The 72,089-nt window shown below is 35.0% G+C and overlaps 1 protein-coding gene across 5 annotated transcripts; it reads right to left on the minus strand.

Moving 5' to 3' along the window:
- Nucleotides 1-1,806: 1,806 nt before the first annotated feature.
- LOC116112841 (DNA topoisomerase 3-beta) lies at nucleotides 1,807-46,814 on the minus strand. Of its 5 annotated transcripts, none has more exons than XM_031398962.1 (15): nucleotides 46,682-46,814; nucleotides 46,541-46,597; nucleotides 46,002-46,105; nucleotides 41,243-41,336; nucleotides 16,724-16,823; nucleotides 13,673-13,916; nucleotides 11,897-12,059; nucleotides 11,689-11,808; nucleotides 9,578-9,657; nucleotides 7,465-7,743; nucleotides 5,688-5,856; nucleotides 5,299-5,427; nucleotides 4,966-5,178; nucleotides 3,544-3,723; nucleotides 1,807-2,586 (listed from the first exon to the last, which is right to left on the minus strand). In XM_031398962.1, the coding sequence occupies exons 1-15, from the start codon at nucleotides 46,703-46,705 to the stop codon at nucleotides 1,939-1,941; spliced, it is 2,604 nt and encodes an 867-aa protein (XP_031254822.1). In that variant the 5' UTR covers nucleotides 46,706-46,814; the 3' UTR covers nucleotides 1,807-1,938. The 5 variants fall into 5 exon arrangements, with proteins under 5 accessions (XP_031254822.1, XP_031254825.1, XP_031254823.1 ...); XM_031398964.1 differs by having other exon boundaries at nucleotides 1,808-2,586; nucleotides 41,243-41,331; nucleotides 46,682-46,784; XM_031398965.1 differs by lacking the exon at nucleotides 46,541-46,597 and having other exon boundaries at nucleotides 41,243-41,331; nucleotides 46,682-46,813.
- Nucleotides 46,815-72,089: the final 25,275 nt, after the last annotated feature.

Here is a 72,089-nt window from a genome sequence, read left to right on the forward strand (position 1 = left end):
ATTTCCTTCACCCAAATTGAATCAAATAGCATCCACACATTGGGCTTGGATCAATTAAGTTTCTCCCCTCTTGATCTCCACGGATTGGGTTACACAAAAGGGCTTATGCTATATCTTGGACTTTTAACATATCTTGGACAAGTTTGTGAGCCTTCTTAAGTACTTGGGCCGAACGTTGTCCTCCTTGTAAGGCTATGGCTTCTTGAATCTTCAATGAATAATCTTGCATGTTTAAAGAACACAATAGGCTTTGATTATTATCAAAAAGCTTGTAATTTGTGGCTTATCTTGTTCATCTGGACCTTCACATATCTTCCAGACATAAACTCGCCCCTCCACACTCATAGTAGCCAAAAGTGCAGATCAACCGCGAAAAACACTATATCCGTGACTCTCTGAATCCCAACAAAGAACACAAACCAAACCCATTACAAAACATTTTAACAATAAACACTATGAAACAAAATAAATTACAAATATCTGCCCACTGAGCACACAACGAACTCATCACAGAATACTTATTAGTATATTACTAAAGCCCAGAATAAACTACAAATGTTTTAGCAAAGAAACAAAGCAAACCCATTAAAGAACACTTGACAACAAACACTTAAAAAACAAAATAAACCCTTCAAAATCGAGTAACTTCAGTTTGAAAGATCTTGGGATCAAAAGATAATAAAATCAACGAAAAGAGCAGAGAAAAATTGATGAATTTATGTGTAAAAGCGTAACTTAATAAGAATGATTGAATAAAGAAGAAAGTAGAATAGGAAAACTTTTGAGTCTGGTATAAAAGAGCCGTTGGAGTGAGGCTGAGGCGTGTTGAGAAAGTTATACGTGCTGGGTTTTTTATAATGTTGTTGATTATAACGATAGTCACATAGTTTAATGTAATTTTAATCTAAAATTTCAATGAAAATAATTAACCAAGCACCTTTACAGGATAAAAGCCATCTTGAAGAAACTAATATTAAAATTGTAAAACCCAAACTCGCTTTGTAGATAAAGACCAAATGATTGTAAAGAAAAGAAAAATCTATTTTGTGAGCCATGAAAATATAAAACAAGACAAAGACTTGCCTTAGATTAAAGAAAGTAAAAGAATGGGATTCAATTCTTGGTATGATGCAACTACAAGTCTGCAACTCGTAATGAAAAATAATCATGCCCTAAAATATTTACCTCCAAGTTAAAGGTTTAATTACTTTGGCAAAGATTAGCATACAACCTTAATATTTTTAGGTCAAATATTATAATTTAAATTTAGATATTTACTTAGTTGACCCTAGGCTTTTTTATTTTATTTATAAAGTTATATAAATATAATTGGATTGGATTTACTTAGCAAATCCAATTAGATTTTCAAATTTTTCATCCAATCCAATTAAATCATCAAAACCGATCAAAATTGGATCGGTTTGGACCGGATTAATTGGATCTGATTGGATTTTGAGTAGCCCTGATATAAAAATTGATAAAGTATAATATTTGAAATTAAAAGATTATTTTATAAATGGCCGAGGTTTGTTTATATTTATTTATAAATCTTACTAAGTTAAATTTCAAATTAGGTTCCAAAAAGATTAAAAAAAGGGATATCAATAGCATTACTCTAAATTTTATTTAAAAAATGGGATTCCCAAGAGATTGATGGGGTTCAAATACCTAACAATTTCATATTCTAGCATGGCAATATCCCTCCCTATTCCTCAAGGTAAAAAGTGCATTGGCTGCAACGGCCAACCAATTCGTTTGCTGAAATTAAATTTGTTCACTAAAGTTTACACCAATTGTTTATGACATCAATAAAGTTTCCACCAAGGAGATAATTTCAAAAGCTGAACAAGTTCATAGTTTCAGAATTTTTGTTCATAAAATCAACTGCACGCTGAAAACAATTTAAGATCAAATACACAGGTGAAAGACTAAACGCTTTCAAAAGTCTCGAAAACTCATTTTAGGATCCACCATCTTCCCAGTATTTCGTCCTCTTCCTTTATATCCGCCTCGCCTTGCACCTCTTCCTCTTCCCCTACCACCTAAACGTTTGAAAAACGATCTACCATGTTTCACCTCTATGAGAGAATGAAGCAACTCATCACAAAGAATGCACCCAATATGCAATGTAGCGCCATCATCCAAAGGCGTTGTTTTCTTATTGAAGTCCACTTCTATTATTGTGGAATCACATTCAGGACATTGATCACGAGTGGTGGCAATTCGGTGTGCACCTTGAGGGAGGAAGACAAGGCAATTGCACATATTGCAATAAAGTCTCCACTTGGGAGCACTTACTGGGTCTAAAACCAAAGTACCATTGCATTCCGGGCAAGCGCAAACTCCTTGAGCTATTAGAGAGTGCCGACATGTTGGGTGAGGACAGAGGAAGCATGGCATACCCGCTTCTTTACCAAACTTGCCAGAAATATTGGTCTTAGTAGTACCAAAGAGTGTGTCTACACCTTCAAATGGAGGATTGTTGTAGCAGAATGGGCAGAGAGGGAAAGACTTGCCTTCTGGACCAGCCATGGAGAAAATCAAAAGCTCGAAGCCATCCAAAGGACATGTGAGCTCTTTGTAGAGCTGTGAAAAAAACATAAAATTAATTAGCTTTCGGAGCTAGAGTGCTTGCTAGTAGCCACAGGAAGCTAAGAAAGAACAAAGTCATCCAGACAGATAATTTTGAAAAGAGCAGAACGTAAAGCCCTATGAAATCACTTGGAAATTTCATATCCTTCTTTCTAGAAAAAAGTAACCACTGTTAACTTATAGGACTGAAGATTTATGATCTGAATTAACAGATTTGATGTCAGACACAAAAAACAAGTTAAAAAACCAGAACAATTTCAAACAAAGGCAACTATAGTTCACATTTTCATAAAATAATTACGCAACACAAGGATCGGTTTGTTTTATAATCCGAAAATGCATTTAGTTGAGAATGTATTTTGATTAGAAAAATATGTTCAGCAAAGGTTCATAAAGCAATTTTCAAAAATACACTAACAGAATGAGAATTGGAGGTAGGTTGCTTCAGGACATTCTAAGCATGAAATTGGAATTCTATACTGATTCACCCCTTAAATTAATTTATCTTACGTTTTATTGGACGGGAAATTCTAATTTTAACTGAATATTTCACTTACAAACTTCGATGTAATTAAATCCATACAACTTTATCAAACAATTATTTGCTACATACTACATTTTTTAGTCGAACTAAGCTTAAAATATATCTGGTTAGGTCACTACCAATAGAGATGAGATATATGGCCCAACTTTGTGACTAGTAATATACCAGGAGTTAAACAAAAGAGACACAAACACTTCTAAAACAATATGCACATGAAGGTAAAAGCATCTCCACCAATTCCACCGAGACAGGAAAGCCAGGATAAGATTGACAGTATGTAATCAAATAGAAAATTATTATGTTAACATTCTATGAAACCAGGTCTTATATTTTCAATTGGAAAAAGCTCTCTTGAGCTAGGTACAAATTGAATATCACGAATAGGTTGTAGATACAAAACATATTACCTTAATGGTACCCTTTTGAGGGAGATTATAAACGTCCTCACATGTAGCACAGTAAAGCCGTGATGGTTGGGTAGAAATGTACTTCATATACCGCAGGCATTTACCGCATTTACTGAGAACACGTCCTGAGTCAGAAAGTGGGGAGAATTGTGCTTCAAATAGTGCGTCCATGTTTTCAATCTGCAACAAAAACAGGGAAAGCAAATTGATTAGTAAAAACTAGAATATGAAACAATCACAATGTCGAGTAGGACGAACCTTGAATAATTTTACTTGATCTAGTAGTAACTGAAATCCTGTAGACTGGCACTTTAATATTTTTAATTAAGTCCATAGCATTCAGAACTTTGCAAATACCCTGAACGAATAAAGCTTGAACTTGACTTACAGTGCAGACAAAAAGACCTTAACAAAGGGTAGACATGGACATATAGGTGGCTTTTGAGATATTTTGGACACTATTCCAGCAAGTTTCAGAAATATCCACAAGTAGTGGATGAGACTTGGAGTAACAATTAGTTTTTATTTTTATTTGTTTTTTAGGGCTTGTTAAAAGAGAAAAAGACAATGAATGAAACTTGGTTCTTCTCAGGAAGTATAAGGTGTGATGAAATGGATTCTAAAGTTTAGCAAAAGATTGAGATAGTATTCATGATCGTTACTCTCTGCAGCAACTGGGATCTAAGGCTCTTATACCATATTAAAAATGATTTACTTCATATTGCTCTCATGGTGAAACATTGAGAACGGAACATATAGAGTGGAATGCTTAAGGGAAAAGGAAATCCAACACATACGCCAAGGAAAATGAAGAAACAACTAAGATTTTTCATTTGTTTCCCAATCAAACATAAGAAAATATATATATTATATACTCCCTATTTTAATTCAAATAAATGGGAAAATGACAAGATGAATAGTTCACAAATCCATGTCCACATTTTCTAATGTAATAGTACTGTCAACCACCTAGGAGAGTCTATCACACATCAGGTATACTACGTCATTCATATATAATTAATTTTAAAAAAAAAATGCTAATCATGTTAGTTAAGATTTTTGAGAAAATAAAATAATAAATAAATGAAATGCTTTCAGATTTGGGTAATGGATGACATGGTACAGCGAATCCATAGTAAACTTTTAAGCCACATAAATCGAAGCTAATAGGATGCTAATTTGGTTGAATTCTCTTTATATTTGTTTAATATAAAAGCAGGGCTCATTCTTTTAATGAATTTAAGTGAGAGGTATATCAGAGTTTTCAGAATAACTAGGGAGGTTTCTTGTGACTTTTGAAACCAGTGGCATTTATTTTAGCCAAACTAAATGGCAGGCCAATGAAACATTATCCAAAAAGCATTATTGTGTGCCCAGGTCCCAGTAGTTGAGACTTAAGGACCAAATGATAAGATTTTTAACCTGCTTAACAAAGTAACTGTACTTCTCCTTAAATTGTTGTAGCACATGCTGCACAACACGAGAATGATCTGCCTGACCCTTAGCAACAAGTGTTATCTGTTGCTCAATGAAACTTCGGATGTCTGGCAAACAAAGATCTGGATCAATACACTGATAGCCTCTTACAAGCGTGATACCTAATGCAGTAGGAACCAATTTCCTGCCAGCTTGAACCTGCGAATTGAATGTAAAGTGAATACTAAAATCTTGGAAGCATAACCAACAAAGTAAATTATCTATATAAATGCACTAAAAATATCCAACAGTAGGGAAATAATGTTTAACAGTTATAACCTGGACATAGTTACGCTCACATATGTTGTTAATATGCACAGGTATTGATGCATCTGTGCCTATTCCATTCTTCTCCATCAAGGAAATAAGCTCACTCTCACTGAGATAATCGGGTGCTACAGTATTTCCCTGCCAATGTCAGGAACTCAGGATCAATCAGTAACTTACTGAAAAAAATACATTGGTAATACTGATAATTATATCATTATATTTCAACTATCATATGCCCACTCTCCTTTCTTTGGGGGAAAATGCAGCACATTAGAGCCCTTGTCAACCTTCCCCTCCCCACCATTTATGGAGGAAAAAACTCCTAGTTTAACAGAGAAAATTGTAGAAATCCTGAGCTAAAAAATTTAAAAATATCAAACTGTGGCAAAAAAAGCTACCTCCTTCAGCTCCACCCTTGAAACTTCTATTTTCTCTCCTTTAGAAAACTCAGGAAGATTTTTCTCATTTATTGCTAACCATGGCATAATTGATGTAAATCCTTGGACTGTAACATGATGCCCTACACAATGGAAGTATTCTCCACCCATTGAAAATTTAACCTTTTTCCTGGAATGGACAGCAAGTGTTAACACTATGCTACAATATAGAAGTCACAAGCAAGTAGTATATATTTTCTGCTTGCTCTATTTCTTTATCTCAAAATTGATTAGCATTTTTTCATGGCATAAAACATGGTTCTCACATATTTTAATTCTAAACCTAGATATAAGAAAATTGTCCTTTCAATGCAAAGCACAAGACTATTATTTTTCATTATTTAATGAATATAATGCAATTAGTTTTGGAGTATCGAAAGAATTGTTTTACCTACTTCCTCAATAAGCATATAAATAAAAAGGACTCGCATGATAGGAAATTAGTCATACATTAATTAGCACTTAACAATAGACACTAAAACTTCTAAATGAAGAAAGAGATTCAACACTCTAGTTATGATAAAGAAATCATCTGACATCTTGAAATAATTGCATATTTTTAAGAGTAATTATCTTTTTGCCAATCTGTGCTACAAATGATGATTCTCTAACTAAAGCATCTTCTCATCAAGCCTAAAAGTGGGAAAGCATATGACCTCCCAGTCTTTATGGTAATTCTGCCACAAACAATATCAGTCAAGAACCAACTAAAATATAGTTGCCACCAGTAATCAATATATATTGTCTTGGTTGGCAAAGAAAAGAACGACTCATTGTGCACACCTAAACATCAAGGACAGTATTTGTATGAGTTTCTTCCTAAGTTATAATTGAGGGGGAAATTCATAATGTTAGAAAGTAAAGCACATGTTTGAGCCTAAGCAAAAATTTACAGAACAGAACTTAAGAACAAGAAGACCAAATGCATTGTAATAAATTGCAAATGGTGAGGAAAACAGAGAGTATGAGGCCTCACTAGGGTTATGTCTGAACATAATAGAGCATAAAAAGCTAAAAGACGTTACAAGACAATAAGAGTGAACCACCAGCACAATAATAAAACATGTCAGGCTCTGATTGTAGACATGGATTGGGTAGAACACGAATGAGATTCTCACTCCATACATTTTATAGAGTTACCACTCCCATTATTATGATTTGGCCAATTCATTATAAGAGGAAGATTTATGTATTCTTTTTTTTCATTTAGTTTAACCACTAAATAGGAATAACCAAACATGGAAACGTCAAAAAAAAAAAAACACTCATCTTCTCTCTTTATGTACACAAGATGGTAATTAGTAAACATTTCAAATTGGGCTATACAGAATTTACTCATTAATACTTTAAGGATTACCAAACATTTTATAAGATTTACTCTTTTACATATATTAAGACAAAACCGCAAGTTGCTGTGGTCACCAATTATTTTTCTTTTTAAATGGTGTGGCAGTGGGAATCATGATCATAAGAAAAAAGATGAAAGGGATAGAGAGGGGTGTTAATGTTGAGATTAATGAAGCACTAATATCATTTCAACACCAAGGGTAGTGGAGGAGATGGCTGAAGATACTTTTTTATTTTGAATCCTACAGGAAAGAGAATAAGCATAATTCTCCTTAAGAAATGAGCTTGACTCATTAATTATGCGGTAATTTAACTCATTATGATATTCCCATTCCTGTCAAACAAAATGCACTAAAACTGTTAAATTGGAGTCAGGGAATAATGCCTTTACCTTACATACTTGCAGTCAGGAGACACACTGCCTAGAAAATGTTGACAGACGTACTGGTATAGTCTCCAAGCATCTTTGCCAAGATTATCTTCAGTTGCTGACTGCATTGGAGTAATAGGGGGATGGTCTCCTGCATCTGTTCCAGACCGCGGCTTATGATAACCTTCAGCAAGGAGTCTTCGTACATAATCACCCCATACTGGACTATTTGCTTGTGCACTAAGTGTGCCTTGAAAATCAAACGAAGAAGGGTAGGAAGTACTTTCTGTACGTGGATAGCTAGATGAGTGGCATAAAGATCAATAATGATTATTATATTCCACAGAGACAAAAGAAAAATGACAGTTAAAATGAAAAATTAAGGGATCAAACAAAATGCTGATATATTTGGATTAGATTCCCAGATTGGATCACATATTGCCAAGATGTCATTTCAAAACAAGGTTACTCAAGGTTCAAGGATTTGTCCGATCAGGAACCTCCAACTTAATTTGTCATATGGTTTTCAATTCCAAATCAATCATACTTTTCCTGAGCAGGAAAAAAGCACCACAGCCTAAACTTTGAAGCCTACAATGTCAAATTAGATGCATAATCTGATATAAATAACCTACAGTAACCTTGTCAGCTAAATTTAAGAAATTATAGATAGGTGATGCAATAATTTTAGGAAATACAAAATTGATTACTTTTAAAACTTTTTTCATTGAAAAGCAAAATAAAAGGGTGCACAGGCTACTTGTGTGTGTAATTTCAAAAATTAAAAATGTTCAAACGGCCAATTCAGCAATGATTTTTGAATGGTTGCAAATTGTCAAACAAACACAAAAAATAAAATAGAAAATTAAAAAAATATTATGTGCCAGAAGTCAAAGTTGACCAAGAACGCAAAAAAATTAGATGTGAAACATTCTTCTATAGCACAAAAAAATAGCCTCTTTGTCTGTTAAATCTCCTAGGTTATATTATACAGTTTTTGTGCAACAAAATATCCACATTTGATGCCCTAAAACCTCCCATGTCATGCCTGTCAATGTTCAACAGGAAAAGAAAATGACCTGCAATAATACAGAAACATCCAACAACAACAGAAGCCAACAACATGAACTGGTAAACATGACCAGGGCCATCCATCATGTTACCAGCTCTCTTCTCAAAAATAATTATTACACAAACATGATTCTAGAGAGACAAACCTACAAATATAATTCAGCTTATGTACAAGCATTGTTTCTCAGACACAACAGTAGATCCCTGGCCCTGTGAGAGAACAAGGAGAAGGTATAGAAGCATGCACCAATTAAACACATCTACCCCCCAAACCAAAATGCTCAGCAAGAAATGCACCCATCTTAGATGAATTTCTCCACGGATACAGCAAAAGCTTCACTCACCTAACATAGCAGCATTACATGAATGCAATGAAGTTGAATCTTGTGAAGTAAAGAACTTTCCATATCATCAATAATTGCCATTTGCGGATTTCATATGTGAACTAGCCAAATGCACACTAGACAAATTTCTCCACTGATACGCCAAAGTTTCACTTACCTTACATTGCACTCAATGAATCCAACAAAGTTGAACCTTTAGAACTACAGAAGCTTCCATCTTTTTCAACAAATTTCCAATTGTGGATTCAATATGTGAACTACCCAACAACATAACCAGGACCTACCATTTGGTATCAGCTTGCTTCATAAGATAATCATCGTCAAGCATAATTTTGGTCTGAAAATAAGACCAAAACTAAAAAAAATATGTATCTGACTAATTCTTGCTCTACTGAGTTATTCCATATCTGATCCCTGCTCTGCAGGAGAACAAGGAGAAGATATAGAAGAATAGACCTTTACCACATCTATCCTTGTAACCACACCCAATTAGAAATAAATGCACCTACATGACACAAATTTGTCCATTGATACAAGAAAAGTCTTCACACATCTCACACACTAGCACACAATGAAATCAAACCAAATTGAGCCTTGAGAATACAAGTCTAGAATTTAGATGCAGATATCACATTGTATACTTATACAATCACAAAAATAAATAAATAAAGCAAAAGACCAAGCAGGTTAATCAAAATGGAAAAAGATATGGAGAAAACCTGATGAAACCTTGAGTATACAAGCGCTCAGCCAGCTGCATAGCCATTTGAGGTCCAAAGCCTAATGCACTTGAAGCAACCTGAATGATATTGTCATTAAAAAATAAAATTAAAAAAAAATTAAAAAAAAAAAAAGCAATTTTAATTTATACTAACAATAGTACAAAGATTATTGAGCAGCACTCCATCTCAAGATATCGAAAATATACAGGTGAAAATATTCACTTAAGAACACAATGCTTGAATTAAAACGCTAAGACTCTGCTTGGTTCACTATTCTGATGCTTTTTAGAATAGTATTTTAGAAAAAGTAAAATTGGGTTATTTTTACGAAAAAGGTAATTATTAATGCTTTGAGAGTTGAATAAAGTAGAACTGGAATTTGAAAATATTGAAACAAATGCATATTTGAGTTTTTAGGATAGGATAATCGAATAGGATAGGGTAATAATAGTAAACCAAAGGAGCCCTAAGTATCCTGAGCTGAATTAAGGCAATCTACTCAAGTTAACTCAAGATATTACATTCACAGATCAAAAATGGCACCTTTAACAGTGAGATCTACCTCTATATTAAAATACATTATGAGACAGGAAATATTACTTTACATCACACACATGTTCCTTAAGTTGAGTCACTAATACGAACTTCAATAACCAGAATGTATTTTTGATAAAAAGACTATTTTTAAAATACTAAATCATGACACTCAATTAGTTGAAATCCACAGTAGAAGGCTTCTCAAAGTTTTTAAGTCCGCTTGTGGAAATAGGCTTGGGTTGACCACATTACAGTCTCCACAGAGATGACAAGAAGTTGTTTTATTTTCAGTTATGTTGAAAGGATGGAAAAATATTTACATTTAAGACAAAGCAAGAAGATGTTAACTAATGTTAATAGTGAACAAAAACACTATTACATAAATTAACTCATTAAGTACTCTAACTCAGAGGCAGAATTGATATTTCTCACATAGCATACACAATAGTCACATAGATGACATCAGCATCTACGAATCTGACTCTTCACACAATCTTTTATCTCATAAATTCATTTTCTATTTGTTAGACTTAAGTATTCATGTTGAGCCCTTACCTAATAGTTTAAGCTTTTGGATGAAGTGGCTATTTAACATTTCTTTCTTCCTTGTTCATCCAAGATTTGATCTATCATAACAACTTATTGAAACTCAACAAATAGATCCTGTCCTATATAGTCAATGCTCATCCTCCATGGACATTTTGATAGATATCACAGGTTCTATGGCCTTACTGACCAAAAGAACCATAATTTTTAAATTATTAAGGTGATGCTGGCAGTATGTTAAATGATTTTAAATTTTTTATCAGATTCCAGTACAACTATGGCATTAGGGATGTATGTTTCATAATTTGAGCACTATGATTAGGTTTCTCATACAAATTTTCCTTGGTGACCTGCTTTGTAATGATATGGAAACTCATGCACTTTAATTACTTTTGTTTTTGAATGCAGACTTGTTATATCTATGGAGACAAACCAGCGGAAGTTTTTGACTCATATTGACTAAGGATGTGTCTCTTTCAGTAAGGAATACACATATTCATCTACTATTATACGATGATGCTGGAGCAACAAAAATATTTGGCCTTTTACAAAACTCAACTAAAGTGGGCCAGCACCAACATAGTCCCCCCATACGTCCTATAAATAAAGCCATGAGAGTAACTGTAGCTACTAATTGATGCTTCCTCGTATTGCTCACATGGGAAAATAGCTGAAAAAGATATTTTCCTTTTCTATTCTTCCATACGTCCTAGACCTGGATAAATTATGTTGCCATAATAATTTTGACATAAAGATTTCATTCACAAGAATCATCCATGCATCAGTGCAACAGATAATGAAAGTATCATAGATAACTTCTACTCTATGAATTTGTCCACTTTTCCCCTGTTTGACACTATTGCTAAATATTTGGGTATGGCAAGCGCTTATTTTAATACCCAGACCCATGCATCTCATTTGCCATATAAACTTGATACACTTTAAAGTGTCCAGGTAAATGTTATCTCAAAGCATAATATGTGTTAGAACAAGAATGGTATTAACCATCCTTCACTTTTGCTGACCTTTAGAAGATTCACAGTGTTAAGACCATAAGGACGAACTTTGCTTTCCTGTTTTTCTGATGTATCAATTACTTCTAAGATTCCATCCTGTGTGACCGACTTTTGAAACATCATAGCGACCTGTAACATGAAGCATGATATGCATTATCTTCTACGGTAAAGCTAACAATGAAATGGTACTGCAAGAAGCAAGGAAAGAAAGTCTCACATCCAAGTCAAACAACTTGTGACGTTCCCATTCTAGCTTAATTTCATAGCCATTCTGTATTATGTAAGGATGCAAAGCCCAAAACTTTTCTGGCTTAAAGGAAGTAATTTGCAAATATCGTTGTACGCAAAACCCCAGGGTGGGAGTTTGACATGGCCCATAGCTGAAATGAGAAATTAATAAGCATGGCATAATGGTGAGAACAATGACACACACATGAATAGTAAGGAATGTTTGTTGTAAATACATCAAACTAAAATGTAAAGAATTAGACATTGCATATTCTTCAATCAGATGGGAATCAGATATACAGTATCCAAAGCAATTAAAAATTCAAAGAACATGATGGAAATATGGGTAAATATATGAACCCTCAAAGAGTAATAACAAACAAATTCCTGAAAAACAGTACGCTAAAAAGAAGTTGCCTATGCATGGTATTACTAGCAAATATGAATTATCCATAAGCAAAATGACGATAATACAGACAGATGCTCATATCATGAATAGATAAATTGCTGCTTATTTAGGTGGCTTCTAGATGTCAGCAAACTTTGGTTCATTAGATTTTTTTTATTCCTTTGAGAGAAACAAAAAGGTTTTCCATTCAGATAGTTACAAAAATTGCAAGTAAGAAACCATTTGTTAAGGATGAACAACTTCTCAAATTAACTCACATATTAACATGAAACTGAAAAAAATTATACAATATCTACAAGGCTATCTATATAAGCACAAGAAACAGCATAACCATGATGTTTAAAGAATGCAGGTGAAATGTAAAGGTGTTTCAGGCTAATAACAGAGAAGAATGATAGCAAACTACATTAAAAATGCATCAGCATCAGTAGAAATATTGAGGTCAGCAAGAGATTCCATCTTCTCAAAGATTTGCACAAACAAATTTCACAAAGGTCAAAATTTCTGCATATTCATTTAGGGCTAATTCTAGATATCAGCAAAGCATTCAACAAACCGAACTACTTGTAATCTCAGCCTACATGGAGGTGCATCTAGATTTGTTTTCAGAATCATAAATGTGCAACAGCTAGCACAGATATTTAGCACAGATATTTTAAAGCCAATCACAAATCATAGAACTATACTGTCAGTTGGGTTGGTATAGAATTGCTAGACAAGATAAATTAGTAAGTTAATAACTGGAACTCAAGCAGAATCAGATTGTCTAAAAGAGACATGGATTCTCTAAAGGCTTAATCCAAATTTAGAAAAATTAGCCATTCTACAGTTTCCCTTAAATTTAAAACTTCTACGCGGATGCTGTTAAGGCTGAGGGGGATAAAGAATAGTGTTTTAAAGAGGTCAACCTCATCAATTCTATGATCTTTAAGGAAGATTTATTGTCGAATGTATCCAACCAACCTCATCAATTTACAGGTCAATCAGGGAGCCACAAGATTAGTATTGTTCTAGTCAAAATTAACCTTACAGCAAAGCAGAATATCTCACCCCCAATCCAAGTTTTCCCAATTATCTTGTTTTGCCATAATTTACTGAACATTCATGTATATCTGGAAAGAAACTAATAATGCAACTTTTCTCCACTCTTTTTCCAATTCCTCATTCAAGATTTCATGTTCCAACTACTTATACCTGGTCATATCTGAATCTGAAAGGCAACTGATTTTCCACATAGTAAATCTTAATTAGAAAGTGGTAACCATGGCCTTACCCAGATCACTTAGAACCCCATACACAGAACAAAACAAAGCTACAGTGCTAAAGAGAACATATAAGAGAGAAGAGAGAACCAACGAGATAACTCTGGAGTCAAGATTCCCATATTTTCCCTGGAAATATCTAGTTTGAAATCGTGTAAATGCAACACCAACTTTCAAATCTATCTCCTGCCGAGCATCAACAGCCAGTGCTTCATTTCTGTTAGGTTCAACAAGGTTATCCATAGCCTTAAAAATATCTTTCTCAGTAACAGAAGAAAACCGTGCACGATAAACCTTTCTTCTAGCATCATTTAATTGAATGCCAGTACTCTGCATGACTGCAGAAAAAAAAATAATAGAAGAGGCTTAGAAGTAATAATGGTGACTAATAAAACTTCCACACACAAAATTGTTCTCCAAAGAGTTAACAGATCAATACTGTAGAATAAGTTTGCTCTAAGATACAAGAATTTTATGAATTTTAATTTCTGTTACTTCTAATTCTTAATAAAAAAAGGAGATATAAAAGTAGGGACAAGTTATCCACAAAAAGGAAATATTGTCCAGAGCCATAAAAAAGCTCCAAGAAACTATACAAAAAGGGACTCATTTGGAGGTTTGATCACAGATTAGGAAAAAGTAGAAGTGACTCATTTGCAATTTGTTGATGATACTATATTCTTTCACTCAGTTGATAAAGAAAAGTTCTTCAATCTTCTTAAAAGAGTTATTTTGTGCCTTGTCTGGTTTAAGAGTAAATTAAAAGTATTTTGTCAAGCATCAATATGCAAAGGTCCTCAATAGTACATTTTACAGATTGAACTGGGTGTGAAGTGAGAGACTGGCCTATGAAATACCTAGGACTACCTCTGGGAGGAAATACTAGAGTATGAATTTTTGGTACCCAGTCATATAGAGAGGCGGAGAGAAGGCTGGATGGGTGGAAGAAAGCTTGTCTATCTAGAGAAGAAAGGTTGACACTTATCAATATGTTTTGACAAGTTTCCTACTCATATTATGTCCTTCTTCTGGTTACCTATTCTTGTACCCAGGAGGCTAGAAAAGGCTATGAAACATCTTTTCCTACAAGGCCATTAGGGCAGGAAAAAGAGATGACCTAGTTAAATGGTATATGGTGTCTCAACCTTATTATAGAGCCCGATTGGGGGTGGGGAATTTTTTTCAAAGTTATCAGACTTTGTTCAGTAAAGGGCTGCGGAAGTTCCATTAACAAAGTAATTTCCTGCAACATTCAGTGATTAAATGGAAGTATGGAATGCACAATAATGTTTGGGAAACTCATGAAGTACTTACAAAATCTCATAGATGTCCTTGGACATTTATTTCTCAAGGCAATAGCTTGTTCCTGCCTAATGTCAAGGAGATGGCTGGTAAAGGTAAAAAATAATATTCCGGAAGACAGATGGGTGGGCTTCTTGACGAGTCTGGCAACTTTTGTACAATCTCCTTCTTCAACACCTTCATTGACTTTTCAAATCTTTCATCATTTCACCCTTCTTCAGTAATTTGGAAGGCAAAAGTTCCAAATAAAGTGAAGGTATTGGTTTGCTCTGTTGCACTCACTAAAATCAGCACTAATGATATGGTTTAGGGGAGAAAACCTTTCATGTCCGTGTCTCCAAATTGGTGTATTTTGCACAAAAACGTTGACTACTTATTTTTTTCATTGTTTCCTATATAAGTTGTTTAAGGAGTGTAATCTCTCTTAGGCAGCAGCTCCTTCTTGTTACCTGATTTTCTTAAAAAGGCTTTGCAGTTTTGGGAGGTAATAAGAAGGTTATTGTGTGATGGAACTGTGCTACTATGGCAATTTTTTGGGTTTAATAAATGGAAAGAAGCAGAAAGATTTTTGAAGTTGTTGAGGGGAGAAGTCTCTTTTTCTTTACTCGAAAAATTGGGAAGCCTCATTAACTTAATTCTAGCATATCTTTTTCCCCTTTTTTTTTTTTTTTTTTTTTTTTCTTTGAGTCTTTGGGGGCTATCCTTGTTTGTATGTGGATAGCAACTAACAATTCTGAGCTAACACAAGGCTCCCATCCAATATTAATTAATCATCTAACTACACATTATTCTTCTCATATAAAGAAAAGTTTCCTGTTGCAACTTTAGAAACTTATCTCACAGTTCTTTGCTTGCTTTATGTACAGAAATCAGGAGGATATGTTACTTTTTTTGAGAATCTTAAAGTTCTCACAAACGTCCTAGAGGCTTAAGCTATTATATTATAATATTGCTTCACCCTCTGTTAAGCTATGCAAGAGTACCTAGAAAGTCAAATGCCCCATTACATATACTCAACAATGCTGACTCTCAGAACATATTTACATTGAGCCAAGACACTAATATAAGCAAACCAAATTTTAAGGATAATGCATCCAAGAGACTTCGTAGCCAATCAAGCATAATAGACAAAATATATGTATAAGAAAATCAAAGTCGCACTGATTAATATGGCCACAATTAACATGTTAAACATGGCAAGTTTACTAGATATAAAAAAATTGGCTAAAACGAACATTCCTACTCAAATCCAAGATACTTGAATTAGAAATTTCAAGCACAATTAAAAAGTTTTTTCCTCTTTTAAATATTTTTTAATAAAAGTTCTATTTACAAACAGATTGTAGAAATATTACGTTCAGCTTTTATCTCCATTTCTGTAAGGATGTTCCAAAAAAATAAATTTCAGATATTTGAAACCTTTTCCAACATAATTCCTCCAGGAAATTCAAGTATTTTGTCAGAATAATAAATCAATAATGATGAAATATATATGCAGAACCTTCAACATCATGTGAACTGAATAAAGCACTTTTTTTTAATTATTATTTTGGATAAGACATTAAAAAAATTTATTTAAATAGAATTTATATATAAAAGGTGAACCAGAACTCTACCAATTAAAAGTAAAAAAATGCATCGATAATTCCTCTACAAGAAGTCAAAAAATAAGAAATTTAAGACGATAGGCTGCTCAATGCCCTTCAATTAAAAAAAAAAAACTCACATCGTAGACGGCCAGATGCTCTCATTAGTTGATGTTTAAAGGTAAAAAGACTATTGCATCAAGTAAGTACCATATGTATAGGAACATACACTAAAGTAACAACTAAAGAAAGTTCACCTTCAAAACATATATTTTCCCCCTCGCGATCACAATCCAACCATAGCACCAAATGACCACAACCACGAGCTTCTTGACTTAGATGCCTACAAATATGTGCCTTATAACAAGAGAAATTGTCAGATACTTTCAAAAAAAAAAAATAATAATAATAACAAACTTAGAAAAAAAAACATCACAACCAATGGTATGTACATGCTTGATATACACAGAATGAACTCTTAAATGGATTCATTTATCAGCAGAACTTACACAGCGTATTTTCATAAGACCATAATATGCTATATACCTGAGTTGCAAAATGCAAACCTTAGGGGTAGTTTGTAAAATTATCTCTAGTATTGTAATTACAAAATTCTATTAAAAAAATAAGCAACTCTCACTTTTTCCATCCACTATAATGACCACCATTATGATATTTTGTGGGGCTAAGGAATTCCTTTAATGGACACCCGAATTACATGAAGTAGAAGTGAGTGGATGTAATTCATGTATAAAAGACATTGAAAAATATGGTAAGTGTGCATTTACTCTTATTTTATGTTTCTTAAAAGAATTAATTATAATATGTTTAATTTATTTTCCTTCGTAAGAATTTTAATTAAGACAATATGTGAAAAAAAAAATTAATTAAACTCATGTTAATTTAGTTGAAAAAGAAAAATGTAGAGGTAAACTAATTATATAGTGATAGACCTCCTGTCAATATAGTCTATAAGTCAAGGGGGCATAAAAAGGGAGCACTAAAAGGAAAGGGGCGTGAGTGATGGTTGTTACAGCAAGGGGAAAAGAGTGTGTGTGAAGGTTGTTACAGTTTGTTACGGGATTCTCATGCATGTGGCTGGATAGAATAAAGTTGTTAGGGTAAGGGTAGTATAGGAACTAATTGGGTATAAATAGCTAGGGTGTGGTAAAGGAGGTATCAAGTTGATTCATATAGGTTTTGTGGGAGGTCTCCAGCTCCTCGAATTGCTGGGAATTGTTCTGGGATCACTTTTCTTGCTACTGTTATTTTCATTCTGTTTCAATACTAACTTTCAGTTTAACACATTTGAGTGTTATTTCCATTCGGCTCTTGTGTGTGTGTGTTGGAATTGAGTTATTTGAGCAGGTGGTTCCATCAATTTGGTATCAGAGCCTGGTTGGGTAATGGTAAAGTCCAAAATGGAGAATAGAATGGAAAATGTGGAAAAGGAGATGAGGAATGTAAAGGAAGATATGGGCATAATAAAAACTGATTTGGGTAGTGTCAAGGAATACTTAATAGAGATGAGAGAACTGATGAGGCTAAGGGAAGAAAGGGAGGAAAAACGTTACCAAGAGAAAATGTCTGAAACTCTAGAAAATCAGAATTCCAGCGGAGATAAAGGATGTGAACGAAATCACAGTGGGGAGAGTGGGAAAGACGACAAAAAAATTCGCAAGCTCGAGCAACCCATTTTTAACAAGGATGATCTGTTTGGCTGGACTTTCAAGGCTGACAGATATTTCGCCATTAATCGTTACGAAGAGAAGGAGATGGTGCAGGCAGCAGCCATGTGCATGGAAGGAAGAGCCTTAAACTGGTATCAATGGTTGGAATCCCGAAGACCAGTCCAGAGTTGGAAGGATTTTAAAGTGGCTCTAATTGACAGGTTCAGACCATCATTTCAGGGAACAGCCTATGAGGCATTAGTAGCACTAAGGCAGACTGCGTCGGTGATAGAGTACCGTGAAGAATTTGAAGCTCATACAGCTCCGTTGAAGGAAATAGGAGACGAGATGTTGATAGGAATCTTTATCAATGGATAAAAAAAGGAAATCAGGGCTGAGTTGCGTAGTGCTAGAGAAAAGTAGGCCCAAGCTTACTAAGGCCCAAAACATTAAAGTGGAAGGTTATTCACGGGTCACACCAAGCCCAGAAAGTGGGCGACCCAATTTATGGTTCAACACAACCAAAAACCTAGGCGAGAGTCACTTTGCGTCAACAACATGCAGCGACAGAAGAGAAATACCTCCATCGACGACAGCTTCGAGCTCCAAAGGCGAGAACTTTCATCGTCTAACAGAAGCAGAAATTCAACTCAGAAGAGAGAAGGGGCTTTGCTTTAGGTGTGACGAAAAATTCAGCCCTAACCACCGATGTAAGAGCAAATCTCTACAGATCCTGTTAGCATGGGAAGATGAGGATCCAGAGAAGGTGAAACAGTTCCAGATAATGACGAAGAGCCCAATACTGAAGGTAATCCTCTGGCACTATCCATGAATTCAATCGTGGGAATCACCTCTAACAAAACTCTGAAAATAAAAGGGGAGATTGAAGGAGTGGGAGTTATTGTGTTGGTTGACAATGGGGCATCCCACAATTTTATTTCTTACGACTTGGTGCGCAAATTGGGCATGCAAATTGAAACAAGAAAAAAGTTTGGAGTAATGGTTGGTCATGGTGTCACGATGAGAGGAGAAGGAGTTTGTAAGGCAGTACCACTGGAAGTTCAAGGTGTCAGGATTACACAGGATTTCTTCCCTTTTGACTTGGGAGGAGTTGATGTTGTCTTAGGGGTGACTTGGTTGAGCTCCTTGGATGATGTCTGTGCAAACTGGAAAAACCTAACAATGAAATTCGAATGGGAAGACAGAAGGGTTAACTTACAGGGAGATCCATCTTTGGTGAAGACGGTGGTATCTCTGAGGGCCATGTTAAGATCACTCCAATCCTCGGGAGGAGGTTATTTAGTCGAATTTTGCTCTATGGAGGGAGAGCCAGAATCAGACAAGGAACCCACCAATCCTAGGATTTTGACATTACTAGAAGGTTGTAACCAAATGTTTGACCAACCTACTAAACTACCCCCACACTGTCAGCATGACCATGCCATAGTCCTGAAGGCAGGAGCTCGACCACCCAATATACGCCCTTATAGATACCCCTATTTCCAGAAAAATGAAATAGAGAAAATGGTGGGAGAAATGTTGGTAGCAGGAATCATCCAGCCTAGCACTAGCCCTTTTGCCAGCCCAGTATTATTAGTCAAAAAAAAGGATGGGAGCTGGAGGTTTTGTGTTGATTATAGGGCAATCAATGAGATAACTATTCTCAATAAATTCCCTATACCCACCATTAAGGAGTTGCTGGATGCACTAGCTGGGGCTGTGTTTTTTTCAAAGATTGATCTACGATCGGGTTACCATCAGATTCGAGTGAAAGAGGAGGATATTCACAAAACAGCCTTCCAAACTCATGACGAGCATTACGAGTTCTTAGTAATGCCATTTGGTTTAACTAATGCGCCATCAACCTTTCAAGCACTGATGAATACCATTTTTAAACCTGTTTTGAGGAAGTTTGTGTTGGTTTTCTTCGATGACATTCTGATTTACAGTCCTGATCTTGATTCTCATGTGTTCCATCTTGAACAGGCCCTTAAGATTCTGCAGGACAACAATCTGGTAATGAACAGGAAGAAGTGTCTATTCGGTCAGCGGAAGCTGGACTACCTAGGCCACATAATTTCAGCGCAGGGAGTGGAAGCTGATCCACACAAAATTGAGGCAATGATTAAATGGCCTTTGTCGACCAATGTGAAAGGGTTACGGGGGTTTTTAGGTCTCACCGGGTATTACAGGAGGTTCGTCAAGGGATATGGCAGTATTGCACAGCCACTTACTGATTTGCTAAAAAAGGATGCGTCCCGTTGGAATGAGGGAGCTCAAAGGGCATTTGATAGACTCAAGGAAGTTATCACTACAGTTCCCGTACTTGCAGTCCCAAACTTTACACTTCCTTTTGAAATTCAGACGGATGCTTCAGGTCACGGAATGGGTGCAGTTCTGGTCCAGCAGTCCAGACCCATAGCTTATCTAAGCAAGGCCTTCTCACCACAAGCACAACAGAAGTCCGTATATGAACGGGAACTAATGGCAATCGTTTTTGCAGTGCATAAGTGGAGTCCATATTTATTGAGCAAACGATTCATCATCAGGACTGACCAAAGGAGTCTACAATTTCTCACAGACCAGCGAATAAAAACTCCGGAACAACAAAAGTGGCTGTCCAAACTAATGGGATACTCTTTCGACATTCACTACTGGCCGGGAAAAACAAACATAGTAGCAGATGCTTTATCACGGAGAGGGGAAGGACCAGATTTGAATACCATGTCAATCGTCCAGTTTACAGAGTACGATGAGTTAGCCACGGAAGCACACCAAGATCCCAAGTTACAACCTATCATTCAAGACCTTCTCTTTGATCCTAACAGCCGCCCACAGTACAGACTTAGACAGGGGTGTCTTCTGTATAAAAACAGAGTTGTCCTACCAAAAAACTCCAAGTTTATAGCTAAACTTTTGGCAGAATGCCATTCCAACCTAGGAGGGGGGCATTCGGGGTTTCTCAGAACATACAAACGGGTATCCAACATTGTGTATTGGGAAGGGATAAGGCAAGATATTCAAGAGTTTGTAAAGGCTTGCACTATCTGCCAAGTCAATAAATATTCAGCCCTCAAGCCTGCCGGACTGCTGCAGCGCTTGCCAATACCGGAGCAAGTTTTTGACGATTTGACGATGGATTTTATTGGTGGTTTACCACAAGCAAAAGGTTTTGATAGTATTCTTGTGGTGGTTGATTGGCTCACCAAATACGCCCACTTCATCCTCTTATCTCACCCTTTTAATGCAAAAGAGGTTGCTACGATATTCATGAGGGAAATTGTTAAGCTCCACGGGTTTCCCAAGTCCATCGTGTCAGATCGAGATCGACTCTTTATGAGCCAATTTTGGCAGGAAATTTTCAGGGCAGCAGGGACCTCTCTCAAGTTCAGTTCCGCATACCACACCCCCAAACGGATGGCCAAACGGAAGTGGTCAATCGGTGTGTAAAGGCTTATTTGCGATGCCTCTGCAGTTCCCAGCCTAAACAGTGGCCAAATTGGCTCTCTTGGGCAGAGTTCTGGTACAACACAACCTACCATCGTTCCGCAAAAATGACACCGTTTAAAATCCTTTACGGCAGAGACCCCCCACTCCTCAAAATGACCGATTACCCTTCCTCAGTGGAAGATGTGAACCAGCAGCCCACCCACCGCAATGCCATTATCAATGAACTTAAACAACACTTGGAATCTGCTCAAGCACACATGAAAGCGCAGGCTGATAAACATCGCAGAGACATCAGTTTTACTCCAAGAGATTCTGTGTACCTAAAACTACAGCCCTACAGGTTTGGGTCTTTGGCCAGGAAATTGAATGAGAAACTCAATCCTCGGTTCTATGGACCATTCAAAGTGTTAGACAGAATTGGTCTGACTGCTTACAAACTGGATCTGCCCCCTATTGCCCGTATTTATCCGATGTTCCATGTGTCCCAGCTCAAATCCAGCGTGCATACCTCTATTCCAGTTCAACCACTTCCTAATTTTCTCACCGACGAGATGGAACTACAGGTTCAATCCCAAGCAGTCCTAGCAACGCAATCCCTACTTGATGGCACCAAAGAGATCCTCGTTCAATGGCAGGATCTGCCCCCCTTTGAAGCTACATGGGAGTCCTTCGACATCATCAACACACAATTCCCTCAATTCCACCTTGAGGAGGACAAGGTGGCTCTCCTTGGGGGGGGGGGGTGGGCGGTATTGATAGACCTCCTGTCAATATAGTCTATAAGTCAAGGGGCATAAAAAAGGAGCACTAAAAGAAAGGGGCTGAGTGAGTTGTTACAGCAAGGGGAAAGAGTGTGTGTGAAGTTGTTACAGTTTGTTACGGGATTCTCATGCATGTGGCTGGATAGAATAAAGTTGTTAAGGTAAGGGTAGTATAGGAACTAATTGGGTATAATAGCTAGGGTGTGGTAAAGGAGGTATCAAGTTGATTCATATAGGTTTTGTGGGAGGTCTCCAGCTCTCTCGAATTGCTGGGAATTGTTCTGGGATCACTTTCTTGCTACTGTTATTTTCATTCTGTTTCAATACTAACTTTCATTTAATCCTTTGAGTGTTATTCCATTCGGCTCTTGTGTGTGTGTGTTGGAATTGAGTTTTTGAGCAGGTGGTTCCATCAATATTACAAGTAATTGAAAAAAAAAAATTAAAAACAAGATTCTACCAAATTCATCTTGTGTTTTACTCGTTCTTAGTCATTCTACCAGACATACTTTCACTTTTTCATTTTAATAATGTTGTGTGTCCATATCTTAAAAACCCTAAACCCCAATTTTCATATTTGTTTTATACTTTTTGTCAAACACAAATTTGAAGAATGAAATACATGCACAGTAATAGTTTTAAGCAGCATAAACCCATGGTAGAGACATAAAAAACACATACTATAAAAAATTTGGGGCATATATGTGGATGTTAATTTTCTTTTTTCAGATCACAGATATTTTATAAGATGATTATTTTAAAAAATCTGAAGTTATATTACTGAAAAATAAATCTGCTTATATATATCTTAATTTTTCTTATAATTAATCATTTTAATATGTAATTAAGAGAATACCATCAAGATTTGCAAACCAATTTTTCTTTGCGTGATTTATCAATAGTAAAATGAAAATATTGTCTATCAATATCAGTAAACTCTATTTAATATATGTGAGGATAAAATAAAAAAGTCATTTTCAAACTTTAACAAAACAAGAAATAGTTCATATAATTTAATGGTCATAATTGGTAAAGTAACTGATTAACTCAAATTAATAGACGATAGGACATCATGTATCACCTTTTGAAACCCTAGTCTATGAATAATTTTGAAACTATACGGGTATAGAAAAATTTACTAAGAGATAACAAGATCCAATGTCACAACACTGTATCATACAAATCACAAACTTATGCGAACACATTTTTTTTTCATAATGTAGTTGTAGATGCATGTTTGATAATCCAAATAAGAAAAAAAGAGTCTAGCATGTAAAGATATATTATAATCACAATAAAGACTTTTCAAGATACAATTACAAATCTGTTTCAATTGCGATTTTAACTCATATACAAGTTCAAGGAAAAGAAAAATATGAACTGATGGCAAACAACACAAAGACAGTACCTTTGGGTTTGACTCTGTCCTCAGAACTGGAGCTTCAAAAAGATCTAAAGGGTCAGTGATAGACCAATCTTGTATGTTGCTGGAAAATCTACACTACATTTGCACAAAGAAATTGATAAAGAAAATGACGAACATAATTAAAGAGTTACTAAAACTAAGGCATGCAAGCAAAACATATTCACAGCTAAGTTTTTTATTTATAGGAACATAGACATGTATATTGACGAAATAAAACTTAGAAAGTGTATCAGAATCCCTATTACAAAAATAAGCCATCTAAAAGGGGCTAAAGCTTTACAAAGAGTATCATGACCAGTGCAAAGAAACCCAAAATGATAGACAATATGGCATGGACAACTCCTAAAAACCAAAATTATCTAACAACGCCTAACCAATAAGATGAATTAAGAAAAAAGAGGCGTCCTCAAAGTCTTTTGAGACAGAAGCCCAAAGAGATGGCAAGAACTTATCTTGCCTCATAGAGTTTCAGTTTCTTCTTCCCCACTGTCTTCAAAAATCCTTTTATTTCTTTCACCCCAAATCCCTAAAGATGAGAATCACACAATTTCTGAGAGTCTTGACCTTTTTTCCTCTACCAAAGAAAGTAAAGTTCTCCTACTTAAATCAAACAAGATGCAGGAGTACCCATTGAAGATTGGTTTCACTAACAACTTTTGCCCATACTTTGTAAGCCATTGGCAGTGAAGGAACAAATGGTCAGAGGATTCTGATCATTTTTGCACATAACACACCAATCGTGGAGAGACTCATTTGATGGCACTTTAATTGGATGAGTCAGCTGCATTGAGTTTTCCTTAAACCAGAATCCATGCAAATATGTAGGACATATAGGCAAGATGCGAAGGGCTATTTGGTCATTGTCTTTATATATTTTAGGATTGAGTTGTCTTAGTTAACTAAACTTTATTTTATGTTTTTGCTAGGATTATGATGAGACCTTGAGGATGACGGTGTAGGAAAGATAAATAGGTAGCAAGTTGTGGATTGAAAGGAAGCTGGCAGGAATTTCCATGGGTTTAGGCTAGGACAGGTGGCAATTGTTGGTAGGACGCAGAGGAATTCAGTTATGGAGAGAAGTTGGAGGATAAAAAGAGGGAGAGCAGACTGGGTAGTCAAACTGAAGCTGGAACTTCCAACACATACGGGCAAAATCGCGGTGATTGGGTGGCCGAAACTCAAGTTTCCCATTTTTTCCTATGAAGATCCCTATGATTGGGTGTTAGGGTAGAGAGATACTTCACTGTTAACGAATCTCAAATAAGGAGAAACTCGCGGCGACAGCGGCCGGGTGTATGGACAGCAACGTCGTCAACTAGTATCAGTGGATGGAGGTCCGAGCGTCGGTAACATCTTGTCGCTTTCAAGCTAGCGCTGCTTCATCTCTTCAGTGGTTCCAAGAGGGAAGTCCTTATAAGGCATTAATGGGAATCCGATAGCTAGCACGGAGGAAGAATATTGCGAAGGTTTGAAGCCATTTCAGCTCCTCTGGTGGAAGAGAAAAAAGAGATATTGGTGGCCTTCTTAATGGCTCAACGTAGAAATCAGGCTGAAATCATGTTAGCCCAGCCCCAATTTATTCAATTACTAGAGTTAGCCCAACGAATAGAAAAAAAAAAGGCAGGCCTTGGGGGATTTAAAAATTGGGTCGGGACAACATGGAGAACAAATGTAATTGGCGTGAGCTTGGACCATTAGAAATTGGGCTTGGACGTGGACTTGGATCAACAAATATTGGACCCAGCGTGGAATTGGGTTAGAGAAAATTGGGTTAAGGCAAGGAATTGGGTTAGGAGAATTCAAGGCAAAGATCCCTCTTTATAACCAATCAGCCAACTTTAGCAAGATCCAAATTAGTCTCAATAACCCGAGACCTACAACCACCCCCTCACCACGTGCCGATATTGGAGAGAGGCATCGTCTGGTGCCACGACAACTGCCTTACCAGAGCTCGAATACAACAGCAAACTGGTCGGCCGATTCTCACTTTTCTCCCCAGAACAACTCCATTCCGATGAATGACGAAGGTGAAATGCAAAGAAAAAAAGAGAAAGGCCTTTGCTTTCGATATGACGCCAAATTCTTTCTGGACATCGCTGCAAAGAAATACAGTTCTAGGTGCTTTTGGTTGATGAAGAAGATGAAGAGGAGTCGGGTAAGAAGAGGAGATGTGGAAGAGTATGAATGGGGTGGTGTCGGGTAAAAATTTCCATCTTCCCACCTTGAGGACAAGGTAGTCCTACCTGGGAGGGTAATGATAGACCTGGGAGGATGGGTAGGAAAGATAAATAAGGTTAGGGAGGAGCTGGCCCTCGAAGTCCACTTATCTTAATTTCTTTTGTTTGAGTTTTGCTATTTATTTGATTGTGTTGCTGGGTAGTCTTAGCTAGTTTCATTATCTGTGTATTTGGTTTGCTGATTACAATACAAGTATATACTATTTTCTGGGTATTTGGCTACTGTTTCCTGTTATTTTCTAGGTTTTTTTGGTTGTTTGCTTGCTGTTGTATGTGGGTTGGTTGAGTTGGGAGTGGTTCCTATCAGATTACAATTATTAAAAAAATATTTTGATTGGAGTTTTTTTTTAAGCTGTAAATAAAGCCTTCTACATTACTAACAACTCAGTCTTAAACAGAGAAACAAGACCAAATAGCCCTATCATCCTTCCTATATGTCCTACATCACCTATATTATGATTAGACCATCCACCTATCAACTTAATGTTTTAGGTTGAATTGTCTAACAACTCTAACTTTTTACTTCCTTTCTGCTACTTTTTTCATGACAGTTTTTGGAGATTGATGCACAACAAGATCATGCAAATGCATTGAACTTTACTCTCTTAAAAAGTTAAGGCTGTAGATAGAATAAAAATGGGTTAGAGGTCGAATCAATTCCTCATTTAGTTAGAAGAAAAAAAAAGTCATTTATTTATTTTACAATAAGCTCACATTATGATACAAGAGAATAACTATATAACCAAGGAAACAAAGATGTCAAACTAGAGGAACCAACCCAAATGTCTTCCCAAAATGAATCTTACATCATTACCAGCAACCAACTTAAGATTAGAAGCATACCTGACATCCTTAATTATAAATTCCCACAGACTTCCAATAGAAATTGTATTTTAATTTAGAAAACCGCCTATTATCTAGGAGCCCATATTGGCTTTTAATCACACATGCGAAAGAGATTTACTCCCCAAGGAAATCTCCAAAGCCATTTCCTAAAAGAGCCAAGTTCCTCTTCTCAAGATTGTTGTCTCCAAGCCCATTTTAGTACGAGATCTTCTAATCAATACCCACTTCACTGAATACCTTCTCTCTTTCATCATAACCTAATAGGACTCATTATTAAACAACAACGCCATTAAAGTATGCTAACCTAAGACATGAGTCACCCCAGGGTTAAATTACAAGGAGAGTATTGCAATAGTTTATCAACATAGCCATGCTACATCTTCAAGCACACAAAGAACCTAATATCATTTAGGTTTTCCTAACAACGACTAAGAACTGTGATATGTTGCAAAACTGCAAAGGAATGAAATTATGGCAAGATAAAGCTTAAGCATCACATGTAGCATGAAAAAGAAGATGGTGAGCAAGGGAGTATTGATTGGAGGAGTGGCTAATTGAACCTCCAGCACTATATATATTTGATAACAACAATATATCAGTAAGAAAGAAAGGATTCAAAGGAAGTGAACTAGTATTCCACCACAAACCTTATCTATTATCTTCAACACATAATTTGTTATTAGAGTTCTCTCAGTAGATCCAATCAGTCTGCCATTATTAGATTCTTATCATCAATGTGACCAATCTTCAAAATTATGAGTACTTGAAAAGCTCTCACACACACTCTATATTCTCTGCCCCTAACAAATATCCCCGAGGAAAAAAAAAGTAACAGAAAAAATAACATCAACCTCAAGTCATTCTGAAACTTATCCAACACCAGAAGCCCATAAAAAATGTAACAAAACTCTGTCCCACAAGAAATTGCCTCCTCTGCTCTAACATCTTCGAAATTTCTTATTCCTTTCTTGCCAAATAAACCAAAAAAAAAACCACCTCCAGAAACAACATCTCCATGACACCATGCATGAGGGAGAGGCACACACACATAACAGCAAGGTTCTTTTTCTGTAAGCAAACTGAGACAAGTTTATGGACAGAGCAGCAAACTTTACATAATATCATTAACTTTCATTTCCTACTCTCTAAGTCCAGAATTGATTTTGCTTATTACATAGCTCACCTCTAAACAAAATCTTAAAGAATCACAACAAAAAAGGCATAAAACTGAAACACTTTAAATTCCATAGAGGTTAATAGGAACTAACATGTAGAGATAGTCTTTCAAATTTCCCCCCATTTCTAATTACTCCTACCTATTGATTGAAATACAAATAATATTGAATTACATATTTTATTCCCAAAATAATTAAACTCTAGAGTATAAATTAGTACAATTGACAAGACTCTAAACCATAAGAGGATTCAATTAAATTCATTTCTGAAGTATTCTAAACACACTCTACAAGGAAATGATTCCTTAAAATCACAAGTGTAAACAACTGCAGACCTGAAAACATGCCCAATGACCGATGTGACTTTATAATGCGCTTGAGATCCAGAAATACAGCATCGAACTCGTGAACCTCGTACTACCCTTCCTTTAAACATCTGTAGCATGAAATTCAAACCTTGTAAATTTCTGATACCAAAAAACATGGCATTCAAGAAATTAGTAGAGCCTAAAATAAATCCATTAAGAGTGAAGTAACATGAAACTAGCATTAGATATAAGGTTAGGAGACCAAGAGCTTATTTCACACAAATCCTAACTAAAGTTGCAGACAATTGGATTAAAGTACAGAACTAACTAATGGGTCTAAAATATGGCATATGAAAAATAATCAATCTATTAATCCAAAATTGGTTACTCTAAGTTCGACTTATTATCAAAGATATGTTTTATCAATAGCTCTCATTCAACTGAAACGTAATAAGCTTGATACACACCAATTCACTTGTTTTCTTGAGCTATAGACTTGTAGTAAAAAAGAAGTTGAATTAATTATCTAAAAAGCAACGAAAGAGAGTAAAGGGCAAGTACTTTGCCACGAGAGAGCACAGTAGCAATTGAGAGAGCAATGCTAGGCTTCTCTGCAACCTGAGAAAGTATACTACAAAAGTGAGAAAGAAACAACGGAGCAAAAGAAATCTATTAATGCATTGATTGGCGATTGTTACCATCAGAATTTTGAGAGGAGCCATAGCTTCAATTTGATTCTTCAGTCTCGGTAGACACGGGGAGTGCCAATGCTTGTGTTAATAGGAAAATTGGTTTGAAAGAAAATTGTGTTATTTTGGTAGAATGTAATTTTGTAGGTCAAAGTAATTTGACCCCTTACTAATTTCACAAAAGGGATGACATCAAGTGGCGTAAAAACTTCATAAACTTTTACCATGAAGGATAAAGGTCAAAGCCCTTCAATTAAAAAACAATAAACTGTTACTTAATGTTAGATTTAATTTTATATAAGAGTAAAGATGTAATTGAATAAATTATAAAATAATAATCGAACTAAAATTAAAAACTAAAAAAAATTTTCTTTTTTTTTTTAATATATATCAACAAAAAATGCTGTTATTCTTTTTTTTAGTTTTTAATTGATTAAATTTTCATTCAGTTTTTATTTTTTGTTTTCCTTTAAAAAAAATTATTTTTGTCTCTTTTTTTTTAGTTTCTAAGTTTCTAAAAACTTTTGAGTTTAAATTCTCTTTAGAAAATAAAGAAGACTCAAAGTCATTTTATCATATTTCGGTAAAAGTAACAATCGTTGGATATCTCCAATTAATATTTATAACTTTTGTCCTTCTATTACAACAGTTTAAAACCTTAGGTCTGGCTAGTAGTCCCTCTTGTAGTAATACCTCTTATTAGTGGAGTTTTTTATCGTTGGATTGACTAGGTTATTTAATCCACCTCTATAAATAATGAATATAAAGCACTCACAGTTTATAAAGTATTAGATCCTCTAGGGGCATTTTATTAGAAGATAAATCAAGTTGCATTGTGGTAACTGGGGGTGTAGCACCGATTGTAGGTGGAGATGATTGAAAATGTGTTCTGGATATGATGGATCGTTTAAGCAATCTGTATGTCTGGTATAATGCAGCAGATCACAAATCGCTTAAGCGATCAAGTATATGGTAGAAGATCGGTTAAGCGATCTGCTATAAGTCTGGTATATGGCACAGATCACTTAAGGGATCAAGTATATGGCAAAAGATAGCTTAATCGATTAGGCTTATTTATACCGATCAATTAAGCGATACACGAGATCACTTAAGCGATTCTGTAGATGCTTTTTAAAATCTATCAACCCTTAATACATCTTAATAATTTTTTTTTTCTTGCATGATAGGTACTTGTCTATTAGATTTGACAAATTGTTTTGGGTGTTGAATATTTTGGTGAGTGGGTGGAGGAAGAAAGTTGCTAGAAGTGGATTGGGAAGAGCAAAGAAGTTATACCAATTGAAGTGAGCACAAAGGTTAGTTTTGATGAGTTGATTGATGAAATAATTAGAAGGTTATTAAGTTGCTCACGTAGTGATATAGTTGTGAAGTATGTTTTAAGCAAAGTTCTTGAACATTATAAGGTACCTTATGTTAGGAAACGACCCGTTGCGCAGCGGAAAACAAAAAAAATTACAACCATGGATCGTTCCTTAGAACCCAAAATCAGGGCACTAGAAAATCAGTTATATTTATAAGAATCTGCAGAAAATAAATCCAAAGGTTTAGATTCATACCCACGTTTGGAGGCTCCCCAATGTTCTCTGAATGTGTTTGCTACCGATCCAAGTGTAGGATCGAACCGTAGAGGTCCACACAAGACAATCAACAAGAACCAAGGAGGGATTTGCTAGATCCTCCTTGGCCTTAAGAAATCAAGAAGAAAATGAGTATTTGATTTTTCAATCAAAAGGGTGAAAGTGGCGTGGGAGTGAGTGTATGGGGTGTTGTGTTTTTCAAAAGGCAAAAATGAATTAATTAATAAAACACACAACACTATTCTTTTTATAGGCAAACCAAGTTGCCCTATTCCCACATGGAATGGGCTTGGGCTCCAACCCAAACACCCCATGTTGCCAAACACTCCCAAATTAGATATTTTATTTATTTCATCATTATTCAATTAAAAATCAATTAATATATATTAATATATTTAATATTAACATTTACAATAATGATAATTTATTTGAATATGTGCGAACACACATTCAACCGTAATTCCACTTATTTAATTTTAACAAATTAAATAAAAAGGCTACGACCTCAGCAAATTTTGCACTGTGAAATTACCAAAATACCCTTCGCCCAAAAAGACGAAAACGCCATTCTTTCTTCTTGGCTCTTAAATTATCTTCTAGTGTGGACCCATAGGCTCCTCATCATACCGTAGTGTTAGTATCGCGATTAACACACAATTAATCGTTCACTAATACACAGACCAAGATTGGCCCTTAGCAAGGCATCATGGCCACCCGATAGATTCGAATTCAGCAAAGTAGCTACCTTCAACGATATGGTTACCGTACAATCGATCCTTTCATCATCTTATCTCGACGAGACGAAGGCATAGAAATAGTGTCAACTTCGGTTACTCTCGATATTATATATTCAGTTTCTGGACCAATGACCGTATTATAATCTGGATAGAGCAACAACTCAATCCCACTGTGGCCACAGTTTCAGTGTCATTGCCATATACTGAATTGCGCCGTGAGATAACTTCTCCCGTACCGAGAGTGATGAATCCTTTGTCAATCCACCTAGTCTTGATACACTTCTTGATATAGCCAATCACCACCGTACTGACAGCTCTGAATAGAACTGTTTAGGCTAGTGTCAAACTGTACCAATTGGTGCACAAGGCGCTCCGGTGATCTCAGTTCTAAGGATCACATGCACCACCATTCGGTAGAGGATTTGTTCATAGACACTGGGGTTACCATCCATATGGAATCCTCTGGTGGGTCAGTCCAGTGAACTTGCTGCGGTATATCCGCCTTAACAAGCACCCATGTGTTGCACCAGGTTGTCACCAAACAACCTTGACAAGTGAGATCAGTCACTGCCTTTCGACAGGGTCGTTCAACACTATGATAGCCTTACCGTATTATCTGTGCCCTTACTTCAGAATAAGCTACTAGGGCTATCGGACGTTTCTAGAATGGCCACCATATGTGCTCATAGGGTTCTCACTATCAAGATTTGAAACACTTGATACCCTCGTCACGGTTCTACCATTCTAAGGACATATATCAATACATATTGCAATAATAAGGATTTACGCGATATAGAATAAAATGCCTTTTATTATTGATTAATGAACATTATTACAAAGAGTCAATTCTACAATAATTGATTGGCTCTAGGGCATCTACTCTAACACCTTATACTATATTAAAATCGAATGAAGGTGTGAAGTTATATATGGTTGATGTGGGCAATAATGGTTCGAGGCCGATTTTAAGGGTTTCTTTTGTAGATAAATCATTGGAAGATGGTTCAAAGAAAGGGGATAACGAGAAAGTTGATGGAGAGAATGCTGGTTTTAATTTTAACTACGAGGGCATTGATTTCTTAGTTGAAAAATCAAGAGTAGGCGGTGATTTGGGTGGTAAGGAGGACACTGTAGAAGAGGTTAGTCATGTGGGGCAGAATGAAAATGTTGATGAGGAGGGCCCCGTACATGTTCCCGTAGATGTAAAGATTCCTATAATTACAAATTATGCAGAAGGTGTAGTTTGTGAGGAAGAGAACATTATGGTCCTTTATGCAAGTTCAAAGGCAGCAATTGCGGGTAGTAGTGAATCAGCTCAAGTTTTTACTGATAAATCGGACATGCGCGTAGGGTATTTATTTGACAACAAAAAGGAAGTGGTGAGGAAGCTAAAACTTGTTGCCGTGAGAGGTAATTTTGAGTTCATCACCAAAAAGTCTAATTCGTTGATACTGACGGTTGCATGTCATAACCGAAAGTGCAAGTGGCGGGTTTATTGTAGAAGGTTGGCGGAGTCTGAAAAATTTATTATTAGCACATATACCTATGAGCACACATATGGGTTGGGACATATTTCAGGTGAGCATCGATGTAATGACTCTTTCTAGCTAATATACTTGGGAAATATAATATGATACAAACACATAAGCATACTTGGGAAATAAAATTTCTTTGCTTTATATATAAAATACTTTACATTAATAAAAGTCTCATGTACATAAGCTCAAAAGTAGTAGACAGTGGTGCCATTTCCCCCCGCTTCTCGACGTCCATCCGACTGTTTTTCACCTATTTCCTGCAAAAACAAAGAAATCAACAGAGTGAGCACTATTTGCTCAGTAAGTAAATCCGCTACACTAATCCTTTATCTCCATTGCTCATATTCTGAATTCTTTCACTATTTCTAGTTCTCACTGTTCTTTTCTTCTGACTTTCTTTGTTCTTTCTTTCTAGTTCTTTCTGTTCTAGTTCTTTCAGTTCTTTCTGCTAATTTCTCACTATCCATGATAGGAATCATGGTATCATGCATGGATGAGATGCAATTGCACAAATGCATAGAGATGCATTTTCTTTCCACTTTTCTATTTCTTATTCTGTTTTCTTGTTTCTTTTCTTTATTTCTTCCTTTCTTTCTTTTCTTTCTTATTCCTTTTTTCTTATTCTTTCTTATGTTTTGCCGATCGGACTTAGTTGATGCATGGATTCGGAACCCTGGCCATGTGAGTGAGTACAGTCCTCATCTACATGCACTCTTACGGACTGTACGAATTTTTTTTCTTCTTAGGCCACTCATTTAAGGTGGCGTGCATGTAGGTACTTCTTCTGGGTACAGCCTTCATCCACACGCACTCTTATAGGCCGCACAAATTCTTTTTCTTATTCTTAGGCCGCTCACTAAAGGCGGTGTACGTGTGGGAATATTCTTCTTCTTGTCACCCACAGGTTCCCCATCGCAACAACTTTCCTTTTCTCTTCTTTAGCACTCTTCTTTCTTTCTTTTTGTTCTTTAGTGATTTTTTTTCTTTCTCTTTATTCTTTAGTGTGCTTGTATGCATGTATATGTGTAGATGGATTCTTCTTATTATTCTTTCTAAATGCAAATGTTTAATGCAAGAATGCCATGTAGCATAAAAATAAGTCTTTCTCTATCATCTACAAGCTCATATCAAGATCACAAATAAATACACTCATACATACACTTCTCTTGGACATTTCATCAAACATAATGCATGCATACTCAAATTCTAAGTTAGCTATACTTCTACTTCTTTCTCAAGCCACCAATATTTGGAGTAAAACTCCCTTAAATCAATACTAAACTTGGCCAGGAAAAATACACTTCATAATTCTTACTCGCGGGACAGCGGCGTGTGTATGGACAGCAACGCCGTCAACTAGTATCAGTGGATGGAGGTCCGAGCGTTGGTAACATCTTGGTCGGCTTTCAAGCTAGCGCTGCTTCATCGTTAATGGTTCACAGGAGGAAGTCCTTATAAGGCATTAATGGGAATCGATAGCTGAGCACGGGAAGAATATTGGCGAAGGTTTGAAGCCATTTCAGCTCCTCTGGTGGAAGAGAAAAAAGAGATATTGGTGGCCTTTTAATGGGCTCAACACAGAAATCAGGGCTGAAATCATGTTAGCCAGCCCACAAATTTAATTCATTACTGAGTTAGCCCAACGAATAGAAAAAAAAAAAAAAATAGGCCTTGGGGGATTTAAAAATTGGGTCGGGCAAACATGGGAGAACAAATGTAACTGGCGTGAGCTGGACCATTAGAAATGGGCTTGGACGTGGACTTGGATCAACAAATTTGGACCCAGGCGGGTTGGGTGAGAAAATTGGGTTAAGGCAAGGAATTGGGTAGAGATTCAAGGCAAAGATCCACTCTTTATAACCAATCAGCCAACTTAGCAAGATCCAAATTAGTCTCAATAACCCGAGACCTCAACACCCTCACACAGATGCCGATATTGGGAAGAGGCATCGTCTGGTGCCACGACAACTGCCAATTACCAGAGCGAGTACAATAGCAAACTGGTCGGCCGATTCTCACTTTTCTCCCAGAAAACTCCATTCCGATGAATGACAGAAGGTGAAATGCAAAGAAAAAAAGAGAAAGGCCTTTGCTTTCGATATGACGCCAAATCTTTCTGGACATCGCTGCAAAGAAATACAGTTCTAGGTGCTTTTGGTTGATGAAGAAGATGAAGAGGGTCAGGTAAAGAAGAGGAGGATGTGGAAGAGTATAGGAATGGGTGGTGGGTGGTGGAAAAATTTCCATCTTCCCACCTTGAGGACAAGGTAGTCCTACTTGGGAGGGTAATGATGAGACCTGGAGGATGAGGGTGTAGGAAAGGATAAATAAGGTTAGGGAGGAGCTGGCCCTCGAAGTCCAGCGTTATCTTAATTTCTTGTTTGAGTTTTGCTATTTATTTGAGTTGTTGCTGGGTAGTCTTAGCTAGTTATTATCTGTGTATTTGGTTTGTGATTATCAATACAAGATATACTTTTCTGGGTATTTGGCTACTGTTTCCTGTTATTTCTAGGTTTTTTGGTTGTTTGGTTGTATTGGGGTGGTTGAGTTAGGAGTGGTTCCTATCAGATTACAATTATTAAAAAAATATTTTGATTAGGATTTTTTTTTTTTAAGCTGTAATAAAGCCTTCTATCATTACTAAGACAACTCAGTCTTAAAACATAGAAAGACAAAGACCAAATAGCCGTATGCATCCTTCCTATATCCTACACACATATTGTGATAGACCATCACCTATCAACTTAATGTTTTAGGTTGAATGTCTAACAACTCTAACTTTTTACTTCCTTTCTGCTACTTTTTTCATGACAGTTTTTGGAGATGATGCATACAAGATCATGCAAATGCATTGAACTTTACTCTCTTAAAAAGTTAAGGCTGTGAGATAGAATAAAAATATGGGTTAGAGGTCGAATCACTTCTCATTTAGTTAGAAGAAAAAAAAAAGTCATTTATTTATTTTGACAATAAGCTCACATTATGATACAAGGAATAATCTATAACCAAGGAAACAAAGATGTCAAACTAGAGGAACCAACCCAAATGTCTTCCCAAAATGAATCTTATACATATTACCACAACCAACTTAAGATAGAAGCATAACCATGACACCTTGAATTATAAATTCCCACAGACTTCCAATAGAAATTGTATTTTAATTTAGAAAACCGCCTATTATCTAGGAGCCATATGGCTTTTAATCACACATGCGAAAGAGATTTACTCCCCAAAGGAAATCTCCAAGAAGTTTCCTAAAAGAGCCAAGTTCCTCTTCTCAGATTGTTGATCTCCAAGCCATTTTAGTACGAGATCTTCTAATCATACCCACTTCACTGAATACCTTCTCTCTCTCATCATAACCTATAGGAATCATTATAAACAACAACGCTATTAAAGTATGCTAACCTAAGACATGAGTCACCCCGGTTAATATTACGAAGGAGAGTATTGCAATAGTATTATCAACATAGCCATGCTACATCTCAAGCACACAAAGAACCTAATCATTTAGGTTTTCCTAACAACGGACTAAGAACTGTGATGATGTTGCAAAACTGCCAAGGAAATGAGAATTTATGGCAAGATAAAGCTAAGCATCACATTTAGCATGAAAAAGAAAGATGGTGAGCAAGGGAGTATTGATTGGAAGGAGTGGCTAAATTGAACCTCCAGCACTATATATATTGATAACAAACATATAATAAGAAAGAAGGATTCAAAGGAAGTGAACTAGTATTCCACCACAAAGACCTTATCTATTAATCTTCAACAAATAATTTGTTATTAGAGTTCTTCAGTAGATCCAATCAGTCTGCCATTATTAGATTCTTCTTATCATCAATGATGGCCAATCTTCAAAATTATGAGTACTTGAAAAGCTCTCACACACACTCTATTATTCTCTGCCCCTAACAAATATCCCCAAGGAAAAAAAAGTAACAGAAAAAATAACATCAACCTCAAGTCATTCTGAAACTTATCCAACACCAGAAGCCATAAAAATGAAGAACAAAACTCTTCCCACAAGAAATTGCCTCCTCTGCTCTAACATCTCGAAATTTCTTATTCCTTCTTGCCAAATAAACCAAAAAAAAAAAACCACCTCCAAGAAACAACATCTCCATGACCAACCATGCATGAGGGAGAGGCACACAAACATAACAGCAAGGTTCTTTTTCTGTAAGCAAACTGAGACAAGTTTATGACAGAGCATAGCAAACTTTACATATTATCATAACTTTCATTTCCTCCTCTAAGTCCAGAATTTGATTTTGCTTATTACATAGCTCACTCTAAACAAAATCTTAAAGAATCACACAAAAAAAAGCATAAAACTGAAACACTTTAATATCATAGAGGTTGAATAGGAACTACATGTAGAGATAGTCTTTCAAATTTCCCCCCATTTCTAAACTCCCTACCTATTTGATTGAAATAAAAAATAATATTGAATTACATATTTATTCCCAAATAATTAAATTCTAGAGTATAAAATTAGTACAATTGACAAGACTCTAAACCATAAGAGGGATCAATTAAATTCATTTCTTGAAGTATTCTAAACACACTCTACAAGGAAATGATTCCTTAAAATACAAGTGTAAACAACTGCGGACCTGAAAACATGACATGACCGATGTGACTTTATAATGCGTTGAGATCAAGAAATACAGCATCGAACTCGTGAACCTCGTACTACCCTTCTGTAAACATCTGTAGCATGAAATTCAAACCTTGTAAATTTCTGATACCAAAAAACATGGCATCAAGAAATTAGTAGAGCTAAAATAAATCCATTAAGAAGTGAAGTAACATGAAACTAGCATAGAATTAAGGGTTAGGACCAAGAGCTTATTTCACACAAATCCTAACTAAAGTTGCAGACAATTGGATTAAGTACAGAAACTAACTAATGGGTCTAAAATATGGCATATGAAAATAATCAATCTATTAACCAAAATTGGTACTCTAAGTTCGACTTATTACAAAGATATGTTTATCAAAACTCTCATTCAACTGAAACGCAATAAGCTTGATACACCCAAATTCACTTGTTTTCTTGAGCATAAAACATTGTAGTATTAAAAGAAGTTGAAATAATTATCTAAAAGCAACGAAAGAGAGTAAAGGGCAGTACTTTGCCACGAGAGAGCACAGTAGCAATTGAGAGAGCAATGCTAGGCTTCTCTGCAACTGAGAATGTATACTACAAATAGTGAGAAAGAAACAACGAGCAAAAGAATCTATTCAATGCATTGATTAGGCGATTGTTACCATCAGAATTTTGAGAGGAGCCATAGCTTCAATTTGATTTTTCAGTCTCTGGTAGACACGGGGAGTGCCGATGCTTGTGTTAATAGGAACATTGGTTTGAAAGAAAATGTGTTTATTTTGGTAGAATGTAATTTTGTAGGTCGAAGTAATTTGACCCTTACTAATTCACAAAAGGGATGATATCAGAGTGGGTAAAACTATAAACTTTTGCCATGAAGGATAAAGGTTACAAACCCTTCAATAAAAAACAATAAACTGTTACTAATGTTAGATTAATTTTAATAAGAGTAAGATGTAATTGAATAAAATATAAAATAAATAATCGAACTAAAATTAAAAACTAAAAAAATATTCTTTTTTTTAAATATATATCAAAATAAAAAATGCTGTTATTCTTTTTTTTAGTTTTTAATTATTAAATTTTCATTCAGTTTTAATTTTTTGTTCCTTTAAAAAAATTATTTTGGCTCTTTTTTTAGTTTCTAAAAACATTTGAGTTTAAATTCTCTTTCGAAAATAAAAGAAGACTCAAAGTCATTTTATATATTCGGTAAAAGTAACAATCGTTGGATATCTCCAATTGAATAATTATAACTTTTGTCCTTCTATTACAACAGTTTAAAACCTTAGGTCTGGCTAGTAGTCCCCTTGATTAGATACCTCTTATTAGTGGAGTTTTTGATCGTTGGATTGACTAGGGTTATTTAATCCACCTCTTATAAATAATGAAATATAAAGCACTCACAGTTATTAGAAAGTATTAGATGCTCTTAGGGGCATTTATTAGAAGACTAAATCAAGTTCAAATTTAATTAAAAGGTCAAGTAGTTTGAAAGTATAAATAAATAGTTTATTATTTTTAAGGTTAACTAAACATGATTAGTGGTTAATTAGGATTAATAAAGTATTGTGTAATCTTTTAAAATTATAATATGTCCCCAAATAGCCGAAATTCTGCAAACAAAACCAAACCTTCTCTTCTTCTCCGCCATTAACGCACCCTCCTGATTGTTGTTTCTCTAACCTTCATCTACTACTTCTTCTTCTTCTGCATTCTTCTTCTTCGTCACATTTCTTCTTCCTCCTTTTCTACATTTTTCTTCCTTTGTCATTAACCTTCTCTTCCTCCGCCAAACATCTTCTCCGCACAAATCTTCCTCCTCCTCATCCTCCGCCTAACATTTTGTCCAGGTATGTGATCTCCTCTTTGCATTTTATATTTCAATTTACAATATTAATGATAGATAGGTTGGTTATGATTTTGATTTAGTTGTTTAGGTTATGGGTTGTGTTTGAAGTAATGCAAGTTGAAAGGGTGAAATTTGTTGATTTTTCTGCATTGTGGTAACGGGGGTGTAGCAACGATTGTAGGTGGAGATGATTGAAAAGTGTTCTGGATATGATGGATCGCTTAAGCGATTTGGTGTATCGCTTAAGCAATCTGTATGTCTAGTATAATGCAGTAGATCACAAATCGCTTAAGCGATCAAGTATATGGTAGAAGATCGGTTAAGCGATCTGCTATTAAGTCTGGGATATGGCAGCAGATCACTTAAGCGATCAAGTATGGTAAAAGATCGTTAAGCGATTAGGCTTATTTATACCAGATCGCTAAGCGATACACTAGAACGTAAGCAACTCTATAGATGCTTTTTAAAATCTATCAACCCTTAATACATCAATTTATAATTTTTTTCTTGCATGATAGGGACTTGGCTATTATTAGACATGGACAAGTTGTTTGGTGGTGATATTTTGGTCAGTGGGTGGAGGAAGAAAGTTGCTAGAAGTGGATTGGGAAGAGCAAAGAAGTTATATCGATTGAAGTGAGCACAAAGGTTAGTTTGATGAGTTAATTGATGAAATAATAGAAGAGGTGATTTGAGTTGCTCACGTAGTGATATAGTTGTGAAGTATGTTTTAAGCAAAGTTCCGAACATTATAAGGTACCTCATGTTTAATTCCTTTGAGTGTTATTTCCATTCGGCTCTTGTGTGTGTGTGTTGGAATTGAGTTATTTGAGCAGGTGGTTCCATCATATAGTTACAAGTAATTGAAAAAAAAAAATTAAAAACAAGATTCTACCAAATTCATCTTTAGTGTTTTACTCGTTCTTAGTCATTCTACCAGACATACTTTCACTTTTTCATTTTAATAATGTTGTGTGTCCATATCTTAAAAACCCTAAACCCCAATTTTCATATTTGTTTTATACTTTTTGTCAAACACAAATTTGAAGAATGAAATACAATGCACAGTAATAGTTTTAAGCAGCATAAACCCATGGTAGGAGACAATAAAAAAACACATGAACTATGAAAAAAATTTGGGGCATATATGATGGATGTTAATTTTCTTTTTTCAGATCACAGATATATTTATAAGATGATTATTTTAAAAAATCTGAAGTTATAAACTGAAAAATAAATCTGCTTATATATATCTTAATTTTTTCTTATAATTAATCATTTTAATATGTAATTAAGAGAATACCATCAAGATTGTGCAAACCAATTTTTCTATTGCGTGATTTATCAAATAGTAAAATGAAAATATTGTCTATCAAATATCAGTAAACTCTATTTAATATATGTGAGGATAAAATAAAAAAGTCATTTTCAAACTTTAACAAAAAAAGAAATAGTTCATATTAATTTAATGGTCATAATTGGTAAAGTAACTAATTAACTCAACATTAATAGACGATAGGACATCATGTATCACCTTTTGAAACCCGATAGTCTATGAGTAATTTTGAAACTATACAGGGTATAGAAAAATTTACTAAGAGATAACAAGATCCAAATGTCACAACACTGTATCATACAAAATCACGAAACTTTATGCAAACACATTTTTTTTTCATAATGTAGTTGTAGGATGCATGTTTTGATAATCCCAAATAAGAAAAAAGTCTAGCAATGTAAAAGATATATTATAATCATAATAAAGACGTTTTCAAGATACAATTACAAATCTGTTCTAATTGCGATTTTAACTCATATACAAGTTCAAGGAAAAGAAAAAATATGAAACTGATGGCAAACAACACAAAGACAGATACCTTTGGGTTTGACTCTGTCCTCAGAACTGGAGCTTCAAAAAGATCTAAAGGATCAGTGATAGACCAATCTTGATATGTTGCTGGAAAATCTACACTACATTTGCACAAAGAAGAAATTGATAAAGAAAATGACGAACATAATTAAAGAGTTACTAAAACTAAGGCATGCAATGCAAAAACATATTACACAGCTAAAGTTTTTTGTTTATAGGAAACATAAGACATGTATATTGACGAAATAAAACTTAGAAAGTGTATCAGAAATCCACTATTACAAAAATAACCCATCTAAAAGGGGCTAAAGCTTTACAAAGAGTATCATGAGCCAGTGCAAAAAGAAACCCAAAATCAGATAGACAATATGGCATGGACAACTCCTAAAAACCAAAATTATCTAACTACGCCTAACCAAATAAGATGAATTAAGAAAAAAGAGGCGTCCTCAAAGTCTTTTGAGACAGAAGCCCAAAGAGATGGCAAGAACTTGATCTTGCCTCATAGAGTTTCAGTTTCTTCTTCCCCACTGTCTTCAAAAATCCTTTTATTTCTTTCACCCCAAATACCCATAAAAGAGTGAGAATCACACAATTTCTGAGAGTCTTGACCTTTTTTCCTCTACCAAAGAAAGTAAAGTTCTCCATACATAAATCATAACAAGATGCAGGAGTAACCCGTTGAAGATTGGTTTCACTACAAACTTTTGCCCATACTTGTGAAGCCATTGGGCAGTGAAGGAACAAATGGTCAGAGGATTCTGCATCATTTTTGCACATAACACACCAATCGTGGAGAGACTCATTTGATGGCACTTTAATTGGATGATGTCAGCTGTATTGAGTTTTCCTTAAACCAGAATCCATGCAAATATGTAGGACATATAGGCAAGATGCGAAGGGCTATTTGGTCATTGTCTTTATATATTTTAGGATTGAGTTGTCTTAGTTAAACTAAACTTTATTTTATTGTTTTGTTAGGATTATGATGAGACCTTGAGGATGACGGTGTAGGAAAGGATAAATAAGGTAGCAAGTTGTGGATTGAAAGGAAGCTGGCAGGAATTTTCCATGGGTTTAGGCTAGGACAGGTGGCAATTGTTGGCTAGGACAGCAGAGGAATTCAGTTATGGAGAGAGAGTTGGAGGATAAAAAAGAGGGAGAGAGCAGACTGGGTAGTCAAACTGAAGCTGGAACTTCCAACACATACGGGCAAAATCGCGGTGAATTGAGTGGCCGGAAACTCAAGTTTCCCATTTTTTCCTATGAAGATCCCTACGATTGGGTGTTAAGGGTAGAGAGATACTTCACTGTTAACGGAATCTCAAATACGGAGAAACTCGCGACGACAGCGGCCGTGTGTATGGACAGCAACGCCGTCAACTAGTATCAGTGGATGGAGGTCCGAGCGTTGGTAACATCTTGGTCGGCTTTCAAGCTAGCGCTGCTTCATCGTTTCAATGGTTCACAGGAGGGAAGTCCTTATAAGGCATTAATGGGAATCCGATAGCTGAGCACGGTGGAAGAATATTGGCGAAGGTTTGAAGCCATTTCAGCTCCTCTGGTGGAAGAGAAAAAAGAGATATTGGTGGCCTTCTTAAATGGGCTCAACACAGAAATCAGGGCTGAAATCATGTTAGCCTAGCCCACAAATTTAATTCAATTACTAGAGTTAGCCCAACGAATAGAAAAAAAAAAAAAATTAGGCCTTGGGGGATTTAAAAATTGGGTCGGGCAAACATGGGAGAACAAATGTAACTTGGCGTGAGCTTGGACCATTAGAAATTGGGCTTGGACGTGGACTTGGATCAACAAATATTGGACCCAAGCGTGGAATTGGGTTAGAGAAAATTGGGTTAAGGCAAGGAATTGGGTTAGGAGAATTCAAGGCAAAGATCCACTCTTCTTATAACCAATCAGCCAACTTTAGCAAGATCCAAATTAGTCTCAATAACCCGAGACCTACAACCACCCCCTCACCAGCGTGCCGATATTGGGAAGAGGCATCGTCTGGTGCCACGACAACTGCCAATTACCAGAGCTCGAATACAACAGCAAACTGGTCGGCCGATTCTCACTTTTCTCCCCAGAACAACTCCATTCCGATGAATGACAGAAGGTGAAATGCAAAGAAAAAAAGAGAAAGGCCTTTGCTTTCGATATGACGCCAAATTCTTTCTGGACATCGCTGCAAAGAAATACAGTTCTAGGTGCTTTTGGTTGATGAAGAAGATGAAGAGGAGTCAGGTAAAGAAGAGGAGGATGTGGAAGAGTATAGGAATGGGGTGGTGTCGAGTAAAAAATTTCCATCTTCCCACCTTGAGGACAAGGTAGTCCTACTTGGGGAGGGTAATGATGAGACCTGGAGGATGAGGGTGTAGGAAAGGATAAATAAGGTTAGGGAGGAGCTGGCCCTCGAAGTCCAGCGTTATCTTAATTTCTTTTGTTTGAGTTTTGCTATTTATTTGATTGTGTTGCTGGGTAGTCTTAGCTAGTTTCATTATCTGTGTATTTGGTTTGCTGATTATCAATACAAGTATATACTATTTTCTGGGTATTTGGCTACTGTTTCCTGTTATTTTCTAGGTTTTTTTGGTTGTTTGCTTGCTGTTTGTATGTGGGTTGGTTGAGTTGGGAGTGGTTCCTATCAGATTACAATTATTAAAAAAATATTTTGATTAGGATTTTTTTTTTTAAGCTGTAAATAAAGCCTTCTATCATTACTAAGACAACTCAGTCTTAAACATAGAAAGACAAAGACCAAATAGCCCTATCATCCTTCCTATATGTCCTACATCACCTATATTATGATTAGACCATCCACCTATCAACTTAATGTTTTAGGTTGAATTGTCTAACAACTCTAACTTTTTACTTCCTTTCTGCTACTTTTTTCATGACAGTTTTTGGAGATTGATGCACAACAAGATCATGCAAATGCATTGAACTTTACTCTCTTAAAAAGTTAAGGCTGTAGAGATAGAATAAAAATATGGGTTAGAGGTCGAATCACTTCCTCATTTAGTTAGAAGAAAAAAAAAAGTCATTTATTTATTTTGACAATAAGCTCACATTATGATACAAGAGAATAATCTATATAACCAAGGAAACAAAGATGTCAAACTAGAGGAACCAACCCAAATGTCTTCCCAAAAATGAATCTTACATCATTACCAACAACCAACTTAAGATTAGAAGCATAACCATGACATCCTTGAATTATAAATTCCCACAGACTTCCAATAGAAATTGTATTTTTAATTTAGAAAACCGCCTATTATCTAGGAGCCCATATTGGCTTTTAATCACACATGCGAAAGAGATTTACTCCCCAAAGGAAATCTCCAAAGCCGTTTCCTAAAAGAGCCAAGTTCCTCTTCTCTAGATTGTTGATCTCCAAGCCCATTTTAGTACGAGATCTTCTAATCACTACCCACTTCACTGAATACCTTCTCTCCTTCATCATAACCTAATAGGACTCATTATTAAACAACAACGCTATTAAAGTATGCTAACCTAAGACATGAGTCACCCCAGGGTTAAATATTACGAAGGAGAGTATTGCAATAGTATTATCAACATAGCCATGCTACATCTTCAAGCACACAAAGAACCTAATATCATTTAGGTTTTCCTAACAACGGACTAAGAACTGTGATGATGTTGCAAAACTGCAAAGGAAATGAGAATTTATGGCAAGATAAAGCTTAAGCATCACATTTATGCATGAAAAAGAAAGATGGTGAGCAAGGGAGTATTGATTGGAAGGAGTGGCTAAATTGAACCTCCAGCACTATATATATTTGATAACAAACAATATATCAATAAGAAAGAAAGGATTCAAAGGAAGTGAACTAGTATTCCACCACAAAGAACCTTATCTATTAATCTTCAACACATAATTTGTTATTAGAGTTCTCTCAGTAGATCCAATCAGTCTGCCATTATTAGATTCTTCTTATCATCAATGATGGCCAATCTTCAAAATTATTGAGTACTTGAAAAGCTCTCACACACACTCTATTATTCTCTGCCCCTAACAAATATCCCCAAGGAAAAAAAAAGTAACAGAAAAAATAACATCAACCTCAAGTCATTCTGAAACTTATCCAACACCAGAAGCCCATAAAAATGTAAGAACAAAACTCTATCCCACAAGAAATTGCCTCCTCTGCTCTAACATCTTCGAAATTTCTTATTCCTTTCTTGCCAAATAAACCAAAAAAAAAAAAACCACCTCCAAGAAACAACATCTCCATGACCAACCATGCATGAGGGAGAGGCACACAAACATAACAGCAAGGTTCTTTTTCTGTAAGCAAACTGAGACAAGTTTATGGACAGAGCATAGCAAACTTTACATAATTATCATTAACTTTCATTTCCTACTCTCTAAGTCCAGAATTTGATTTTGCTTATTACATAGCTCACCTCTAAACAAAATCTTAAAGAATCACAACAAAAAAGGCATAAAACTGAAACACTTTAAATATCCATAGAGGTTGAATAGGAACTAACATGTAGAGATAGTCTTTCAAATTTCCCCCCATTTCTAATTACTCCTACCTATTTGATTGAAATAAAAAATAATATTGAATTACATATTTTATTCCCAAAATAATTAAATTCTAGAGTATAAAATTAGTACAATTGACAAGACTCTAAACCATAAGAGGGATTCAATTAAATTCATTTCTTGAAGTATTCTAAACACACTCTACAAGGAAATGATTCCTTGAAAATCACAAGTGTAAACAACTGCAGACCTGAAAACATGCCCAATGACCGATGTGACTTTATAATGCGCTTGAGATCCAAGAAATACAGCATCGAACTCGTGAACCTCAGTACTACCCTTCCTTGTAAACATCTGTAGCATGAAATTCAAACCTTGTAAATTTCTGATACCAAAAAACATGGCATTCAAGAAATTAGTAGAGCCTAAAATAAATCCATTAAGAAGTGAAGTAACATGAAACTAGCATTAGATTTAAGGGTTAGGACCAAGAGCTTATTTCACACAAATCCTAACTAAAGTTGCAGACAATTGGATTAAAGTACAGAAACTAACTAATGGGTCTAAAATATGGCATATGAAAAATAATCAATCTATTAATCCAAAATTGGTTACTCTAAGTTCGACTTATTATCAAAGATATGTTTTATCAATAGCTCTCATTCAACTGAAACGTAATAAGCTTGATACACCAAATTCACTTGTTTTCTTGAGCTATAGACATTGTAGTATTAAAAGAAGTTGAATTAATTATCTAAAAAGCAACGAAAGAGAGTAAAGGGCAAGTACTTTGCCACGAGAGAGCACAGTAGCAATTGAGAGAGCAATGCTAGGCTTCTCTGCAACCTGAGAAATGTATACTACAAATAGTGAGAAAGAAACAACCGAGCAAAAGAAATCTATTCAATGCATTGATTAGGCGATTGTTACCATCAGAATTTTGAGAGGAGCCATAGCTTCAATTTGATTTTTCAGTCTCTGGTAGACACGGGGAGTGCCGATGCTTGTGTTAATAGGAACATTGGTTTGAAAGAAAATTGTGTTATTTTGGTAGAATGTAATTTTGTAGGTCGAAGTAATTTGACCCCTTTACTAATTTCACAAAAGGGATGATATCGAGTGGAGTAAAAACTTTATAAACTTTTGCCATGAAGGATAAAGGTTACAAACCCTTCAATTAAAAAACAATAAACTGTTACTTAATGTTAGATTTAATTTTATATAAGAGTAAAGATGTAATTGAATAAATTATAAAATAAATAATCGAACTTAAAATTAAAAACTAAAAAAATTATTCTTTTTTTTTAAATATATATCAAAATAAAAAATGCTGTTATTCTTTTTTTTAGTTTTTAATTTATTAAATTTTCATTCAGTTTTTAATTTTTTTGTTTTCCTTTAAAAAAATTATTTTTGGCTCTTTTTTTTAGTTTCTAAAAACATTTTGAGTTTAAATTCTCTTTCGAAAATAAAAGAAGACTCAAAGTCATTTTATCATATTTCGGTAAAAGTAACAATCGTTGGATATCTCCAATTGAATAATTTATAACTTTTGTCCTTCTATTACAACAGTTTAAAACCTTAGGTCTGGCTAGTAGTCCCTCTTGTAGTAGATACCTCTTATTAGTGGAGTTTTTTATCGTTGGATTGACTAGGGTTATTTAATCCACCTCTTATAAATAATGAAATATAAAGCACTCACAGTTATTAGAAAGTATTAGATGCCTCTTAGGGGCATTATATTAGAAGACTAAATCAAGTTCAAATTTAATTAAAAGGTCACGTAGTTTGAAAGTATTAAATAAATAGTTTTATTATTGATTAAGGTTAACTAAACATGATTAGTGGTTAATTAGGATTAATAAAGTATTGTGTAATCTTTTAAAAATTATAATATGTCCCCAAATAGCCGAAATTCTTGCAAACAAACCCAAACACCTTCTTCTTCTTCCTCTCGCCATTAACGCATCCCTCCCCTGATTGTTGTTTCTTCTAACCTTCATCTACTACTTCTTCTTCTTCTGCATCTTCTTCTTCGTCTACATCTTCTTCTTCCTCCTTCCTCTACATTTTCTTCTTCCTTTGTCATTAACACTTTCTTCTTCCTCCGCCATTAACATCTTCTCCGCCACAAATCTTCCTCCTCCTCATCCTCCGCCTAACATTTTGTCCAGGTATGTGTATCTCCTCTTTGCATTTTATATTTCAATTTACAAATATTTAATGATAGATTAGGTTTGGGTTATGATTTTGATTTAGTTGTTTAGGTTATTGGGTTGTGTTTGAAGTAATGCAAGTTGAAAGGAGTGAAATTTGTTGAATATTTTCTTGCATTGTGGTAACTGGGGGTGTAGCACCGATTGTAGGTGGAGATGATTGAAAATGTGTTCTGGATATGATGGATCGCTTAAGCGATTTGGTGTATCGCTTAAGCAATCTGGTATGTCTAGTATAATGCAGTAGATCACAAATCGCTTAAGCGATCAAGTATATGGTAGAAGATCGGTTAAGCGATCTGCTATAAGTCTGGTATATGGCAGCAGATCACTTAAGCGATCAAGTATATGGTAAAAGATCGCTTAAGCGATTAGGCTTATTTATACCAGATCGCTTAAGCGATACACTAGATCACGTAAGCAACTCTATAGATGCTTTTTAAAATCTATCAACCCTTAATACATCAATTAATAATTTTTTTTTTCTTGCATGATAGGTACTTGGCTATTATTAGACATTGGACAAGTTGTTTTGGGTGTTGAATATTTTGGTCAGTGGGTGGAGGAAGAAAGTTGCTAGAAGTGGATTGGGAAGAGCAAAGAAGTTATATCGATTGAAGTGAGCACAAAGGTTAGTTTTGATGAGTTAATTGATGAAATAATTAGAAGAGGTGATTTGAGTTGCTCACGTAGTGATATAGTTGTGAAGTATGTTTTAAGCAAAGTTCCTGAACATTATAAGGTACCTCATGCTATATTAAAGTCGGATGAAGGTGTGAAATTATATATGGTTGATGTGGGCAATAATGGTTCGAGGCCGATTTTAAGGGTTTCTTTTGTAGATAAATCGTTGGAAGTTGGTTCAAAGGAAGGGGATAACGAGAAAGTTGATGGAGAGAATGTTGGTTTTAATTTTAACTACGAGGGCATTGATTTCTTAGTTGAAAAATCAAGAGTAGACGGTGATTTGGGTGGTGAGGAGGACACTGTAGAAGAGGTTAGTCATGTGGGGCAGAATAAAAATGTTGATGCGGAGAACCCCGTACATATTCCCGTAGATGTAGAGATTCCTATAATTACAAATTATGTAGAAGGTGTAGTTTGTGAGGAAGAGAACATTATGGTCCTTTATGCAAGTTCAGAGGCAACAATTGCGGGTAGTAGTGAATCAGCTCAAGTTTTTACTGATAAATCAAACTTGCGCATAGGGTATTTATTTGACAACAAAAAGGAAGTGGTGAGAAAGCTAAAACTTGTTGATGTGAGAGGTAATTTTGAGTTCATCACCAAAAAGTCTAATTCGTCAGTACTGACGATTGCATGTCGTAACCGAAAGTGCAAGTGGCGGGTTTATTGTAGAAGGTTGGCGGAGTCCGAAAAATATATTATTAGCACATATACCTATGAGCACACATGTGGGTTGAGACATATTTTAGGTGAGCATCGATGTAATGACTCTTTCTAGCTAATATATTTGGGAAATATAATATGATACAAACACATAAGCATACTTGGGAAATAAAATTTCTTTACTTTATATATAAAATACTTTACATTAATAAAAGTCTCATGTACATAAGCTCAAAAGTAGTAGACAGTGGTGCCATTTCCCCCCGCTTCTCGACGTCCATTCAACCGTTTTTCACCTATTTCCCGCAAAAACAAAGAAATCAACGGAGTGAGCACTAATTGCTCAGTAAGTAAATCCGCTACACTAATCCTCTATCTCCATTGCTCATATTCTGAATTCTTTCACTATTTCTAGTTCTCACTGTTCTTTTCTTCTAACTTTCTTTGTTCTTTCTTTCTAATTCTTTCTGTTCTAGTTCTTTCTGCTAATTTCTCACTATCCATGATAAGAATTATGGTATCATGCATGGATGAGATGCAATTGCACAAATGCATACAGATGCATTTTCTTTCCACTTTTCTATTTCTTATTCTGTTTTCTTGTTTCTTTTCTTTATTTCTTCCTTTCTTTCTTTTCTTTCTTATTCTTTCTTATTCTTTTTTTCTTATTTTTTCTTATTCCTTTTTTCTTATTCTTTCTTATGTTTTGCCGATCGGACTTAGTTGATGCATGGATTCGAAACCCTGGCCATGTGAGTGAGTACAGTCTTCATCTACATGCACTCTTACGGACTGTATAAATTTTTTTTCTTCTTAGGCCACTCATTTAAGGTGGCGTGCATGTAGGTACTTCTTCTGGGTACAGCCCTCATCCATAGGCACTCTTACGGGCCGCACAAATTCTTTTTCTTATTCTTAGGCCGCTCACTAAAGGCGGTGTGCGTGTGGGAATATTCTTCTTCTTGTCACCCACGGGTTCCCCATGGCAACAACCTTCCTTTTCTCTTCTTTAGCACTCTTCTTTCTTTCTTTTTGTTCTTTAGTGATTTTCTTTCTTTCTCTTTATTCTTTAGTGTGCTTGTATGCATGTATACGATAGATGGATTCTTCTTATTATTCTTTCTAAATGCAAATATTTAATGCAAGAATGTCATGTAGCATAAAAATAAGTCTTTCTCTATCATCTACAAGCTCATATCAAGATCACAAATAAATACACTCATACATACACTTCTCTTGGACATTTCATCAAACATAATGCATGCATACTCAAATTCTAAGTTAGCTATACTTCTACTTCTTTCTCAAGCCACCAATATTTAGAGTAAAACTCCCTTAAATCAATACTAAACTTGGCCAGGAAAAATACACTTCATAATTCTTCTCAAAGTCTTTCTAAATTCAACCCAACTTCTATCAATCACCACACAACAATTTCCACTTCTCGTGGCTAAATTCTACTCATCCACAACCATCAATCTCACCAACAATTCTCAAAACATAAACACATACAAACATATAAAAAGTCTTTACTCACTTGATTTCTCAAATCATAACTTGAGTTGGATTTACTTACTTTGAACTTGAATACTATCACTAGAATCTCTCTCTCTCCTTGGTAGACTTCCACTTTCTCCCAAATCCTAAGCATAGAAACTATAAGAATTCAACACTTTAATAATTCATCACACCTCTATTTGCAAGAATTCTTATCTTGGGATGCTTAGGAATGAATCTCTACCAAAATCCAACCAAAAGCCCTCTAATTTTCCTTGGAAATTTGATGAAGAGATTGAGAGAATTGAGAATGAAAGTGGCGTGTGGGGTGTAGAGAATGGTAGGGCTTGTGTGCTTGAACCCTTAATATCTCATATAATATGCATACTTTCCCATTTTGCCCTTACACTTTCTTAGAAATTCCATCTTTGTCCTTTAGTCAATTACAAAAATGCCCTCACCTTCATTGCATTCTCCATGAAATTTCCTTACTTTTCATTCCTCACATTTACAACTAATTAGGGGTAGAATGGTCATTTATCCCTTAATGAAATTTTCTCTAGAATCTTCTCCAGAATTCCACCTAGCTCTTCGCCCTGGCGAAAAATTCCAGAGCATACGTCGCTGTGGCAAACTTCCTTCTTTGTCGTGGTGAAGCCTGCAAAAGCTTAAACTCGATTTGGATAAGAGTTTGTGGCCGCGGCGAAGTCTACACTTTCCAAATTCTTCAATCTTCCACCTTAAAACAAGCAACACTAAGGGCAACCAAGTAAAACTAAGGACAAACAAACATAACTAAGGGCAAACAAGCATAAATAAGCTACGTACCTCAATGTGGGCGTTACAATCGATAAGCCTTCGCTGATGTTATTGGACAATTTGTCAAAAGTCAGTTTGTTGAAAGGAAAGGTCATCTCCTAAGGACTTTCAGAGACTTGTGCACACAGAGTTGGGATGCGCTGGTAGTTACTAGAAATGTTGGAAAGGGAGACAACATGAACAAGATTTTGTGAGGGGCACGCCGAAGCACGGGTACGCAATATTAGAAGCGTATTATTATATGCTTGAGTTGACAAATAAAGGTAGGAAGACGGCTTTGAAGTGGGACAAGAATATGAGGTTTAAATATTTTTTTATTGCTTACGGTGCTGCTATAAGGGGTTTTGTAAACATGAGAATGGTGTTGGTTGTTGATGGTTGCTTTTTGATAGGAAAGTATGGAGGTACATTGTTGGTGGCCACTACACAGGACAGCAAAAATCACACATATCTCGTTGCATAGTGTGTGGTTGACTCTGAGAACGACATGTTGTGGACTTGCTTTTTTCAGCAATTATTTATGATAGTGCCTAACAGTGATGAGTTGTGCATAATATTCGATAGCACAACTATATAAAGAAAGGGATTGCCACTATTTATCCTCAAGCACATCACAGATACTATATAAGGCACCTTGGCGAGAACATAAAACAAAATTTTAAGTGTGATGGCTTCCTTTAGCATACTTTATGGTAGCAAAAGCTTATCGAGTTGATGAGTTCGAGGAGCACTTTCGGCAAATTCGAATCAAGGATGATAGAATTGCTAAGTATCTTGAGCATGATATTGGTTTCGAGCGATAAAGTATAGCTCACTTTCCTAGAAGAATGTTCGATGTCATGACCACGAACATAGCCGAGTCCATAAATTCAAAGTTGTTAATAGAAAGAAATTTTCCAATAATTGCCGTTTTTGATGCAATCCAAAGGACATTGTCACAGTGGTTCTATGAGCGTCGTACGAAGTTAGAAAATTTTACCACAACCCTTGTTCCGTCAGTTGAAAAATTATTGCAAGAACATATGGAATTGTCCAATGCACTATTTGCCTATCCTATCAATGCTTAAGAGTTCACCGTGCGCGGCTATGATCCAGATGCCCTAATTAACGTTCTTAGTAAAACTTGCAGCTGTAAAGTGCTTGACATTCAACGTTTACCTTGTCCTCATGCACTAGTAGCACTAAAACACCAACGGAAGCTAGATTTTTGCTCAAGAGTTTACATGGAACTTTGCTTCCCTCTCTATTTGGCAAACCACTACATTCTGGCTTATTTGAAAATGATATATCCAGTTCCTCCAGAAGAGCAGTGGGTGGTGCCGCCAGAGTTGGTTGACATTATCAATTTTAGGGGTGAGCACAAGTACAGATAGAACCGGAACCTGCGAGTAGAATTGGAACCGAAACTGGAACCTACCTAGAACCGACATTGTGTGGGTAGGTTCCGGTTCCATTTTTTTGGAACCAATACTGTGCTGTTCTAGTTCCAGTTCCTACATGTGGAGGAACCAGAACCTGGAAAAAAGAACCTGTAACAGGTACCCGACTTGGAACCTGCAGCGGGTACCCTGTTTTGGAACCTAGGCTGAAATGAAATATCTGTGAATAATGGGGGGTCTATAAAATTTTACATATAAAAAAAATAAAATGGAAAAAGTTAAATTTTTACAATAACCTAATTAAATAAATATACAATTATACTTATTACATATAAACTACATCATATAAAAAACTTTAATATATTAATATTAAAGTTTTGATTAATTAGTGTATAATTGGAATTAGGATCAATTAAAAGTGTTTTAATGTTATTAAAAGAATTATTTTTGAATAAAATAGTATATTGATTGAATAATAATATAATATTTAGTTATTTACTTCAATTATCAAATTCTAAGTATATCATTACATTACAGTTAAATGATTACTTAATTAATTATAAGTTTATAACATCACATTAGTAATTATTAGTAATTTAGTATATTATTAATTAAATAATTAGAAATTTAATTAATTATAACATTACATTATAGATTATAGTATAATTACTTAATTAATTATAATATTACATTATAAAAAAATGATTACTTAATTAATTATAACATTTTATTATAAGTGCAATACTTAATTAAATGATTAAAAATTTAATTAATTATAATATTACATTAAAAATTTATAGTATAATTACTTAATTCATTATAATATTACATTATAGTATGATTACATAATTAATTATAACATTACATAATTAAATGATTACGTAATTAATTATGACATTATATTAAAAACATTAGTAATTTACTACATTAACATAATACTCAATTAAATGATTAGAAATTTAATTAATTATAATATTATATTATAAATTTATAGTATAATTACTTAATTAATTATAACATTACATTATAAACAAATGATTACTTAATTAATTATAACATTCCATTATAAACATTAATACAATACTTAATTAAATAATTAGAAATTTAATTAATTATAATATTACATTAAAGATTTATAGTATGATTACTTAATTCATTATAACTTTACATTATAGTTTGATTACATAATTAATTAACATTACATAATTAAATGATTACTTAATTAATTATGATATTATATTATAAACATTAGTAATTTCCTACGTTAGCACAATACTTAATTAAATGATTAGAAATTTAATTAATATAACATTACATTATAAATTTATGGTATGATTACTTAGGGTGTGTTTGTCTAAACTTATAAGTTGGTCAAACTAGCTTATAAGCTCTAAAATTAAGCTGACCTGTTTGTTTATAACTTTTTTGAGCTTATAAGCAAAATAAATAAATAAATAAATAAAAATAAGGGGGTGTTTGTCTAAGCTTATAAGCTGGTCAAACTTGTTTATAAGCTCTAAAATTAAGCTGACCTGTTTGTTTATAATTTTTTTGAGCTTATAAGTTGAGCTTATAAGCAAAAAAAAAAAAAATTGGGGGGGAGGTACTTTTTTTTTTTTTTTTGGCTTATAAACACTCTGGTTATAAGCTAGTTTGACTAAGTATATTACCACATTATCCTTGTTTAATTTTAAAATTCCCTAGTATACCCTTGTTTAATGTAGTACCCTTTTTAGTCATTTTATAATAAAATGTACTTATAAGCCACATTTTACCAAACACGTCAACTACTTATCAGTCATTTATAAGTACTTAAACCAAACACGTAATTGCTTAAAATTTCAAATGCTTATAAGCTAAAATTAGCTTATAAGTAATTGTTGCTTATAAGCTAATTTTCATAAGCTCAGACAAACACCCCCTAAGTTAGGGGAAAGGTACTTTTTTTTTTTTGCTTATAAGTAGTCTGCTTATAAGCTAGTTTGACCAAGTATATTACCACATTATCCTTGTTTAATTTTAAAATTCCATAGTATACCCTTGTTTAATGTAGTAACTTTTTAGTCATTTTATAATAAAATGTACTTATAAGCCATATTTTATCAAACACGTCAACTATTTATAATTATTTTAACCAAACACGTAATTGCTTAAAATTTCAAATGCTTATAAGCTAAAATTAGCTTGTAAGCACTTGTTGCTTATAAGCTAATTTTCATAAGCTCAAACAAACACCCCCTTAATTAATTATAACATTATATTATAAATATTACTACAATACTTAATTAAGTTATTAGAAATTTAATTAATTAAAATATTACATTATAATTAAATAATTACTTAATTAATTATAACATTACATTACATTATAATCACTTAATTAATTATAACATTACATAATTAAATGATTACTTAATTAATTATAAATTTATAAAATTACATTATAAACATTAGTAATGTACTACAATAGTATATTACTTAATTAAACGATTAGAAATTTAATTAATTATAATATTACATTATAGATTTATAGTATGATTACTTAATTAATTATAATATTTTATTATAAACATTAGTACGATACTTAATTAAATATTTAGAAATTTAATTAATTATAATATTAAATTATAGATTTATAGTATGATTGTTTAATTAATTGTTTGTATTTTGGTTTTGATTAAGGAATTTTATGTGAATTGTGATGAATTGATTGAATTCAAGTGTTGCCTAGATATTAGAGGATTTATAAGTCACATTGGACACAAATAAATGAATAATCAAAATTTGTTAGGAGTGTATTTGTAAACTTTTAAGGTATTTTTGTCATTTTTTAAACTAATAGGGGGTAATTGATTTTTTATAGGGTACCCGGGAAAGGAACCCGAACCTGCATTTTAGATTCCGATTTCTTGAATTTAAGAACCTGCACTGTGCGGTTCCGGTTCCTTTTTTTTGGGAACCTACACTATGTGATTCCAATTCCGGTTCTAGTTCCCTTGAAAAATGCAGGGTACCCAGAATCGCTCACCCCTAATTATCATCCATCCACCATTCAAGAAGACTAAAAATGGGAGAAAAAGAGTTAAGTGTATTCCATAGCCTGTGAGGTTGCTCGGAGGATGAATAAGTGCTCTATTTGCAAGCAACCTAGCCACAAGAGAAGCAGTTGCCAGAATCGATCACATGCAGATCCAAAAAATTAGGTTAGAATCGATCATATGCAAGAAAGCAAGCAACCTGCCGTGTGATCCGCAGATAAGATCAAGTATGGAATTTGGACTTAGAGTTTTATAGTTTATGTGAAATGCATTTCTTATTGGGTTGTCTTGAATAATTAGATTGTCTTGAATTGGATCAGCTGGTGTTGTTAGGCGTCAGGCTGCTAACACTTGGGTTGTGGTGTTATGTATGCTTTGTGGCCAAGGCCAAGGCTGGATAATGTTGGAAGGGATGTTGTAGAAGAAGACGAAGAGGTTGTTGCTGTTGTTGCTGATGCTGAAAGTGTGTTAAATAATTGTGGAGGATGGGGAAGTGGCTGAAGAGAATGATGAAGAGGGACAATGGAGGTTGCCAATGCTGCTTTTATTTTGGATGTATATAGGAGATTTATTTGTTGTATATAATGTTGTTATTTAATGTAATTGACACATTTCAGATTTGTACAAAAGCAATTCAGTATTTCTTTCCCTCTTTTGAGTTTGAGTTTATTTAGTATTCTTGTTAAATGGCATTAATGTGTTGATGCAATTAGGTTGTCAAATTCAAGAGAAAATATGGAATTAATATATGTTGGTGATTTTAGTTTGTCAAAATTCAAGAGAAAAGTTGGAAAAAATAAGTGTTGCCCATGATCACTTAGGCGACTATATATATCGCTTAAGCAATTAAGGGTTTTCTATACAGGATCACTTAAACGAGACACTAAATCGCGTAAGCGATCATGCATTTGGGATGATTTTGATTCTGCCTCAGACTTGATTGCTTAAGTGATCATAAATCGCTTAAGTGACCGAGGCTAAAAGTGAAGAATTGCTTAATCGATCGTGCATCTAGGATGATCTTGAATCTGCCTTAGACTTGATCGCTTAAGCGATACTAAATCACTTAAGCGACCAAGGCTAAAAGTGAAGAATCGCTTAAGCGAGACCATAAATCGCTTAACCGATCGCGCATCTGGGATGATTTTGATTCTTCCTTGGACTTGATCATTTAAGTGATCCTAAATTGTTTAAGAGGTCAAGGCTAAAAGCGAAGAATCGCTTAAGCGATACATAAATCGCTTAAGCAATACATAAATCGCTTAAGCGATTGTGCATCTAGATGATTTAGATTCTGTCTCGGACTTGATCGCTTAAGCGACAAACTATAAAAGCGAAGAATCGCTTAAGCGAGAACTTAAATCATTTAAGCGATCGTGCGCCTGGGGTGACTTGATTCTGCCTTGGACTTGATCGCTTAAGCGACAAGGGGTAAAAGTGAAGAATCGCTTAATTGATCTTGATTCTCGCTTCTACGTGATCACTTAAGCGACTGTGCATCTTTTAAGCGACTAAGGCTAAATATACTGGATCGCTTAAGTGAGACCTGAAATCGCTTAAGCGATCCAGTATTTTCGGATTTTTTTTATTATGCCTTTCACAAGATAGCTTAAGCGATTTGTATTATCGCTTAAGCAATGAATGCTTTTAAACACTAGATCACTTAAGTGATCTTTTTTTTTCTGGAATAGGTTGTCAACCCCATATTAAGTGACATTAATGTGAACTTCGGACGTTCATAACATCACATGATTATTAGCGTTAATGTTAAGTGACATTGGTTGTTAACACATATTGCAGGGCTAGCCACGCACAGCTGCGCGCAATATGCAGCGCAGCCCTCCAGCCCCCCTATTCTGCCACCTCTTGCCATCCCTAGCCCTCCAACCTCCCACAAACAACCTTCCTACGGCCTCCTTGCCTTCCCTCATCCTCTGGAACCTAAACAAAGCCACTTCCCCGATACCCGCCAACTGCTCGACAAAACGTCACAACCACTGTAACAATAAAAGCAACTAATATCCCCCAAATTTGCACAAACGTATCAATTTTTTTCATCAAATTTAAAACCACCAGTAAAAAACGTATCATTTCTTCACCAGCGTCCTCCTCCTCACTTGAATTCTTGCTGGCGTCCTCCTCTTTAGAACCATTTTCTAATTCTTTTCTCTGTTCTTGTACCGATGTTGTCTCCTCTACCTCTGGACCACCTTGACTCATTGGATGATCCATCGGAACGTCTTCTTCGACAGCCTTTGAAGAGTCATCGTTGCCGGAGTCTAAGATTTGGAGTGGGGTTGAGTTTTCCTCCTCTTTGTGAATATCAGTCATGATTTTGTGTAGCGAATCTTTGGGATCGAATATTGGCCAGAAATAGGGAACTTTTATCATCGGAAATCGCAGAGAAATCGAAGGTGTTTCAACGATCCTTTTTTGGGTATATTGCTCGATTAAGCGATTTTGAAGGGAATGGGTCATTTTTAATTTTTCAAAATTTAAACAAACTTCCATTAATTGTAAAATTACCCACATATGTTTAAATCTTTTCAGTTTAACCTATTTTACATGTTTAATGAATCCTAACTGTGCCACGTCAATTTTTCTAACTTAAAAAAAATTGCAAAATATTTTCAGGGTATTTTTTTAAAAGCAAACTTGGGAGGTCTAGCGAGTTAAATTTCCTCTACCTCTTATTAGTCGAGTTTTTGATACTTTTTTAGGGATAATTTATAATCTCAAGGAATATATATATTTTTTCAAAAATCAGCTGACAAGTGTTTTTGAACCCTACTTATTTAATTAGTTACCCCCTTTAAAAAACAAAATTGTAATAAAATTTTTGATAAATTGTAATTAGTTTGTGTTTGGGGTTGTTGTAGCTAAAAAAAATAATCAATTAAGTTTTAAGCTAAGGAAAGTGTTTGGTAAACCGCTTTTAAAACTCATTGAGTTTGAAGCTAATTATAAAGTAATCAGAGTTATAAAAGAATTCTAAGGGTAGCTTTTCAAAATCAAATTATTTCTAAATCTGATTTTACATTGTAAAATGACAAGTATACCCATGGATGATTCTTTAAATTACAAAATAAATTTAAATAAACATTTGATTATTTAATTAATAATTTCATAATTAATTGTGAATTTAAAAAATTGAAACATCAGTGATTTATAGCACCACTAATGACGACAGTCAATCGAACAATCAACGGCTAGTCAACCATCGTTGACCACGATCAATGTCGATCAACGTTGGTGAATTAGCACCAAATCTGGTCATGTAGGAGAAGAAGTAGTCAATCTATAGGAATTTGGTTAAATAATCAGATTCTAACGCTGTATTTGGCTGAAGAAGGCGACGAAATCTTTCACCACTTTCTGCAGCTCAAATCAGTTAAGTAGATTATTGTAGATCAAAACATTTTGGTCCTCATAAGACCAATGCTGGTGCCAACGTGTCACTGTTGATTGGTGTTGACCATCATTGACCAACGATCAACGATGGTTAACCAGCCCCTTTATGTTTTGAATTTTTTTAAGAGTTAATTATGTATAGGGTTGTTTACGATCGAGTCGAGCCGAGTTTCTGGCTTAACGAGCTTGGCTCATGAAAGGGAAGGGGAAAACAAGCTCGAGCCGAGCTGAGTCATGGAATTCTTGGCTCGGCTTGGCTCGTTGAAGGGGGAAGTCGTGTTCAAACCGGCTCGCGAGTCAGCCAAAAAAATGCAGTTTTTCTTTTTTTTTAATTAAGACCAAATTTCATGCAATTCAACCCATTTCCTATTTGGTACGTTGCACAACAACTAAAAATCTTTAAAAAATAAACATAAAGAAAAAAAAAAATGCGATTGATTCCTTTCTTTAACACTAAAAGTTAGGCTTGAGAGTAGGATTTAATTGTGGTAGGTGAGTTTGGAGGTTGAGTAATGAATTTTGCAAACGTGAACAATGTTTAAATGTACTATAGATTGATTCCTTTCTTTAACGGTATTATTTGCTTTTATTGTTTACCAAATTTGAACAACACTTTCTTGACTTGTTTGGCTTTTGACTGCTCTCCCCTTCCTCCCATCTTCTTCTTCTTTTTCATCTCCCGCGCCTCCGCCACCGGCATCTTCACCAGAATTTCGCTACCTTTCTGGTAGCCAACATCTCCCAGTCGATAGCCCTTCCACTCTCCTCACCCTTGCCAATCACCTGCCAGCCAACAACTACCCCCAACCGCTAGAATTGCGCCTCCTCGCCTATTCAAGTCCCTCAATCGTGCAACTTCCTCCATCGTAGTAGCACGAAAAACCCTTCCCCCTAGCCGATGAACTCCACGACATCCACCATCTTCCTCTTACCTCGTTGTGCCTATGTCGTGCGCCCTCCACTGCTCCTATCGTCACTCCAGCAGCCGTGAAGCAAATGGGATTCATAACAACGATACAAACGCAAAACACATTGCGAAGTGCCGAGTTTCTACTTGCTTTCAGTCTGATTTGGTTTGGATTCGTCGGCAAATGGGTTTCAGTCACGTTTTTAGGGATTTTAACATCAGGTGTTTTTTTGTTATTTTTGTAAACTGTTTCTTTTGTAAGTTTTAATTTAATCCCCCATACTTTAGAAAACCCCTAAAACATCCTTAATAATTCGAGCCGAGGCAAGCTTGAACTTGGCTCGTTCTCTCTCACGAATCAAGCCAAGCTGGCTCAATTTCAGATGAGGCAAGCCATTAACGAGCCATACTCGAGCCGAGCGAGACGGCTCGCGAGCGACATGCCTTGTTGAACAGTCCTAACTACATAAACCTTCTTGAGGTGGCTCGCGAGCGACATGCCTTGTTGAACAGTCCTAACTACATAAACCTTCTTGAGGTTTCTAACATTTCCCAAGTGCATAGAAAATATTATTAGGTTAAGACAAATACTCCACTTCTTTAACTTCCACTGGGTTTATGTTCCTTACACCCCCTCCAACATAAAAAAATAATAATATCTCCCATAATTAGCCACTTAATCCCTTACCATCAAATTTTGGTGTTAAAGTTAATTGAGGGAAGTAAAAATAGAACTTTTATCTTAAAACACATAATTATTAATTAAATTCAAATAAAAATTGGAAAAAATAAAATAAATTATTTAAGATTTGATGTTATTTTTAAAAAATTACTTTTTTTTTTTCAAAAGAGGTGTCCAATGATGGTAAGAGATCGCTGGAACCACCACTCTTAAATCAACGAAATGGCGATTTTTTTCCTTTTAAATTTTGTTTATTATTGAATTTCAATTTACAAAAAACATTGGTTTAAAAAGTATATTTTTTTTTCAATTTACAAAAGATATATTTTTTTAAAAGTATGTTTTTTTTTATATTTTTTTAAATTTTAATATTTTTTGATTTATTAATTACATAAAAAAAATATTTGAAAATTATGTTTCAATTTTTTAAATTTTTAATTTTTTTTTAGTTTACAAATAAATGTTAAAAGAAATACAAGTACGTGTTTTAAAACTTTTTATGCATGTTTTTTTTTTGGTTTTTTAAAGAAACTAGAAAAAAAAATGCTTTTTTTTTTTTTTTTTTTTTTATCAAATTACATGGATTAAAAAACATTATATGTCTCAAAGAAATACAAGTACTACGTGTTTTTGGTAAATTTTTTTATTTAAAAGAATTTTTTTTTTTTTGGTGCATTCCTTAGTAAATTTTAATACCAAAAGTTGAAAGTAAGGGGTGTAAATGGCTAATTACATGGTGGAACTGTTATTTTTCGATGTTGGAGGGGATGTAGTGAGTTAACTCGGATCCCTAACGGAAGTTAAAGGAGTGAGGTGTTTGTGTTAGCCAAATAATATTTTCTATGCATGTGTGAAATATTGAAACCTCAGGGGAGATATGTGTAATTAAATCTTTTTTAAATTATTAATTAACTAAAAATAATATTTTTCAAATATTTATTAAATACTTATAAAAATTATTTGAAGAATTAAGATGTGTTTTTTGGTTGTTATATACAATAATTTTGTAGACAATAAAATCTACCCGGAATTATCACTGGGATTTTGAGCCACTAACAACCTTGAATTCCTATAGAAAGAAACGAAAAACAAATGTGAAGTACTTGGGGACACTGATGTGGTGTCTATCGTAGGCACTCTAACGCTCAAGCCAACAAAGTTGTGATGGAAAACTGAGTAGAGATAAGGTTAAGGAAGGTTATCGTGTTTTGGGGCTAGGCAAACTGATTTCACCGTAGAAGGGTCGGAACTCATATCTACGGGAAAGATAGCTAAAGGCAGGTGAATTATATGAGGCTTGCGTTTAGAATGCTTGGACTCTACACTTATATGTGTGTAAAGAATTATAGATCATGAATGAATTTCGAGAGGGCGGACCTCTGCTTTTACAACAAGTCGTGAAAGTTTCAGTCTTAGTAGAACTAGTTGTTCTATGACTTATCTGTTTGGGAATACTAGTTTATGTGAAACTAAAATGCTTGAGGAATAAAGTCATTCTAAGACTCAAAACCGCCAACAAGAATCCTACTAGGACTACGAGTCCGAGGATGTTAGAGTTTGCATGGGACTTTAGGACTTGTTAAGTGTCTGAGATCGTCCAAGACTATGAGTCTATAACGAGCTGGTATTTCATGGAACTTGGAACTTTTAAGGTGTTAGGATCCTTGTGGAGTTTGAAGTTAGATGAGCTCGGGACCTTTGGCCAACTTGCCTTACATTTAAGCCTAACTCGTTAGAGAGATCCAACTCGTTGAGTGACCCAAAACGTGAAGTGGCCTCGTAGAGTAGCAAAACTTGTGGGGTGTAGACATGCTTATAGAAAGGACCAGCCTATAGATTGGATCAACTTGTGGAGCAAACCTTCTTAGGAAAAGACTTCAATGCAAGACCAACCAGATTTAGGTTGCAATTGTTTTGAAGGAGCAATTGGGGTTGAGCCAAGGCCCTAGGTCATAATGGTAGTGTAGGCCAACTGGAATTGGGTCAGGCAATAATGCACAAACTTTTATTCAAACATTTTGTGGTGAAATTCTGTAAATTTAGAGGTGAAATCTTGTCAAACCCTTGTAGAGACGAAATCCTATCAAACTAGTGTAAAGTGTGAAATCTTATTCCAGTGGAACTTCAAGAAGGTTGCCCTGAAGTGGATGTAGGAGACTTGTGGATATAGCTAAAACACTATAAATCTTTTACTCTTTCTCTCTCAATTCATTTATTATTCCTTGCATGTTTACTTGAACATCGTTATACATTGTACTCATTCATCACTCATATTTATAACTCTCTCCATTTATTGCTGATGAGAATGCAAAATATCATATTTACCCCCTTAATGCCTAGTCTTTATACCTATTTGCTGCCTAAAATGTACTGATTTTTATTCTATTTTGACTTAGGAAGCAAATGGGAGTGTTAATTGCAAAACGGAACTATAAGTGAATTCGGACAGTTTTGACGTTGTTTCGTATTTTGGGCAAACTCTTCATCTGAGCTCCGATGAGATGATTCAAAATTCTGTAGAACGCTAAGAAATATATCTACAACTTTTATGTTTTGAGTTTGGAGAGATATTGCTGCATCTAGGTTGTAATTGGGCTTGAAGTGACGCATCTGCACTGCGATGTTCTGGAACATTCTGCCTTGTAATGCAAGTCCAAGAGGCAGTTTTATTTGGAAGATTTGAAGACATGTGGCACACGAGTTACAGCTGGACACATCACTTTCCTATTTTTATTTTTAAGACTTTATTGTATTTTCAATTAATTAGAATCAGATTAGGATAATTGATTTGGATATTAGAATATTTTAGGAGATTGAGTTGAATTAAAACACTTGAATTAGATTTTGAGAAGGGAGATCAGATTAGGTTTGGGTGGACACACGCCTCTTTCTGGTCTTCTCTGAATTTTTCCTTTGTAATCGGTGATGGCCATGAGAGGCTGATTTTGAAACTGGTCGAAGTAAACGGAAGCCTCGGAATCGATAAACTGTGAGATCTAATATATTTTCTTTGTGTTCAATTTCTGTGTTGAGTATGGATGTTTTTCTATGCCTAATTATGATTGTTCGTTTAATTACTAGGGAGGCCTACTAGTTTAAATTGTCGCAATTCACTGCTAAGTTAGATATCAAATCCGTAATTGTTTGATCCCTCCAACTGCGAAGCAATTAGGGTTAGTAATTTGCGCGGCAGGAATTAATAACCTTACGAAGAACATTTAACTAATTAAATACAACCGCTTGTGTTGTGTTGTTTAGCTTCACGATCTATCTAACTTAAGGTCCACTAGATTAAATCTTGAGCGCTTGTCTAGGGTTGTTTAGTGGTAGATAATTAAGAGCGCTTGTTTCCTAATTAATTAAAATTAAGGAGAGATAGGAAAATAGTTCCAACGGTGAATATTCAATGTATGAATTGATTATTTTTGCATCAATGATCAGTTGTGAGATTCCGATGGTGGATGTTGACGGAGACCAAGTTTCGTTATATTAATTGATTTCGAATTGAACTGTTTTTTGCTAAGAACGTTTCCTGTTTTACACAGAACCCCCCAGCCTTGTTCACATAACAGCAAATTCAGCTAGACACTCTTCGTGGGATCGACCCTGACTTACACTACTACGTGTATTTTTAGGTTTTAATTCTGGGTGCCTACGACAGCACACCAATTGCTCAACATTATTTATCCTTATTGGTCAAAATTATTCTCATTTGTTGCATGTCTTTGTTGTTGTTTTAGGTTCTTAACTTGTTTGGTTGGTAAAAGATTTTCCCCTTGTTTGTTTCACTCTTTCAAATCATTTTTCTATTATCATATTTGGATTAAAAAATATAATATGTGTTTGTTTACCTATTGAGATCATTATTTTGAAAATCAATCCGAATCAAATAAGAATTTTTCTATTGGAAAAGAAAAGTGGATGGGACTTGTCTTCTATTATTTTATTATGATATTCTTCTAACTCTATTAAACTAAAAACAATTACATTTCACAATAAAAATTTATAAACTAACAAAAACACCCCCACCACCCAAGCCACTGTCAATCGAATCTGGTTGATCTTGCTGTTTCCGACCAAATGCACCATGGATCTGACTGGAAACAGCCAAATCTACGGCCAAAGATCTGGCCATTGACGACAGCTAGACTTTGATGGCCAGATTTTGGCCGTCGTCGACAGCTTCAATTTTGGGGGTGTTTTTGTTAATTCTTAAAGTTTTATTGGGGGGGTGTTTAGTTAAATTAACAAATGTAGGGGGTTAAATAATATAAATATTTTTAGAAAATGTTTTCCAAAACTGTACCAAACAATTATTCAACATTTTATCAAACTCTGATATAATTTTCAAATATTATACCAAACACATTGTAGAATCTTATCATATCCAATCATATCATATAGTTTTTCAGAATAACATTTTCTCAAATAACCAACCAAACAGGCCATTTATTCCGCAATTATTTTTATAGATTCTATTCAACCCCCCTCCCCCTTTTCTAGGAATAGTTTGCCATATAAGGTTTTACATAACTCTTCAATTTTTTACTTTTATTTTCGTTAATGATAAAAATGATCAAAATAACAATTCATCAAAAACACAAACATATAGAAACATTGTCAGAATTCATTGTACAATCCTCTTTTCTCTTCTTTCACACATTTCTTTCTTCATTTTTTTTTTTTCTAAATTCTTAAATTAAAAAAAAAAAACATTCATCTTCTTATCAAGATTAAATTAAATTCATTTATATTGAGTTGTCTTCCGTTTCAAGAATAAAATATACGTTTGAAATGAAAAAGAAAACTTATTATAATAAACAATTAATATATTTATTAATGCAATTTTCTTTGTTCTAATTTTTTTCTATTATAATTAAAACAAAATTCAGTACTCTGAAAATAAATTTCTAGTTTTGCCCTTGTTTGGATTTTTATAAATTAGACTAGGTAAATAAGGACATTTTGATTTTTTTAGTAACAAAATAGTCCCTTGACCTATCAGAGAATGCTAAATTCTGTTTATTGATAGCATATCTTTTGTGAAAAGTTTAAAATAACCCAGTTGTTTTCTCTTCTTTACCTTCAAATAAAACCCAACCCCTATATAACCTGACCGTTTCATACTGCCCTTCTTGAACCACACTTGCCAACCTCTTGAAGCCGTTAACCACCACTGCCCCTCCTTCCCAACCCAAAAAAACCAACAAATACACAACTATCTATCAAGCAAACAACCACAGTAGCTCACAGCCAAACCCACTAACACCATTAATCAACACCAAAAGTCATTTAGGGAAAAAGGAAAAATATGAAGGAAATAAATCCAGGAGATCTAAGATTATGAATGTCAGTTGGTCGCGAGGGTGGATCAAGAGTGGGATGGAGGGGTTGGTGGGGTGTTTTTATGGAGACTGGTTCTACCGGATTTTGGATAAGGGGATTGTGAAAAATAAGATCAGGAGAAGAGTGGAGCAGCGGTTATAGTCGCAAGGGGCATTGGCGTGGATGGGAATAGAGGTAAAAAATCAAAAGAATGGAGCGGCGTGAAAATCATAAAGAAAGTGGAGCAGCGAGGGTGGGGGAGATGGGTTAAACAATCTACAAAGAAGAGTTCTAAAGAAAGAGATTTAGTCAAAAAAATTCATTATAACAAATTAATTAATAATTTTTATTTATTTTTTATTATCTAAAATAAAAATAAAAAATCCACCTCAGCTGTTAGCTGCCTTTTAAATTTAAAAAGTTTTAAATGTTTGTGAAAAGCCAAATATGTCATAAGAAACATCTCCAATTGTGCTCTTTCTTTCGAAGAGCAGGTTTCATATAAATAAAGAGCATTTTTATTAATTTTTAAATATAAAAAACATAATTTTTATTAAATCCAATAGACTTTTTAAATTTAATGAAGATACTCTTTATTTTTAAGAAAGAGACTTAATGAGAGAGAGAATTAATAAATAAAATGCATAAGAACTTGTAGTTTATTAATTAAAATTAAGATATAAAGTAAAATTTGACTCTCTAAATCTGGAGAGCCAAACTCACTCTCTAATTTATATTTTAAAGATAAAGAGTATGTTGGACTCTTGTTTTTCTAGATATACTCTTTATAATAAAGAGTTTGGGTCATATAAAGAGTCATTTGGAGATGCTCTTATTCATTAGTTTTACAGGACTTTTTATTAAAAGACCATGTCAAGTTCAAATTTAATTAAAAGGCTATGAAGTTTTAAAGTGTTAACTAAATAACCTTATTATTGATTAAAAGTAATTAAACATGATTAGTGGTTAATTAGGATTAATGAAGTATTGTGTAATCTTTTAAAAATTATACTATGTCCCCAAAAACCCGAAATTGTTGCAAACAAACCTAAACACCTTCTTCTTCTTCCTCCCGCCATTAACGTATCGGTACTGCCCTCCCTTGGTTGTTGTTTCTTCTTAGCTTCGTCTACATCTTCTTCTTCCTCTGCATCTTCTTCTTCGTCTACATCTTCTTCTTCCTCTGCATCTTCTTCTTCGTCTACATCTTCTTCTTCCTCATTCCTCTGCATCTTCTTCTTCTTCTGCCATTAACACTTTTTTCTTCCTCCGCCATTAACATCTTCTCCATCAAAGATCTGCCTCCTCCTCCTCATGACATTTTGTCCATGTATGTATATCTCATCTTTGCATTTTATATTTCGATTTACAAAGATTTAATGATGGATTGGGTTTGGGTTATGATTTTGATTTAGTTGTTTAGGTTGTTGGCTTGTGTTTGATGTAATGAAGTTGAAAAGAGTGAAATTTGTTGAATATTTTCTTGCATTATAGGTAGTTGGGGGTGGTAGCACCGATTGTAGGTAAGATGACGGAAAATGTATTCTGGATCTGATAGATCACTTAAGTGATCTGGTATATCACTTAAGCGATCTGGTATAATGCAGCAGATTGCTTAAGCAATCAGGTATATGGTAGAAGATCGCTTAAGCGATCTACTATAAGTTTGGTATATGGTAGGATCGCTTAAGCGATCATGCTTATTTATACCAGATTGCTTAAGCGATATACTAGATCGCTTATGCGATACACCACATCGCTTAAGCGACTCTGCAGATGCTTTTTAAAATCTAACAACCCTTAATATATCGGTTAATAATTTTTGTTTTCTTGCATTATATGTACTTGGTTATTATTAGACATGGGACAAGTTGTTTTGGGTGTTGAATATTTTGGTGAGTGGGTGGAGGAAGAAAGTTGTTGGAAATGGATTGGGAAGAACAAACAAGTTAAAGCAATTGCTGTGAGTACAAAAGTTAGTTTTGATGAGTTGATTGATGAAATCATTAGAAGAGGTGGGTTGAGTTTCTCACGTAGTGATATAGTTGTGAAATATGTTTTAAGTAGAGTTCCTACAAATTTTTAGGTACCCCTTGTTGTATTAATGTCAGATGAAAATGTGAAGTTATATATGTTTGATGTGGTCAGTGATGGTTCGAGGCCGATTTTAACGGTTTTGGTTGTGGATAAAGCTTTGGAAGTTGGTTCAAGAGTAGGCAGTGATTTGGATGGGGAGAATGTTGGTTTTAATTTTAACTATGAGGGCATTGATTTCTTTGTTGAAAAATCAAGAGTAAGAGGTGATTTGGGTGGTGAGGAGGACACTATAGAAGAGGTTAGTCATGTGGGGTAGAATGAAAATGTGGATGAGGAGGATCCCGTACATGTTCCTACAGATGTAGAGATTCATATAAATACATATTATGCAGAATGTGTAGTTTGTGAGGAAGAGAACACTATGGTCCTTTATGCAGGTTCAGAGGCGGCAATTGCAGGCACTAGTGAATCACCTCATGTTTTTACTGATGGATCGAACTTGTGCATAGGGTATTTATTTGACAACAAGGAGGAAATGGTGAAAAAGCTAAAACTTTTTGTTATGAGAGGTAATTTTGAGTTCATCACCAAAAAGTTTAATTAATCGGTACTGACGGTTGCATGTCGTAACCGAAAGTGCAAGTGGCGGGTTTATTGTAGAAGGTTGGCAAAGTCCGAAAAATTTATTGTCAGCACATATACCAGTGAGCACACATGTGGGTTGGTACATAATTCAGGCGAGCATCGACAAAGCTCTGCTGATGTTATTGGACAATTTGTCAAAAGTTAGTTTGTTGAAGGGAAATGTCCATCTCCTAAGGACATTTAGAGACTTGTGCACACAGAGTTGGGATGCGATATTAGTTACTGGAAATGCTGGAAAGGGAGACAACATGTATAAGATTTTGTGAGGGGCACGCTAGAGCATGGGTACGCAGTATTAGAAGTGTACCGTTATATGCTTGAGTTGACAAACCAAGGTAGCAAGACGACCTTGAAGTGGGACAAGAATATGAGATTTAAATATTTTTTTGTTGCTTAAGGTGATGCTATAAGGGGTTTTGTAAACATGAGAATGGTGTTGGTTTTTTATGGTTGCTTTTTGATGGAAAAGTATGGAGGAACATTGTTGGTGGCCATTGCATAGGACAGCGAGAATTACACATATCTCGTTGCATGGTGTGTGGTTGACTCTGAGAACAACAAGTTGTGGACTTGGTTTTTTCAGCAATTACTTACGATAGTGCCTGATAGTGACGAGTTATGCATAATATCCGATAGACATAACTCCATAAAGAAGGGGATTGCCACTATTTACCCTCAAGCATATCATAGATTCTGTATGAGGCACCTTGGCGAGAACATAAAACAAAAGTTTAAGTGTGCTGGCCTCCTTTAGACATACTACATGGCAGCAAAAGCTTATCGAGTTGATGAGTTCAAGGAGCACTTCCAACAAATCCTAATCAAGGATGATAGAATTGCTAAGTATCTTGAGCATGATGTTGGTTTCGAGCAATGGAGTAGAGCTTACTTCCTTGGAAGAAGGTTCGACCACAAACATAGCCGAGTCCATAAATTCAAAGTTGTTAATAGAAACAGAGTTTCCAATAGTTTCCCTTTTTGATGCAATCTAGAAGACATTGTCACGGTGGTTCCATGAGCGTCATACGGAGTTAGATAATTTTACCACAACCCTTGTTCCGTCAGCTAAAAAATTATTGCAAGAACGTATGGAATTGTCCAATGCATTGTTTGTCTATCCTCTCAATGCTCAAGAGTTCACTGTGTGTGGCTATGGTTTGGATGCCCTAGTTAACCTTCTTAGTAAAACTTGCAGTTGTAAAGTTTTTGACATTCAACGTTTACCTTGTCCTTATGCACTAGCACACTGAAACACCAACGTAAGCCGGATTTTGGTTGAAGAATTTACATGGAACTTTGCTCCCTCTCTATATGGCAAACCACTATATGCTGACTTATTCAAAAACAATATATCCAGTTCCCCCAGAAGAGCAGAGGTGGTGCCGCCTGAGTTGGTTGACATTATTATTCATCCGCCATTCAAGAAGACAGAAAAGGGGAGAAAAAGAGCTAAACGTATTCCATCAGCCTGTGAGGTTCCTCGGAGGATGAATAAGAGCTCTATTTGCAAGGAACCTGGCCATAAGAAAAGTAGTTGCCAGAATCAATCACATGTAGATCAAGAAAGTTATGTTAGAATCGATCAGAAGAAAGAAAGCAAGCAACCTGCCATTAGATCTGTAGATAATAGCAGATCGCTTAAGCGATTTGCTATCGTTTAAGCGATCTGCTGTTATCTGTAGATTTGAACAGAAGATCGCTTAAGCGACAGAATAGAAGATTGCATAAGCGATCTGCTACTTAGATTAGATCTGGTGAACACCAGATCGCTTAAGCGATATCAGATCTCATGAACAGCAGATTGCTTAAGTGACACCAGATCATTTAAGCGATCTGATGAACTTATTAAGCTTCTCTTGGCTGTATGCCCTTCTTTTGTGGTGCATTAAACTGATTTTATGTCCTTGTATTTCTAGCTATGTCATTAAGAAGAAGGATGAGATCGAGAGAGTTGCTAAGGCCAACCGTTGAAGACTTATTAGTGAATCGAGAGAGTTGCCAAGGCCAACCGTTGAGAACATGTTGTTTTCAAATGTTTATGTTGACAATTAGATTTTTTGTTTGAAGTTTTGAATAGATGATATTAAGGATGCTTGTAGTTACTTAATTGTTGCTTTTATTGTGCTACAGGAAAATGTATAAATATGTTTTTTTCACATCAGTTCTTGACAAGAAAAAAAAATATAAATAACTATTGAGATGTTATTGTGCTGCTAAATTAATTCAATATTGAGATGTTATTGTGCTACTGAATTTTAGCAGGAAATGTGAAGTACAAGTAAATTTGGCCTTGGTCGCTAAAGTGACGTCGTCTATCGCTTAAGCGATGATGGCTTATTTGTACAAGATCGCTTAAGCGATGACGACTTATCTGTACAAGAAGCGATCATGAATTTTAGAAGGAAATATTAAGTACAAGTAAATTTGGCCTTGGTCGCTTAAGCGATGTCATCTATTGCTTAAGCGATGACAGCTTATCTATAAAGGATCGCTTAAGTGAGAGCTTACATCACTTAAGCGATCATGAATTTTAGAAGGACATTTTAAGTACAAGTAAATTTGGCCTTGGTCGTTTAAGCGACGTCGTTTATCGCTTAAGCGATGACGGCTTATCTATATAGGATCGCTTAAGCGATCTTGAATTTTAGAAGGAAATGCTAAGTACAAATAAATTTGGCCTCAGTTGCTTAAGCGACGTCGTCCATCGCTTAAGCGATCAAGACTTATCTGTACAAGATTGCTTAAGTGAGAGCTTACATCGCTTAAGCGATCATGAATTTTTGAAGGAAATGCCAAGTAGAAATAAATTTGGCCTCAGTCGCTTAAACGACATCGTCTATCGCTTAAGTGATCAAGGTTTACCTGTATAGGATAGCTTAAGCGAGAGCTTACATCACTTAAGCGATCATGGATTTTAGAAAGAAATGCTAAGTACAAATAAATTTGGTCTTGGTCGCTTAAGCGATCATGGCTTATCTGTAGAGGATCACTTAAGCGAGAGATTACATCGCTTAAACGATCATGGCTAATTT

The sequence above is a fragment of the Pistacia vera genome, unplaced genomic scaffold (assembly GCF_008641045.1).
Source record: "Pistacia vera cultivar Batoury unplaced genomic scaffold, PisVer_v2 Contig67, whole genome shotgun sequence".
In the NCBI taxonomy this organism is placed as follows: Eukaryota; Viridiplantae; Streptophyta; class Magnoliopsida; order Sapindales; family Anacardiaceae; genus Pistacia; species Pistacia vera.

What these genes read in the sequence shown, in the direction of transcription:
- LOC116112841 (XM_031398962.1), bottom strand. Translation starts at nt 46,705, where the DNA reads ATGGCTCCTCTCAAAATTCTGATG. An exon ending in GGACAGAGTCAAACCCAAAG is followed by an intron (nt 16,824 to 41,242) that starts GTATCTGTCTTT and finishes TCTTGTTATAAG; the next exon opens with GCACATATTTGTAGGCATCT. An exon ending in CTCAAAAGGGTACCATTAAG is followed by an intron (nt 2,587 to 3,543) that starts GTAATATGTTTT and finishes TTTTTTTCACAG; the next exon opens with CTCTACAAAGAGCTCACATG.